The following is a 72,089-nucleotide window of genomic DNA, read 5'->3' as shown; positions in this document are numbered from 1 at the left end:
ACAAATAAAAATCTAACTTTCATTTAATTTAATTGGTTATACATCTAAAATAATGTAAAAAGAAATTACATATATGTATATATATTATTTTAAATATTTTACACATATATATTATTTCAATATTTTGAAATAAATAAATAAAATTTAAAATAGATCATTAAGGAGGAAATAAACGAGTAATTAATTTCACAAGTAACAAATAATAAATTAATTAAATTATATGAATAGCTTACGCTAGGTTGCTCCGCCGCATGATGCATTCTTAATTCTATTTCTCGTGTTTTATTCATCCCTCGCTGCTTCGTTATAACACTCACATCACACTCGCGATAATACAATTAATCACAATTAATACGTTTGTATGTGAACTATGGAATACGATATTCATCCAACGCTTTGCACGATATTCTCGGCGTTAAAAAATGCGACGCACATTTTAATAATTATGTTGTGACAAGAAAACGACACGAAAATTCATGTATCCACTTGTTTCAATGATGTTTATTTGATATTAATGAATATTATATATTCTCGAGTGTGTTTAGAGTAATTACTATCTTGTTTTATAACGGTGAATAAATATATGGGTTAAAGATAAATATCTACAAACTGCGCACTCGAAAGTGTAATTATCTTTCCTTACTACTTGCATCGAATAAATCTTTAAATAAAAAAAGGCTTGTTTCGATAAATTACACGAAATTCAGTATTGTGAGCGCAGATACATAAATTTTATGAAAATGTACTAAATGTATTAATAAACGATCGACGTACCACAATTTATTTTTTTTCTATTATTCGATCGATAATTATGAATATATTATATTTAAATTCGCCAGAAATTCTAATCTCAATGCAAAATGCATATATTTTAATTTAGATATCAAAGAAATAATCATTACTTTAAATATCGCAATAAAACGATAGCAATTAATAAGTTATATTTCATAGTACTTCGATCTTTATTAGATTAAGTGATTCCCGAAATTGTATATGCTCTGACAAATAATCGTTGTTTCTACATATTTTATTAATTGAGAAGAATGATCGCGTGAAAATAATTTTCGAAAAATAACGCGAAGACACACGGAGCGATCTTGCGCCGTTGCCTGTTTGTTCGAGCGTCTTCGCACGAATGATAACAAGGTGACCGCGTACATATACAACGTAAATTTCGGCGTTCGTATATGTATGTGCGCGACGAATATGTTTTGTGACGTGTAGCGTACTACTGTTTACATATGATCGCTTTGTCATTCGATAAGATTCCAGCTGACGTCAGTCGCTCCGATATATGCCGCATATACTCTTTTCAAAATATCGGAAGAAATACAATAAATATGCAATCATATTTATAGTTATTATTATTACAATGAACGATAATCAACCTGTGATATTAATTAACATAAACCGATTATTTATCAAAACATATCTTGCGCAATTCAGTTTTTTTAAAATAGAAATTAAAATAATGAGAGACAACAGTTATAAATTATTGTTTCATTGTCACATAGACGATAAATAGTTTTATAATTGCTATAAATTTTGCGTTTACGTATCTCATTTTTCGTTCTTGTTTCGATTTAAATTCATAGAAATAAATATTTATTGACAGTTATCGAATTATAATCACTATTGATAATCATTATTAATATTCTTCATATTTTCACATATAAATTTTGAAAATTTAGACATTGTTATAATATATCGAAACGCATATTTCGAGAGTTATTCGATTGAAATTGATTATGCAGACAATCGGATGACTAATTATATTGATGAATATTTTTTTTGTATACAGTTCGTGATATTTATCTTTAATTCGTACATTTATTCGTATACTTATGTATTTAAAAGTTATAATACAAGATGATAATTATTCTAAAAAAGAGTAACATAATATTCGCAAATAAAAATTATCGAAATGAATGATATGTAAATTTTCGCTGTCTCTTCGTGACGATGCAATTGTAAAACAGTCATTATTACCTACAATTAAGATCGGGAGTATCGTGCAAAGGACTGACTGCGAGTATTCCTTTAATTAGTATACGCGTGATTATAATTTATTGTATTTTCGAGAATGTGTTATGAAAAATCAGTTGAGATGAAGAAAAAAAAGAAGCGACCCCAGAGAAAAATAGCAAGAATATGAATCGCCCGAAAAGTCCAGAAAGATTCAGATTCAACTACTGCACTCCGTTTTTCCCTAGCTTTTTAAAGAGATACGAGAGATACGAGATCGAAGATTTGTATGTATACTGCTATCTTAGATCTTTATCATCTTAAATTTCTTTTCCTTTTATTTATTCTTCATTTAAACTTCTATATCCTTTAATGAAAATATCAAATAATCATAATTTTTTAGATATACGCGAAAATATATAGTATATAAATAAAATATATATTTCTTGCAAATTAAACTTTGATTAAACGTAGATAATATTCTTTTTCTTATTTTATTTCAAATGATTTTCGTTAAATTTTTAAAGCTATATGGTAGAAATTTCTTAAAATATACGATATAGGTGTTAATATTTAAAACATACATACGAGAAAGAGGAAAAAGAGAAAGAGAAAGAGAGAAAAATTACACGTGTTTTAAAATCAAGAATGTTTTTTTAACTGTAACCTTTTGGACCCACCTAAAAATATAGGTTTCTGCGAAAAATTGAAAAAAATTATCATTATTTATTATATATTTCCTGCATTTAATATTATGTATACAAACATATATATATTTTTTATAATTAAAATTTTGTATAATTAAAATTTTAAATAAAATGCATTTAAAATAATTAAAAAACATAATTTTGTAATTTTTTCACGAAATTTAATTCTAAAAATAAGTTTATTCTTTTTAATCGTTAATTATTCAATATTTAGTTGTCAATATAAATGCTTGGATATTTTTATTGAAAAATCGTTCCTCGAGAAAATCAGTTAAACACAAAAGAAAATATCCAATTGTTTAACACATCGCATGTATATATAATATAAAAATATTCGATACTTTCTATATTTGTTTAATCCTTTAGCTGCAACGCGACATTAGAAATTCATCAATAATAGAAATAACAAGATGTCAGTTCAGTAAAAATATAATTGTATTATACTGAAAATGAGTCAAATTTATATAAATATAGGCCTTTTATTATGAGAAATTATATACAAGTCTTTCATAAATAAGACTATTTTATATCATGCGTATAGTCTTCGCAGGTAAAAGATTATCCCTTAACCCTTTACTCTTAAAACCATAATCCTTTAAAACCATTCATTTTGATCGTAAAAGCCCAAAATACGTAAAAGAACGAATTCTTGATAATTTACGAATTCTTGATAATTTAGGAAAAATATAATATTAATAATTATTAGATATCAGGTACTGGTTAAAAGATACAAATTGTAGATGGAATTTTTTCCTTTCGAAAACATGGAAAGAGATAACAGACGTTATCTCTTTCGAATATCCGTTTGTAATAAACCGTTTCGGTTGTAAACCGAATCCTTCATCCAGAATTTTGATGTTTTAATTTTACAGAAGTTGTAAATAAAATATGATGTCTTTATTTGAACTTATTCACATATTCAGTGAGTTAAATCTTTTTTTCTTCGTTTCTATATTACTGATCCAAGAAACTTTGCGTTTATTTATCGTACTTTTTTTTGACAATTTTTTGTACAAAGCTTACTCGAGACGTACAATCCTCCATTGGTACTTTTTGTAAAGGTAAAAGTTAAATATTTCATTAATGAGAAATTAGCTTTTTCAATCGGGTAATAGAGTGTATAATTTGAACGCCATTTTAGAATGTTTCGAAATATATTGCATAAGAATTATTTAATATATATATAACGAAAGCTGCGATATTTTGGAATCATTTAGAAATTGTTAATCAATAAGTAGTAATTATACTATGGGTTTGTGCTTTTAATATTATAGTTTTTAAAGATATTTTCAGATAATAACTTTTTAAGTGAAATTAACTAATTTCATTATAATTTTACGCGATATTTTTCTAGAAACATATCATACATTTATATATTTATATTTATCATAATTCGCATGATATTCTTACATTGAAGTTAAAAGTTTGCTCGAGTTATCGCTAATAATATTTAAGAAGAGAAATATCAAAGATGTCTCTACTTTAGATGGCTTTACTTTATAGTCCTTACTGGTAATATAAAATATGTATATTATATATTTATATTTTTATAATATCGAAGCACAAAATGTAATATAAAGTAAAAAATATAACACAATATTATAAAAATAAAAATATAAATAAAAATATAAAAAAACATAAAGATGGTTTAGAAAAATATTCAAAAGAGTTCTTCTTAAAAATGTCATCTTTCTAAAATATATATATAGACCAATTTTTTAGGGATCGTTCTATACAATGCCTCAATGTTCCAAATTTTTACTAGTGTAGCCATTTTCTTTGGAAGACAAATAGTTTTGAATTGTAGTCCATAAAAAAAGGTTATGCAGAAGGCGTTATTTGACGAATATTTCAGCAATTTAAAAAAATGCCCTAATATAAAAAAAACAGACCGCCGCTACCGTTGCGAAATAGGCAAGAGTTAAAAAATGTCGTTTCGATCGTAAGATTACCTTCATATTTTAAAATTTATTTTATTATATACTATTGTATAAAAAGGTCATTTGAAACTTTTGTGCAAAATTTTTAATTTGTAACCTATTCAAGAGATATGATTTGTGTTATTTATACAACCGGAACGTTTCATATTTCCACTTTTTTTCTATCCATTCAAAATAGTCTTAAAGAAAGTCATAAACATGCACCTGTATAAAATATATTATTCATAGAAAAATGGCATAATTCTATAAAAATTCAAATTTTTTCTCTTGTATAAAAATCAAAACGAATCAATATATTATTAGGGCAAAAATTGCTTAATACGTGTACCGGTCTGAGATTCAAGTTATCTCTGTGGAATTTTCATTGTGCGAAAAATGGCAGATTCTGAATACTTTTTTAATATCAAGCTACTTAAACGTTATGAAATAATTTTCATTTTTCTATCGTTCGATGGAGCAGTACCAATCATAATATATATTCCTAGTAATATAATATCTTCTTTAGAAAATTCTAATGAACGAATACTTCCTGTACTTTGGCAAATGTTTGCGCGACAAAGATCCGTCAGAGGAGGGGAAGGGAGAAACGATTGAAATTCAATCAATTCCGGTCGCGCGAGAGCGATGAAATGGTTTCCTTTCTTCGCAACGCTATTTTTCTTTGTCCTAAACCGATGAAAGAGAAAGGAAAGCTCGCAGGTGAAAGAAGACGAGAGCGAGGGCGGTGGATCCATTTTTCGCTATCCCTCTATGAATTCTTATGTGCTCGTATTAGAGGCCCTCCATCCACCCATCGGTCCGTCATCTCTCAGAAGCGTGGGAGAAACGGACAGGTGGGTCGATACATCCTCGCGTATCCTGTAGTGTGTTCAGTAGCACCTTACCGTATATTCGATATTTCTTTTCCATATCCCGTCGACACAGCTTGTGGGAAAACTTTCGACAGATCCGGAACACATTTAGGAAAAGGGAAGCGTGTTTTTCGCGTTAATTTTTCATATTCGTTCTTCGCGCTTCAAGAAAAATCCGTCACTAATTATCATATATATATAATTATTATGCTCGAAAGATGTACATTGCACCCTTCATACATCCATACATTTCTCACATATTCATAATTTATGCAAAAAAATATTTTTCGCACGTGTTAATTATATAATTATATAAGATGATTAGATTATTTTCGAAATGCTAAATATATATGAAATTTCTAATAAATTATATTGTATATTTATAAAGTGTTAAAAATTCTTATAAGTATGCGAGAGAGAAAGAATATCAATTTGTAATGATTGACTCCTCGTTTCTAATAGAATCGTGGAGTGTTGCGCTTGATTTAAAAAAGCGCTAGTACAAATTAGATGTGACATTCGCGGGTATCCGCGAAATGATAGAATATACATAATATTCGCATACAGCGACCGCGCTCGCGTTTCTAAAAATACACGCGGCGCGTTCGCGAACGGCCACGGAATTCCGAATGACGAAATTAAATCCCGTTACAAATTCCTGGAAGGCACCTTGCCAGTATACCGATGCCAGCCATGACGCAATTTTCGAGAATCACCGATTCAGCTCATCGGGTTTACGTTAGAGCAATAAGGAAAATTTTTAGACTCTTCTCGTCGCGCGCTTCCTCCAAAAAGAAAAACGTAAATTAATAAGATCGAAAAGAAATAAGAAGGCTTTGAATATTTTTCAAACATTAGTAATCGATATAGAGACTTTTAAGAAAACTTTTTGTAAAAAGATTTTTAAGCTTAATTAATTTTATATGTGCGAAAAAAACATTTAACGTATTGCAAATTTTTTTAATAATTTTTCTTGTGTGGACTGTAAATTATAATATATATAAAATCGTAATAGAATAGTGTAATATTTCTATATGTGTGTGTGTGTTAATTCATTTTAATAAATTATCGATCATGTATCTTTTAATTTGATACAAGATAAAAGAATTAATATAATTTCTATATATTTAATAAAAAAGAAATAGGGGCGGGGGAGGTAACGTATGGTATTTAGATTCATTCATCGTATAGTTTTTAATCGCGTAAAAATATACTTTAGTATTTTTCGAAAGGCGTGATGTCAAAATAAAAAGATTATCCCCATGACCTGTAGCCAGATTTTCATATATTCTTGGCTGTTGTTACGGATATTTCGTTCTCACGATATCGATCTAGTTTCTTTGCCTCTGAATCGACCCTCTATAGAAAACTTAGATCAACGGTTCACAGAAAATGAACCCATTCAATATTCAAGAACCGATCCGATGGTTTTTCAGTGTCGGAGTTACCCCTATCCTGCGAGACCCCTTTCCGGTTTCCGACGTGAAAAGAGTCTCACATGGTGGCCGAAATTCTCTCTTTCGCGGCATAAAAGATGAAATTGGTGTAAATTTGCGGTTTATCTATTGACGGCGGGGTTTATCCTATTTGAGAAAAATAATTTGATATAGACAAAGATCTGCTTTATCGTGGAAAGATTTTAGCAATACCCATCCAAACATAAAGAAATATAAATGCTATCGATAAACTAATATTTAAGCCGATAATGAAATATTTGTAATAATGTAAAAATAGTAAGCTTTGTGAAAAAAGCAAGATATTTTTTTGGAACATTGACAAAGAGAAAAGCAATTAAGAACATTTAGCGACTAATATAAGATTGTAAAATATACATGACGTATATTTTCATTATTCTCTACGGAGAATGTCACGAATGTGCGCGCGCGTGAAACAAATTTGACTTTGTTCAGATTTAATACAAAGTACCATTCTAGTGATCTACATTATTATTTCGCCGGATTAGACCGTGTCGATAATGCGCGAAACGGAAATGCGTGCCGCACGAAAGAAGGCAACCGCGAAATCCTACAAACTTTTCAGCCCGGTCCTTTTCCCATGACCTGGATACATTACGGAGTAGAATGTAGCATATACACACATTTATATATGTATACATTTACCTGCAGTCATCTCTATCCTTATATCTAATATAATTTAAAACGCGCGACACAAGAAACGGATCTTTTATTTTTATTTTATTTACGTAATATACCAGCATGGGAGACATAAAATTTACGTATAGATATGTAAAAATATGTAAAGATTTACGTATTTTCCGCAATACGATTTAATTGCTTCGACACGTGAGGAATATTTCTTTGCCTTAATAATCTAAAAATATGGAATAATATGCACGCGCGCGGCGCCATGCATGTCAACGTTGTCTGAAGGCAGAATCGAGGAAAAAAAAAACCACCCGCATTATAGTTAGTTTCCTAGATTTGCAAATATAATGAGCAAAGAGTGCGATCGTCGAGCGGGAAACATGGGTAATAGACGAATTAATTGGCGATTAGCCGATACGGATGAATAAAAGATACCCCTCTTTTTGATTCGCTGTTAAGACAGATAGCCGAGACGGCGGATTTTAAAAGTAGCAGAAAGGAGCGAGGAACGAGACGAAGAGGTGGAAGAAGAGGTGGAGAGAAGGAGGCAAAGATGGGAGGCGAGAGGAGGACGTAGAAAGAAAGAGAGAGAGAGAGAGAGGAGCGGAGAAAGAGACGTCGCGAGCGTCGGAGCGGCTGTCCTTGGATACTCGCAGATCAGCGGCCACCGGCAGTCAATGACCTAAGAACGCTCTTGTATCCAGCGCCGCTTCCTTCGCTTCGCTTCGTCTCGCCTCGCCTCGCTTGGCCTCGCGCGCGCGTATCTTGCCAAGTCCCTCCAGCAGCGGTGGGTTTTCTTCACCGAGTCGGTAGCTTTCGAAGAAAGTTATTAGCTGCCATCTTAGGCGGAAAAAGATCGGAAATATTGCTTATTGAGATATTCTCTTTCTCTCCCTATACATTTTTTAAATTTCATATTTTTTAATTTTTTAATTTTTTTTCAGGATCTTTCCTTGTTACAATTTACTATACTTTAAATGTCTTCGCTATAATTAGTAGCCTGAATCTTATTTCAACCTTCTTTGAATACTTTTCCGAGCTGATTCGAGCTTCAAGTCATAAACGAAACAAAGATGTCACATGGTCCGAGCATGGTTTTTATAACATATCCCAAAATCTCTTTTTTTAAGCGGCTTTTAGCGTAATAAATCTTTATTTAATTTATGTCTCCTTTACTAGTTGACTTTTGTACTAAATTAGTTTTCAATCAAAACTTAGGTGTTAAAAAAAACATTATAAAATATAATTATTCGTGTGCATCTTGATTTCGCAAATAATCATTGCTCCTAATAGATAATCAAGTAACTACTAATAACGTAATTTTATACGATTAAAAAATATTATAATTATACATAATCAATATTATAATAAATCAACGCTTCATGTATTTATATGTAATACTATTTATATGTTTCTTTTTAGAATAGATTTTTGCTGAAAGTAAGTTGTATTTTGACATTATTTATATACTCGAGTCATTAAAGATCAGAGAACAATTGAGGAAACATAAAAAAGATACATCTATATAACCAGACAGTCATTTATGTTAGTTTAAAAAAGCAAACCATGTTCGAGTTTCGGTATTTTTATAGGTTTAAAGATCCGTTTATTCACTAAAGCATTATTGAGGGTGACAAATAAATCAGATTAGCGTGACAAAGTAATTCTATTGAAGAAAAAAACGTTACGAGTATTGAGACGTCCGGCCTCCCACATTTTTAAGTATTGCTAAAATTTTTTTAGAGAGACGAATATAGAATGCGTAATTTACGGTACCAGCGACCTTTGTCTATCGATATACGGAGAAAGTTTCCTTTTTTTAAATAACTGTAAACATGGAGCGATTTTTTCTGCTCTCAGGCACTTGACAAACAATAAGTAAAAGATCTTCTCTTTTAGAAGATACAATAAAAAAGTGCGCGCATAATGTCAGATGATGTTCGAGAATTGATTATTGCAATTTTTAAGAAAATTATACAAATCAGAAAAATTAAAATTTACTTAAAATGAGAAAAAGAAAAGTTTGATAGTAATATTTTTGTTATATGTAATTATTAATATTATATTGATATGTTCGTTACATTATATATATTAATTCATTAATATTTATTAGTATTAACATATATTAATGTATGTGTATATATACAGGGTGTCCCAAAACTCATAATCAATCTTTCAAAGACAGATTCCTGGGATCATTTGGAGACAATTTTTTCTCAGCGAAAATGTCGAAGGCCATTTTTGAAAGTAATTTTTTGCATGTTCCCGATTTTTGTCATTATATATCTTTACAATTAAGCCTTAAATTAAAGCTCAAGTAAAGTAAAGTTTATTTAAAATTAATAAAAGAATGTGGTTTGTTAATATTTTATTTCTACAAAGCTTAGTTTAATCCCTTAGAAAAACCCCTTATTTCCAATCACTTATAATTTGAAAATTGTTAGTGCCTCGACATTTTCATTGAGGAAAAATCGTCTTCAGATGATCCCAGGAATCTGTCTTTGAAAGATTGATTATGAGTTTCGGGACACCCTGTATAATAGAGCATATACGCACGTTAATAAGTAATATATGTATGTATTATAATATATGTATTATTTTCATGAAAGTAACGCGTTATAAATAGCTGTCTGATGCATATGATTGATGCAATATATCATCATTATAATATTAAAGCGATTTTTTGCTCCAACAGAAGCACCACAATAAGCACGAGAAAACATAAAAACTATTATAAAATAAAAATATGACGCTATTATTAAATAAAAAGTTTTCGATTGTTAATAGTCTATTGTAATGTAAGAAACGTTATAAAACAGCCGTCGAGAGCAAGTGCGTCGTGCGGCAAAAAACGCGAGATAGCGCAATAGCAGTAATTTCATTCCCGTTTCTTGGGCCAAGTTCATCGTTGCCTAGAACGTAATTCTAGTTCTGCCATCGGCTGTTGCTCTGCTGGCGTAACTCGGAGAGGCAGAATAGAGTTGGCTTAGTCACGACAGCGCCGATCTTGCTCTCTCTCTCTCTCTCTCTCTCTCCCTCTGCTATTCCGTCCGCACGCATTTTCTCACGTGGTTCACGCTGAAGAAGAGGCCTCCCGACGGCTTTAATTCCGCCTTTCATCGCACGATGCGCACGATGATGACTTGGCTTAGCCCGAAAGCCATCCGACGATAGTAATTAAAACGACAATAGCAGCGACGGAGTCACGTCGTCCGTTCGCGCTGAATGCGCGGATTTACCGTAATTTAGCACGATCCGACTCTCGTGGCGATTTTAAGATTGCACGAGAGACGTGAAAAATCAAAGGGGACTCTCGCAAAGAATTCGCCATAATATTCGCTAATCGCGTTCATTATAATTCGGCTAATGGGATAAAGTTGAGAATGGTATTTCGAATGTCGCTGACATTAATCGCGATTAGCGTCAGCTGACGCGAATGGAAACGTAGCCCTATTCAAGCCCGGCGAATGGCTTATTCGCCGGCGAACAAATTTGCCACGCACGATGGTCCCTTCGCTCTCGTCATCGTCGGTTCTTCAATAGTAAACATGATAAAACGAAGGTCGAGTCGATTGGAAAATGTCGAAGAACTGTTTTCTCGCGATTCTCCGGCGAGTGTCGATACGGTGGCCTTGACCGTTCTCTGCTCGTGTGCGTGCGTAAATGTGTGTGCGCGTGACACGTGAAATTGCACGCACACACGCGATTCGAATCAGGGTCCCGCGATCGAAGCGAGATATCGTTAGAATTTATACAAGCCATTGTATCGGATCGAGCATTGGACAGATGTGTCTTATCGCGAAATTTTTGCAAGAGAGGCGACTCAAAAATGAGAATAAAATCGAATAAAGGCGATAAAAAACGGTATTCTTCTCGCGATATGTCCGCGACGAGAAATTCCTGTAGAATTAAAATCGGTTTTTTTTTTTAATTTGTTTCCTGCATACGCGGTTAGAATCCTGTCATAGCAGAATAACATCCTGCGATTTAATATGTTGAACGATAACCTGTCGTTCGCGCTGATAGCGGCTCAAAACTGGTATTTTATTACTAGATTTTATATATAAAATACAGAGATATATAAAACTAGCTGCCATTTTCTAGCTTCACAAGTAGTCCAAGGTTCTACTGTCAGAATATTTCGTATTCATATTAATATACGAAGCATCAAATTGACTAGTATATCCAGTATCGCATTCAATATTCAATGCCGATAATCATCGCGACATTCAATTTTTTTAAAATAAAATTTAATTAATTATCATATAGAACCTCGTTGTGGAAATTTATGGAAACATGTATTTCACATTATCTGTATACCTATACCTGTTTTTTAATTTTTAACATCGACAATTTATCAACAAGTCTCAAATAACATTTCTATTAAAGAAAAGAAATTAGAATTAATCAAGGTGATAATTTTTTATTTTATTTCGCTATTCATTTATATCTCTACAGCTCCAATAACTTATTAATAGCGACGTTATTTATTTGAAGAATTAAATAGGCGCGAAAACAGAAATAAAAAATTCCAATTTCTTCGGAGACTATCTTTTAAATCGAAAATGATGATGAGCGATTTGAATCTCATTGCGAGACGACTCTGAAGGAAAAGTCGGCATAAATCCTTGAACGTGTCGCCCGTCATTAAAGCACGACACGGAATGCACACAATGCATTCCGGGTGTCGGGTGTGGCATGCAGAGCAAATGTCTTACTGACTCACATGACCGGGCTCGATTGGCCGGCCGTTCGATCTGGTCGACTGGAATCGGCATTCGATTGGTGTATAACGTACACACACACGCGTGCAAAGTGTGCGCGCGCGCGATATTACACGCGTGCACGATACTAATCCAGATTGTTTTCTTATGCGGCAATCATGTTAATATCGTGGGGCCTTGATCTTGAGAGAGAGAGAAAGAGAGAGAGAGAGAGAGAGAGAGAAAGAGAGAGAGAGAGAGAGAGAGAGAGAGAGAGAGAGAGAGATCGTGTTGAATGATCAAGAGGCTAAATCTATAAAACTGCAACAGCTACAACTTTTTTTCTCCTTCATTTGCTTTTCGTGTCGATAGTTCTGCGCACGAAGACTTTCATTAGCCGTATAATGATTCAATTCTGCGGTTCTCTGACCTTGGCAAAATCAAATCTTGGACTGTAATGTATAACGGATTAAGAATAGGTCGATAAGGATTTATATTCGTTAAGGATATATTTTCTTACAATTGAAATTTGAAGAGGGATATTAAACATCTGCGCGTTTGGAAAAAATTCACTTCTCGTATAGGTGTATTAACGAGATGCCATGTGTGAATAGCTTTATAAATATCATAAATTACAGCAAAAGGTAATTGATATTTTTTTTGTATTATTGCTCTATGACGCAATGTTATATAAATAATCACTCGATGTGATTTAAGCGCTTGAATCTTGAATTCATAACAGATGTTAGATGAATCACAAGCGCCTCTTGCATCCGCGGCCGTTATACTAGAGACACGAGTCATTATACATTATATAAAATTCGAATCTCGATCTTGAAAGATTCTATTTCCTCAACAAATGCGATACTTTTAAATCGCAAATTTTTTTTTTAATACAAATAAACGAGAGAGTACATTCTTTAAAAAAAGAGGGAGAGAAAAAAATATAACTTATATGACAGTGGTGGACAAAAACAATTTTCACGTCCAGATATAACGGCGGCTTTGTTGTCGATGTCTTTTCACGGTCGCGAGCATTGAAGATTCGTTATTTCGTATCCAGAGTTGCGAGTGTCTCCTTTGACAAGTAGCAGTGGCCTGGCCACTTTGATACATATCCGTTCTGTGCCTCGAGAATTTCACGTCGCGATCAACGCGCGACGGCATCCGGAATGATAACGCGGGTACTTTTGAAGCCGATTACCGCTCGCGCGTTAAAGGCCACGGCGACAGGACTCGCAAATCAAGAACAAGGGAGAAGGAGGAGGAGGAGAAGGTGGAACTGGTCTCTCGGACAAGACACTTGTTTACTCGAACGATCGTGGCCTCCTTTTCGGTCGTATACCTTCGCTAATTCGCTTCACTTCCTCTGCCCCTTCTCTCTTTCTTCGCTCCTTCAAGTCCTATTCTACTCTGTCGGTCGCTTCTCGTCTTCCTCTCCTCCTCCTTGTCCGCCTCCTCTCTCTTCTCGGCCATTCCTTCTTTACAAACCCCGCGTATACTCCTGTGCGTGACGCCATTCCCCGCTTTAATCCACGATTATTCCTGCCTATTCCTTGTCGAGTTATTACTTTTACAATGTTACGTCGATAATGGTATTCGGATACTCTGTTACGATAATGCACTGTTATTATCAGCAAAGTCTGCATTATTGTGCTATTGATAAAATAATCGGCGTATCTAGGAGTCTATTTCCGGCTCAAAAGGAGATGCGTTTCTTTTGCTCGCCGATTCTTTTCCCATAAATTTCAATCGTAAATTGGATGCGACAATTGAAATAATACAAATAAAATTATGCAATTTGTCGACAAAGAGTTGATTTGACTGATAAAAATTAACAGAGCTGCTGTCTCTTCAAGTTTTAAACGTTATCGCAGAGAGGGAATATCTCTTTCAATTTATATTGATACGCATATATGTTTACTAAATTATTTTTGTTATTATTTAATTATTTTGTCAAATAATTAAATTATTATTAATTAAATTATTTTATTAATTTAATTGTTTTGTTAAATAATTTTGTCTCGATAATTATTAAGTCTAAGTATATTATTACAAGTACTCCTTCAGGCGGTCCTCTTTAAGACGAACCATTTTGAATTAAACGCACCTCTCTTTGCGTCTCATTCTTATAAATAAATCGTTATTGTGCTCAGCGCATATATATTTCATCTTAAATATTCAATATTATCTTTTACATATATAAAATATGAATAATATTAAATATAATTCAGATGAAATATACGCGATAAGCATAATAATGATTTTATCGAAGCGATTATGGAGAATTGGCGTCCTCTTTCGACTAGAGGTCTTGCTTGCACCAAAGTGATATGGATCGTTAACACGTTTATGCGAAAAAATGTTGGTATAAAGATAAAGAAACATAATAGCTTTTGATTAATTTCTCATGTATATTTATCTCGCAACGACTTATCTCATCGAGCATGCTCGTGCCAATTAGCCAATTAACGTTCTGTATACATATATATGTATGTACAGCTTAAATTGAATCATCATAAAAGTTTCGCCATGCGAAATAAGCTACACGGTACGGATTACGCGTGTAGTTTCCTCGGAAGACTGCTCAAGACTCTCGATTGCTCACCATAATTACATCGAATTATCAAGCAAGATATCATGTAGAGATTTTTGCGAAATACACTAGTTTTATTTCCTTCGTACATCAAAAATAGCATAAGATAGATTAATAAAAAAAATAATAAGCTCAAATTCTCGTTATTTATGCGGCGCGTTTTATACTTTAATACGGATGCGAGGAAATAGGAATCTTAAAGTCACTGTATACGCACATCCGTCGAGCGGTAATGCTCGCCTAAGGACATGAGAGCGGGAAAAAAAAAGGATCGGCGGATGTGATTCGCCGCGAAATTGTATGGTATTTCGCGCAACGGATGACCGCGAGTCCTTTTGTCGCGCTCGCCGCCGACTCGTTTTAATGGATCCGAGAATGATCGGGATCTTCGAGGCGAGCGAAGCGACGTCGTGAGAATCCTTCGCCAACGAGAGCGCGTCTCTCTCTTTCTCTCTCGCTCGGCATTCTTCTGCCCGCTAACAGGATAGAGGGTAAACGTGTCCCTGAAGGCAATCGGCATATTTGCCTCGCAACTTTGTAATACGCCAGGCAAATGGTAATTCTATTCGCATTACGATAATACGAAGGACGCGAGCGGAAACGGGTCACGTGACACATTTCTGCGAGAAAGAAAAACAGATTTATCCCTGGCACGTTCTTGAACAACGAGAGAAAATATACTGAATTGAAATGGCACCTAAACTTAATCCTTTTGCGATCCTAACGTTAATCTCGAGAAGTGTAAACAATTTTTTTTTTCTCGATTTCGTTAAACCGACAATTTTACGCTCCTCGTAAAAAGATGAAAGAAAATATAACAATGGGAAAAAAATTTCTGCAAATATTATATATTATATATTCCTCTTTAACAAGAGGGATAAACTTCGTTTCCCACACGAGCGAACGAGAGCGAGCAAATCGACGTTCACATGTATACATACATGCAGAGTCGGAGCAACGCGACACGACGAGACGGGAAGGGGTGAGACGGTGAACGTGAGACGCGATTGTGTGGGCAAGCGGAACGTGTCCTTGACTGCAGGAGTCCGCTATGTCCTACACACCCACCTACCGCATGCCGAGGAGGAGGAACGCACCGCTCGCGCCCGCGGGATTCGCATGCGGCTCCCCGGGGGAAGGGGGAGGGGAGGGGGAAGCGCTGGAACGGGGTGCGAGGGAATCCGACCCTCCGGCGATCTTTAACGAGGCGAGCATCAAGAAGGAAACTGCGCGCCTGTGCCTCGGCAGTGACCTTCTGATCCCGTTTCTTTCCCTCGAGAGAGTCCTCTCTTGTACCGCAGCGTTTTCACATCCTCGCGCCCCACGGGACTCGGTCCGCACCGTACGATTGCGTATTTGCCCCGCGAATATTTTTCCCCCCCTGCACCCCTCTTTCCCTTCATTCTCTTTCTTTCTTCTTGTGAAATTTGTGACTTTTAAGCTGCGAGCAATTGCAAACGAGAGACACTTCTTTTCTACAACTTCTTTTAACTTTAAATAATTAATTAAGTGAAAATAATTAATTAAATCGATCTTTAATACATTTAATTTTAAGTAGTATTCTAGTATCATCTTGGCATCTAATTCATAATTATCGAGATATATATATATATATATATATATATATATATTATAAATATACTTAAGACACGTATATTTATCTCAATAAATTTTGGAACTTATTTAATAGTTCCGGAAAAAAAATGCAATAATACATTCTTCACACAAATCTGTATTAACGAGCTTACGAATATTTCAATATCTGTTGTAAACTTTGCCAATAATTACATCAACTTATTCGTCTCGTTTCTCGTTACTTCGTTTTTGCTTGCTGATGAAATTGTTCGCTTCTTTTTCTTCAAATTACATATATTAAGTTGTTTATATGTACTTTTTATTGAGTTGTTTGAAGAATTAAAAACGAAAGATTGAATTTGATAAAATACTTGTTTTACAAAGTCATTTGATTAACATTAAACTCTACTCAACTCATTCAATTAGATATTATAAACGATTTCTTCGTCGGTTAACCGGAAGGAAGTACAATCGCGTGCACGGAACTCTTTGCCCCTTGTCGTTCAACCTGGTACATGAATAATGTACATAATGTCGCTCTCCGAGACAGGATTAACATATCGCGAATGATGGTTGTGGCTTACGCGCGTTCCACGCTCCGACATTTCTACTCGTAAATTTGCGCGAGAGACATTTTATTTCCCGGCCGTAAGAATAATGCGAATATACACGTATATTTTGCGCGAGGATGTGCAACGTAATCGTGTGAAGAATATGACACAATTTTCATAGTAAGATACGCGCTTTTAAATATGGATGAGGTGATTATTTCATCGGGCTTGCGGTTCACGCATGGCACACTTGTGAGTCACGACGAGCGTTCGAATTCTTCCCATATCGAAAATGTCGATATGAAGTATATCATTTCTCATCTACACCACGCTATTATATTCCTCGAGTCAAATCAAGAATTGTCAGTATCGTCGTCATCGTCATTATAAATAAAAAAAGTTATTAAGCTATACAAGCTTTGATCCTTCGCGATTCTTATCTAAAATGAATACACGAACACTTCGATGTATTAGAAAGAATTTTTCAAGATAATTTTAGAGACATTTGTTTTTTTCAAGATTTTTATAACGAACAATAGAGCGAGATTCGATATATTATATTATCAAAATATCCTAGTTCAATTGTTGGAGATTTCTTATGAGATTTTTTCGATTTTACTATTATAAGTAATGCTTACAATTAATACAACTTCCGTGTGGCAATGCAACACGTTCGGCCATCGGTAAAATGAAAAAGGAGGACTTGACATCAGAAATAGACGGATGAAGAAAAGATTAGAGAGGAGAAAAAGGGGAACGGAAGAGAGAAGGCCACTGTCACTGCCGCGGCTACGGTGAGGTAATATCAGATTCCATGCCGTGAAACGCACCGGCGCCATTTTGTGCGATGCACGGTTTTTCATCGTTACCGAAGGCTTTTCTCCAGCATTGTTTTTCACTGAATGAATTTCATTAATCGCGGCTCGTCATGACGACAGGCGCCGTCTTTTTAAAAACTGCTATTAAATTATTTACAAAAACTCTACTTAATGTAACGATTTGCATATATTATTCGAAAAATGTTTCGCATACATTATTTATACATTTATAATCTATCAAAATATAAAAACGATGTGTTTAAAGAAAGAATGATCGCGTTTGCTTTGTAAAATGCATGCAGAAAAATTGTGTGATTGACGGTCAAGATAACTCGGGTCAAGATAAAGGTCAAGTATAAATTATAACGTAGAGATCAATGCATTTTCTCGCGTGCCTCAATTGATATCGATGATAAAAATGATTACAGATAAAGGGTAAGAACCGATGATGTAATGGGATTACATAGATACAGATTACGTAATTGAATGTTTTTCTTCGTGATAAGAAAAGGAGTAAATAAATATAAGTCTAGATTTTTTCAATTGTCAAATTTTGTGCGAAAATTACGGTATAAAAGATTGCCGTAAAAGATTTCGCGGAGGAAAGGACATTTCATTTACTTATTGGAGAACATGAATATCATGCTTGCGAATCCGGAATTGAATAGCGAGGAGAGGGGAAGGAAACGCCGCGGTAAACGTTGTTTACCTACGCGAGGGCGATGACATCTAGCCGAAATGAGGTTCCACGTCAGTCGGTAGCGCACTTGTTCGCTTCGGCGAGCTTCGTAGCCTTCGCTAGCCTCGGCTGGCATTCGTCCCGTGGTAGCGAGGATAAAGACGAGTCCGCGAGAGAAAAAGAACGAAGAGAGAGAGAGAGAGCGAGAGAGAGAGAGAGAGAGAGAGAGAAAGAGAGAGAGAGAAAGAGGGGACGCGAGAAGAGACTGCAGGAGACGAGGAAAGGGGCGGGAGGGGGGAGGGGGGGCACGAGCCTCGCAGGACATTCACCTTTCTCGGGCTCCGCGAGAGACTCGAGTCGCCATTACACAATCGCCGCCGAGGCTGCGGCTCGCTCGTTCCTCGGCCATGGCCGCCATCTTGGTACCGGTCTCGCGGTGCGCCGGCTATGGTTCAAGATCTTCATGGTGAAGGTCTTGCGCGTACCACTGCACGCTCGCGCGCGCCGAGAAATCCGCGCGATATCTCTTTCGTTGGTAGATTCGTACAAAGCAATCGCCAAACGCACACATATACACGTGCGATACAAAGTAACGCAATGTCGCGAATTTAATTTCAGTATGCCGTTGAATTCGTCGAATATATATACAATATCGAATGTATGTATATATGTATATATACAAGACTAAGGATTAAAAAGATAATTAATAATGATATCAGAATTCAAGTCATTTCTGAGTGATCTGATTGAAAATTTGAACCTATGATAAATGATGAGTTTTGATTATATAAACTATATTCAAATCATTTAATATATTATTTATTAAATTAATTATCTAATTAATTAATTATCTAATATTTAAATATTAAAAATGTAATAATTAAATAGGATACCTTTTGTACAAAATCGTACGACTCGAGCAGCATAATATAATTATTCAAATATTATTATATGTAATACAATTTGTAAGATGTTTGTGTGTGTGTGTCTAATCTTTGTGTGTTAGACAAATTTTTACTTTTGGCATCTGTAATATCGTGGATGCATAAAAACATTAATTGAGGTACACTTGATTACGCTACGTGCGAAGAAATCGAAGGCGTAATAGGAGATTCAAATGCTTGGGTAGACGAGAGGCCAGGAGTACGTAAGACGTTTAGTCGGCCCACGTAGGCGCGTGTATGTAGGCCCAGCATTACGAACCACGCGGTGAAATCACGTGATGGCATTACGAAACGAAAACCTGCCGAGCACTAAAATTCAATGTCGAAGTCGACGAACTTTCATTCGAAATAAGAGCGAGGTCACGAAAGAGAATGCGCCATCGTATAAAAGATGTAATAGAACGATTGAGAAACTACAACAAATTTATCTGGAAACTATAAGTTGTGCTTGTTTTAAATTTAAAAGAATTTGAAATTCCCATGACATATATATACAATTAAAAAATATTCGTCGTTCGATATCCGAAAGATTACATGGGTAGCATAATAATGTAAATGTTATAAATCTATAGAAGAGAATAAAATTAATCTCAATTGCTATAAATTATTGAAAAATGTAAAATATTTGTAATTATATCGCGTGGAAAAAATATCGACCACGGGAGCCAGCGTTATATATCGGTTGCGTTATAAAATTGGAGCTAATCAATGGTCGCTTCTTTTTGCTTCCAACCTGCGGCTTCGCGACAAGCTGAAATTGGTTTTTGACGAGCCACCGAGCATCGCAACTTTGCTCTTGTTAGCCGCTATGTTGCCAGTTCAGCAAATTATGAAATTCTTTCGCGTACCTGTTGGCTGGTCTGGATGCTCACCGCGCGAAGAAGCGATTCGCGTCGAATAACTACGCATGTCGATCTTGTAGCACGGTGCCAAAATGGAGAAAAAATCCATCGAATCGATTTTCTTGTTCCCAGTTTATTTCGCATACTTCTTTCTTATTGTCTGGCAAATATCTCAATCTTCTCGATTCTTTTCTATATTAAACTGAAACAAAAAATTCATGTACATTATAAGTCTCTAGAAAGCTTTCGATCGAGCAAGTATTTCTCGATACAATTTCTTTATAAAATATACCGAATCCGACAAATAATTACAAATAATCTGTATTTCGACATGTGCTTTTATCATGGAATATTGGCGCAATATCGTATGACACGAAAGAGAAATAAATTAAAACTTGATAAAAATATATAAAAATTAATAATTTAAAACTTTCACACGATCCAAATCTGCACATTTTCGTTAATTAATGATAGAGAAAACTGTTTTAACCTCGCGAATAGCCTACGGTGACTGTTTGGAATTTCAGCCATAAATTGTTGGGATTACGTGCGTGTCGCTCACATGCGCGTCTTGGATCTTAAGGCGATTCGTGGGACGCGGACTCGGCTCAATGTACGTGAACGTCCGTGCGTAAGTAGGCCGGTCGGTTTGGTTCCTTATCCCGTTACCACGGAAGAGACACGTGTAATAACAAGCATTACGCATCCTGATGTATGCGTTTTCAATCTTCATTTATATTTTTTTTTTCTTTCTCTATTCGCAAGTCGAGATTAATATGAATTATTCGTACGAGGGTTACGATAAAAAAAAACCATGTAAAATTAAACTCTTGATACTTTTTTTCGATAATCTCAAGTGTAAAGTTGTAATATTTTTCTATTTAATATTTTCAATACTTGGCGTCAATATCTACATTCATTATAATAATGCTACTATTTCTGGATTATCTATTAATAATTAACTGCTATGAAATTGAATGTTTATGATGAATAGGAAATGGATACAAAATGCTAAAAAAACAGGTAATTGCGTATGGAAATTTTCAATCTTGTTTCGTAATGTACGAAAAGGAGGAAAAGTGGACTCGACATTCTCAATGTCGAATATAGATAAAACGAGATTTATTTGTAATGCAAATGAAAATATTGACGATCTGGTTTCTTGGCGTGTTTCAGCAATCACGTAGAGAGAATACGCACGTATATACATATACACATGTATATACACGTATAAAAATCTTCTAAAAAATCGACTCGTAGCTTTAAAAAGGTATTTGAGAGTGAAAATCCACTTTTCCATGCGTTCCTTCTTCTCGCGAGGAATGATTCTTCGACGACCGCATTAATTTCTCGCTTCCGCGGACAGACGACGGTTCGAAAAGAGAAAGAGCTTGCCGGCGTGTTACAGTGTTCAGGTGTAATAGTCGGTTGAGTAAGAAGAAAGCGGCCTTGCGCTACTTTCCATCGTTAGATAATATCGGTAATACAATTTTCACCGAGTCTGCAGCTTATCGTACCCTGATGATGCGTGAAGAGGCGCAAACAAATGGAATCGAATAATAAACCGTTCATTATATATATATATATATATATATATATATATATATATATATGTAACATGTAAAAATAAAATGGAAAGCGCGTATTTAAATGAAATTTCAATGAGAAGAACAGTCGAGTTGTAAATTTTTATAAATAGCGATTTTTTTTTACGAATTGCGTTCCTCTTTCGAGTACACCACTAATTTATCTCCTTTCAAAAACCCATCCAAGCGTGATCGAAATTTATTTGCGATCCGCTGGGAAAAGATTCGGTGAGATCGAGATTCACTTGGGTTCAGTGGGTCAAGGCTGTGGGTGAGAGTTCGAGAGTAATCCGTCTCTTTCCGTCTCGCGTTCTTGGGTCGCTCCTACGACAGAGAGGCGATACGACGGAGAAGGATTGAAAAAGGAATTACGACAGAAGGGAGGGACGCGAGGTATTTATTCCACAGCCGTAACACTTTTACGGATCATGTTGCCGCGTTGCTTAACTCATTGCGCAATCAGAGTTAGCTAATCACCAAATGTTATGACCCAGGCACCGTTAGACGGATAGAACAAGCATGCCGGGCGCGCAATGATGTATGCGTGGAGTATTTGCATGACAAACCAGTGGTTATTATATATGCAGAGATCCTTACGAGCTTTCAGTATTGTCATGCATTATGTCTTGGACGAGGCTACTTCTTTCTAGAACGTCAGTTTCCGATTTTTTCTTCATCTTTCGATGCATAAAAAAGGGCAATTATAAGATCGTAATAGACGAACATAATCATATCGATAAAAATAACCGGTGTTTCAATAAATAAATCATAAGCAAGGAAAATCTTTCGTGGATACTTAAATCTGCTCTTCGTCTTATTAAAATAATCGAGATCAAATGCGTTATCCTTATTTCCTTTACATTATATTAAAATCTGGATATGCTCAAGTAAGTACATCATGAAATGGGAAAACATAAATACTACGTTATATTTAAAACATGATTAAACAGAATAAACAGATTCAAATGAAATTTTTTCTTTGTATTAATATGCACCGATTGAAAAGTTTATTTCTGAATCGTTTTAATATAATTAAACAAGATTGAAAAAAAAGTTTCAATATAAAATTTTGCACCACATCTTCATTTTTTTTTTTTGAAGATATAAATTGAAGGAGTGGAAATAAATCATTAAATTTATGATAAAATAATAATCAATGAATGTATAAATTTTATCGTCGGTGCAATTATTCGCCTCGAGCTGGTTGCACTTGTTTGTTCGGTGCCGGCGAATCGAGTCAGTAGGGTCATTCTAACGGAACGTATCGTGTCGCACTGCGCGTTACGCATACGGTAAGGTAATCCCCTGGATCGTCAGATGCGTTCAACCTTCCCAAGGACATGATGAGCGAAAGTGCCCACCGTTTAGCGAGGGACCTCGATTGGCCCTCAGGAAAACCATTGAGAAACATATTATTAACGACGACCACTGACGGATCCTGGGGGAGGGGGGAGGGGGAGGTTAGAGTTGAAACCCTTGCTTGCAAATTAAGAGAAATTAATTTCGCTGAATCCGTTTAAAATATATACGTGAGGAAAAATAAAGCTAAGCAAAGATGATCTCGCGATTTCTCGATAAAGTTGGATCTAGATTATCGAATCCATGGAAATCGTATCATTATAAGGTAGAGTATAAATGCGACTTTGGATACATCCCGCTTAAACATTGTTCTCCTTGGAACAATTATATAATAATATAGTAAATGACATGGAACTCTTGCGATTTATTTCGCATTCGCTTGTAGTTCTTGCATCTTAATTAACGTTTAATCGGCTTTCGATTGGCATATTAATTCTGTAAACGTAGCTCTTTCGTGTCTTGCGCGTAAATTAATGAGATACGTCGTAATATCCGCCGATGAACACAATGCACTCGATACATTAATTCGATAAAGTCGCCGAAGGTGGAGTCAACGAGCACGCTTCGAGTACAGCGGCGCGAATGTAAGCGAACATAACTGTTTTATTAAACCGTAAGCCGCGTCTTCGCGTTCAACGGCTACTTATGTAATCGAAAACACGGAGAGTGAAAATCGAGCGCGATCCTACTTTCGTCGGCGCGAGAAGATGCGCCTCCCGGCGCTTTTGCCGGAGCTTGTGTATCACCCGGCTAACGGGCAACCTTCCATCGAGTCGTATAAGTCCGACTTCTCGCTTATGAGGTCGTCAAGCCGCGTATTTGGTATTCGTTCTAACGTAACGAGAGATCTAAAGCGGGAGAGAGTTCGACGGCGATTTTCCGCCGAGAAAGATGATGAAGATGACCGGAAATCGTAAGTGCCATATGATTCGACTACTAAATGTTTCATTGACGTTTCGATAGAATTCTCTTATACAAATATTTTTTTAAGTATAATTGACGAGGCATTTCTGGAAAAGTCAAGGACAGTCATTGTGTCGGACGAAGTGGACGCGCCTAAGGGTCAAGGTGACAGCGATGTCTGTTTTATCTCACGATCCATCTATCGATTTCGCGATCGGAGCTCGAGCTGTCGCCATTCGCTATTTGCGCACGTGTCAAGGGCGCGTCGTACATTTGAATTGGATTGTTATATCGGCATCGCGATCTAGCGTGTCCCCGTTAGCCGTTTCTTTAACAAGGTCACATCGCAAAGGTTCAACGCACGAACGAGCTGCGACGGAGATTATTCCGCGTAGCGCGTTTCTACGATCGTTATCCGTCAACCGAACTAACGTAAAATTCCATTCGTAACGTACAATTCCCTCGTTTGCGCGATCTTTACTATATATCTAACAATTTGTCATCATCACGGACATCTAAAACTGTTCGCGTGAGAATAATTCTATATTTAATCCGATAAAAAATTCGTAAGTGTAAAAATGCACCCCCATAATAAATGTCAAATAATGTAGCAAATTATTGCAGCATGCATAAAAGCGTCAATAAAGTTAATCATTTTTTAAAATATTTATCTCTTATAAACGCTCAATTTTACACCCATTTCTTTAGGATATATTTATTAAAATTTATATTGATTAAAATTTGTACGAATTAATAATTTCCGAAATTGTAAAAAATTGTTTCGACGAGACATAATTTATTTCTCGATCTGGTATCGGTTAACAAAATCAAAATGCGATCGGTACTAATCAATTTTTGACAAACTTAATAATTTTCCCGCGTGTTTGCCTGTAACCGCATTTGTAACATTCACTCATCCAGGTATTCACTTTCTTACTTTCGATTATCATGACGAAGTTGGAGATACGATGTTAAAACGGCGTGGATAACGTTAGCGTGAACGGTACCCGTGAACTGTTATCCTTGCGGAGAGAAGCAGACGAGGGGACCCACTGGCCCAGCGATCAAGTCGGCACTCAGTTCGTTTAACAATGTCGTTCGTCGACAGTCTCGAAATGAACATTCGATCTAATAACTACATATTACATTTGTTCTTTTGGTGAAATTATTCAGTGCGAATCATCACGCGCTTCAATCAATTCGTATCTTTACAAGTATCTTTGAATATATATCTTTAGTGCTGCACAAACTCTAAGATATCAAAGAGAAATTTTTTAAAATTAAATTTGGCATATAAGATAATTGTAAAAAATAATTGCGAAATTTTTAATTAAATTAAAAATTTCTATCCACTGCTAATTTTATTAATCATACTAACGCAATTAAATTAAATTATGTCGTGAGATTAATATCTTAATTTAATTTCCAGAAATATAGATTGACTCATGTAAGTTTTAACGAATCTATCTCTGAGCAGATTATCTTATTAAGCTGTATGTGTGATAATAGAGTCTTTGCTGGTATGTCTTATGAATACCATCTCTGTTGACGCAATATCAGTTTCTAAGATGTATTGTGTTGTGAAAAAAAAATCACTTTATTGGTTTATAATTTTCCCTTCCAAGGTTACAAGACAATGTTTACAAGACAATTTTTTTAAACGTCGTTGAGAAAACGTGTTGAGAAAGTACAAATGATTGATAGTGAACGCTTGCTGTCGGCATTTATCCCATAGTTACTGTAATAGCCATTATTGTATTTTAGAATGAAAGACTTGTTTATTACTTTTTAGGTTTACGGGCAATATAAATTCTACAATTCTAAAAATTTGAGAAAAACCATTAAAACATCATAGTAGATAATATTGTAAATCGCAGTAAAAATCATTTGCTGCCTTCAATGCCAAATTATTCCGCAAATGATGGCAAAATATCTAACCACGTGGAATTTGTATCTTGCATTCTCGTATGAATAATTAACTATGCGCAAAATATATGAATAGAAACGACCTAAATACATTCGTCTGAAAAACATTTCATTCTTACGCTTTATTCCTGCACAATGTGAAATAATTATAAAAATAAAAAACCGATGTAAAAATATATATCAAAGTATCTTAAGTAGAAAGAATTTTAATTTTTATAGAATTGTTTCCTATCGATATTGCATTATATATGAATTTTATAGATATTAAGGACAGGAATTTGATCGATAAAGAGTTCTCGAAGCCGAGTCCGAGTCAATCGAGAAACCAGACGAAGAATCTGAACATCCTCCTCGAATGAGCGAAATTCCTCGAATAAGATGAAATACGGCGAATAACTGAAGATTAAAGAGTGCAAAACGCAGATTCTTCGTGGCTGGTGCACTTTTTTACGGATGCGACGGAGGAAGGTGGTACCAGACTCCATCGGCCATATTGGTTCAGCGACGAGGGTCGTCCGGCACGGGGAAGTCCGCGGTAGAATGAATGCGGGCTTGACCGAGAGGTATAGAAAGAAGAGAGGAGAGAAGGAGAGAGAACGCGTCGTGTAAGAGAAGAGAAATGCGGCGGTAAAAGAGGGAAGGGAAGAGAAAGAGGATGGGGAATAGTAACGCGCAGTGCCCGGACAACGCTCCCGCTGGCGTTGGGGCCAACTAACGGTCCAAACCACCACCACCACCACCATCATCACCATCACCACCACCACCATCACCACCACTACTACCATCAACACTGCCAATCTTCGCAAGCAACGCGAACTTCGCTTCGATAGTCCTCATCCTTCTCCTCCTCTTTGCGTTTCTTCGCGCATCGTTTTTCCTCCCTTCCTCTCGCCATCCCTTCGTCATCATCGTCGTCATCAGCGCGGACCTCTTTCTCGCGTGCGTTGCGCGTAAATCCTTTTAAACTATAAATTCCCCGACCGGTCTTTTTACATTTCCTTTTACTACATTTCCTCTCACGACGGATTCCGCGAACGCAGGTAACGTAGCGAAGAGACAACTCAGGCGTGAACGCATGGAAGTATCCGACATGGAGAAATTTTTGCGCGCGTTCAAGGATCCCTACGACGATATCGCTTATCGTATCCGGTACTTCTTAATAGTTCTTTGTCGCTCTTGAGGAGAATAGAATAAGCAGTCCCGTGTAAGGCGTTTAGCTCGTGAATACGAAACTGAAGTCTATTCTACAAGATGCGCCTTATTGAAGCAACTTAACGAGAATGCGTTGCACACTTGACGCTTAAGCGCTCGTGCGCATTTTTCCAATATTAAACGCAGCGTCATACGGTTGCTATTTTTAGATACCAACACGAGACACGCCATCCTCGTGGCTACAAAAAACGGAGAAACTCGGATATGACCGTTTGAGCAAGAGGAGCGGAGAAGAATGAGAGAATCTCATATCCGCGCGTGAATAAAGAACTCCTCCCTCGCACCATGATCAAAGATTCGAGAAACTCTCAAATTACAAGATGTTCACGTTAGACGTAACCAGCAGTTTTTATGTCGATCTTAGAGCATTGCACGTGAGCTCTTCCTCAAATCCACTATTGTTGAAGGGGACAAATTTTTTAAATTTTCAAGATCAAATATAATTAAGAATACTTAAAAATTCTTATTAAATAAACATCGATTCCCTACACTTGCAAGAAAATCCTTTAAATATAAAATTGTACGCAACAATAAACAATAAATTTTCAAAAAATAAGATAAACTTTTAGACAAATTTACAACAGGAATTCTCAGCAAAGAGAGAGAATACCAAAAAGTGGGAGGAGATAAATGTTTTGTTCAAAAGTAGTAGTCGAGGAAAGGTAAGGTCAGCGTTGGATAGACTTTTTCGCATCCTATTATTACTTTCCATAGACAAGGTCATCGTATGTAAATGTCTAATATAATGAAATAGAGCAGTCCGACATAGCCGTAAATTACGATTCGGCCTTTAACACAATCCGAATGAGATTATTTGCGGAAAAGTGCCAAGGATTTTCTTTAGACGCGTAGACCTTTTCATCGAATATTTCAATTTTCTTAATCATTACACAAATGATATAGTTATCAAGATCAATTATCGTGTGTGTAACCTAATTTGAAACAATATATATCTTACTTATTACATACATTCCACATAATTAAAAAATTATTTATTTTTTACTTAGAGCTTACTTGTTCCATGGAAATTCTGAAAGATTGAATTTTTAAATATATAAATAAATTTTTTAATATAAATTTTTTATATTTCTATTTTCTTTTTACACATTTTAATATATTCTCCTACAAAGCTCTTATAATATTTCCAATATCTTTCATGGGACGAATAAACTCTAAAAATAGGAAATTAATTTTTTTAATTATATAGAATAAATAATATACATATAAAAACTAATACATATAAATATATATATATAAATAGATTGAATAAAAAATAGCAAAAAAGAAGTTACGGGTAAAAATGGGTAAATATGTAGAAAATTGACCACCGCACGTGTCAAATAACCAGCAGCTGTTGCGTATTCATTGCATATTTTAAACCGATCGAAAATAAAAAAAATTTCAGGGAAAAGCGCGGCTATAGAGAAAAAAAAAAGAGAACGAGACAAGAACCAGAATTTTCAGCGGGATCACCGAGCATTCTCGAGATGCGTCGCGAATAATAAACTATGCACGCACGGTCACGAATAATAAGCCGCGTGCGTGCATCGGGATGCGCGCCGATCGTATTGCATTACGTATTCTACCGACGTTCCTTCCGGAAAAAAGATGGATAAAAAAACTCGAACGTCCATCTTCTCGGTCAGCAAGACCTCCTGACCTCTTTTGTAATCTTGTCCTTTTAAAAACCTCGAGCATTTTCTAAAAATGCGAGAATGGAACGGCCAGGCTTCTAATGAACTTGGGCAGCCAGAAAAAGGAAACGATCATGCGTAAAAACCTTAAGTCGAGAATGTAAAATATTTTCACGCACCGGGCTCCAACGAGGCTTTTTTACGAAGAAAGGAAATGAAATTTGAAGATTGAAAAATTTGCATTTTTTTTTCGCTTAACTTTTCGTAATTTTAAAAATAAAAATATGCAACAGCCTAAGAAAAGAATACCGATCTCTTGGTACTTTGCTCCTACTCCACTTGATATTTTATATAATTTCTTCAATTATCATCTCAATAATTTCCTTTAATTCTTTTTACATGAAACATTTTTAAAGCTTTCTCGAGGCTAAAGCTTTATACGAAAACATTTCAACACTAATATTTTCATACACGCGAAATTAAACTAACCTAAAAAGGCAATTTTTGCAATGTTGACCTACAAATCTCATATAAACAATTTATTTATATAAAATTATTACGACTCCAGGTATTACTGAGGGATAAAACTCTTCTTACCTCGAATTGACAGGAATATTCTCCTCCTCGATTCAAAGAAAGGACAGCTTCGATTCCCTGTAGCCATCGTTACACTGCATAAAACACACTCGTTATCGCGCGCGAATACACGACTGATTCAAAATGCAAAACTCTACGAATTAGGATGCTCTCTAGATAGGTCGCGCATCGAATCCTTTATCACGCGGCTCTGTAATCAGTCGTAACACACGGTACCGCTAGATGTCGATTATCGATGTATCGATTGATACACGCATGGATGTGTGCGTGCGTGCGTGTGCGTGTATGTTGCGTTTCGGCGCTCGCTTCGTCGCGATTCGCACAGTGTGCCGGATTCGATTCCTCGTGTTATTATTCCGCATGTCCGACACGTCCGAGTTCGACGGGGAGGACGAGGACGTCGCGTCCTGGTCCTCGAAGCGAACGAACGATGACGATCGCGACGGCTCGTCCGCGTCGCGTGCAGTGCGCGAATTCGGCGACCTCGTCGTCGACAATTACGGTTGGATCCAGTGCCGATCCAAGAGCTATCCCGATCAGGTGTACTTTCATAACACGCACAGCAACTGCAACACTTGGTACAGGCCCATCTCGCGCTACATCGACATCCCATTCATCTCCGTCAAGAAGGTGGGCTCTGGTTAATTCCTGAAAAAATAAATATCAAAATTAATTCCGGAAAAAAATATAAACATTAATCCCGGAAAAAATAAATATCAAAATTAATTCCGGAAAAAATGAATATAAAAATAGATCTTTGTTTTTTTTCCACTTTCCGTAGTCTAGAAGAGTCGATATCGAATACCTTATTTGTGAAAAATAAAAACGAAGAGTGTACATGTACATCTTTTTATCGAGACTCATCAATCTCTTTTTGTTTTTAATTTAAAGTTCATTAATACAAGAAAGTGAGTTTGCGCTTTCAGATGTGATTTTGGCTCTTTAATATTATTTACATGCATAAAAATTATATATGCAACAGATTATGTAATGAGATAGTGAATGAAATTATTTAAGAAATCCATCTTAAAGAGCAATCTAATGTATCGTATTCTTAATTTTATATAGTAATTATATTTTTTAATTTTTAGTAATTTTATTTAGTCGTTAGTTGTAAGCAAATTGATCAGTCACAGTCGATTATTTTCGAAATAATCGATCTAACGACTAAAATGACTCAATCTAGAATGGATCTAACACATTAAAAATTCAATCTCATTTAAATGCGTAATCAAAACGATACAATCGCGCAATATCTAATATAAAGTCGCACGATAAATGTACATAATAATTGATAAAAAGTTACAAAGATGTATATATGTAATATAATGTAAAGTATCAAATGTATGATTTTTTTATAAGAGCAAGATTGTGAGAGAAATATTAGTGACAAAAAGATACCGATTTTAAAAGAAAATCTCTTTTACAGGTGTATCATACAAGTGACGTATCAGGGAACAATATAGAATTGTTGTCAGTGTCGGACAACGAGAACGAGCCGGATGTATCGGCTGCCAAGCGCGATGGCGATGAATCTTCGACAGCGGTTCCGGATGTCATCGCGCGATGCTATTACACACCTCAGGTAGACCTGACCTCCGACGTGGATGACTCGTGCAGGTCATCGGTCGATGCGTCGGCGAACGAATGTCACTGCGAGAAGGAACAAATTGACGAGAACAATAACGAAAACGACGAAGATATCGCCAATGAGAAGAGCGATCCGGAAACAGTGTTATGCGCCACGAATTTCCTCGAGACGGATTTTTTTGTGGGAGAGAACCAAGTAAACACCGAAAGAATCGATCGAATATTCAATACCTCGAAGGAAGATGCCGATGATGACGTTTCTCTCTCCGAAGCTCCATGCTTGTACGATGTTCCTCGTCTAAAGAGGATCAGTTTGGAGGATCAGTTGATCAAACCGAGAAGAACTCGCGTCTCCAATCGCGTCTCTAATCGGGTCAAAAGACCTCGAAAAATCATTTGCGAGATGTATGGTACTAGGACCATTAATTACGATCTGCCTACGCCGGATCAAGTGCCGGCGGAAGTGGGAGTGAAATTGTCGACGTTGAGCGAGAGCGATAGCGATGTAAATGAACCATCGCCGCAAGATGCGAAAACGACGCTATCGTTCGAGTCCCAGTGGTGCGACATAGAGAAGAACTTGCATCAACCGTTACTGAGCGATCCGAGTTCCAGTCCATCGTCACGGTCCGATACGAATAGCACCAGCTCCACCATTTCCTCGTGCTCTACGTGTTCCTCGTCCACGTAAGAGCGCAACAATCTTGAACAAAGTATCAAATACTTCAATCTTTTATACGAGATTTTGATATACACGAGGCGTACTTGCATGGACATTGAATGCTAAACACACGTTTTACATATTGGACAGCATCATTTTCTTATTTTTCGATAATTTTATTTTCATATGACTTATTTGCAGATTTTCGTTATTTTTTTTTGCTTTTAATTTCTGTATAACGAGATAATTTCTACTTTTATTTCTATACTTTAGTTGTATCGAGTTTTCTTATTTTTATTTTATTTGTATGTATCTTTAGTATTACAGACTTGAAAAGCAAAAATTTTTGTAATTTTTTTCTTACACTTTATATTTTTTTAAATTGTAACGGAGGTGAAAAATATTTTATTTAATTTGTTAATTATCTATGATATTATAATTTGTTACCAAAGATATTATTATATAGAATATATATAAGTATTCTACATTTATAGAATATATATAAGTATTCTACATTTTTTCATGAGAGAAATTGTATAATTCACAAAGTGTATAATTCACAAAAGATTGACAAACCAAGGAGCGGCTACATGCGTTTTCTAGGTATTCTTTAGCAAGCATCATACTCAAGTAATATATATCAATAAATAGTATGCGAGAAAAATATAAAATTAAGTATTATACATTTAATTCCAGAATATATAGTATAGCTGTCACACATGGCGATTATTAAAATGTGGAAGAGTATCTCTGAAAAGAGCGAAAGAGAGAGAGACTCCTTATCGTCGTCGCTCGCGGGCATTCTCGCGGTAAGGGATCAGTAAGGTAGGAGTGCCAACAGGGTAACGAGAAGGAGATGCAGGTGCAACGGTGCGCCCCGACGATCGTCACCGTGGCATGCCTCTCGTCTCGCTTTAAACACGAAGGTTGCGTTTTTGCTGGTCTCGCTGGTCTGCCGTAGCGTCCCACCGCGTGGCAACCGCTTGGATTCGATGGAGCGGCGTCAACGGAGCGCGGCGAAGAAAAACGGCGCGGCGGGACCCCTCGCGGCGGAGAGTCGCGGTTCGAGAAACGTTCCGCGCTCCGCTGACGACGTTCTTCCTCGTCTGTGGCTGTATCCGACGATTAATCACTTCACGGAGAATGACAACTTTGCTTTTACCACGGACAAGTTTAGAGACATATCGACGCAAATTTATTCGCGAACCGAAGCTAATAATTCATCGCGCGTTTTATTCAAAAGAGATGATTTTTTTTTTATTATGATTTTTTACTTTGATATATATTAATTTTATATTATTGCTTTAATAATTATCATTATCGCTTTTTTTACTTATTGGAGTAATAGGAGGAAAGGACATTCCTCTAGTGTAAAATTATTTTTTTACGAGATTACGATAGTATTTATAGTTCGTATCTTTGTTTGGATGTAAATGATACGTGTCTTATATTTAAAAATATATTTCGTACATAATAATAAGATTGAAAATATTCTGCACGAGATTAGATTACGGTTATTTCGTATTTTTATACATGTATTATATGTCTTATATTTAAAAATATACTACGTATATAATAAGAAGATTAATAAATTAAAGATATTCTATACAGGAAATATTTCTTAAATATGCGTTTCAATAATATTACATTACATTATATGCATAAGATCTGATTGATTATAAATTTATAAATGATGTAAGAGTCAATTCTCTCGTGAAGTTTTGTCAATTTTTAATTTGAAAAAATCTCGCGATTATATTTTGCATATTTTCGATCGAGTGTAATGCAAATCCATTGAACGTAGCACTCGAGTATCGCGACAAGTATAAACGCCAAGCACAGCGTTTGACCAGCAAAAATCACAGCCGGTTTCTAGCAGCCCGGCATATGGCAAACGTTACCTCGACACGGGCGTTTTATTCGCAGCCAGCGCGCCGTCTCGCGGCTATTATTCGTGTCCATCGTCATCGTCGTCTTCGTCGTCGTCGTCGTTGCCGTCGATTCGCATCGGCAACGGATCGGGGAACTGGAAGCGTAACCAGGGGCAGCCAGCCGCGAAAAACGGAACCGGCGACAGACGTATACGAGAGGGATCATCCACATGCGAGCGGCGCCTGTCGTCGACCGTTTCGTCGCTTCCGGCTGCCGCGCGCGCGTTTACGCATAATTTCCTTTCGGCACGCGCGATTTGTTCGAATCCACCGCGCGCGATCGCTGGCGCCATCTGTCGTCGCCATTAAACGGCGGAGCGGACGTGTCATGATTGATGGCGGATTCCCTCCGAGTTTTATCTCTCGAGACGCGAGAATCGCAACGGGCAGAGATGATTCTATGAAATGGAACGAGACACGCTTTTGTATCTCTGCGGAAAAGTTGTAAACATGCGGCGTAAAAAGCCGCTCTCTCAATTGGGCGAATAAACAGTTAGGCGCGTTTTTCTTTTCGAGAAGGAGGGAGGCAGGGATGATGTTCCAGAAGCAAATAAAATATTAATAAAATGCATTTGTAACATTGCAACATTCGGCATCGAAGCATGAGATTTATTCTCCGTCTAACAAGATATATATATCAATTAATTTTCTTAAACGAATGAGAATTCTTTGGCGCGCCGAGTTACGTTATTCGAGTAACATCGTTTTCTTTATGTATATTCGGACAATCATTCTTGTACTCTCCAATGTATTTAAAATAATTCTAGGATAATGAGACCTTGGTCGTAAAACAATTAAACTTTCGAAAAGAGTCAAATAGCTACATATACTTAATAATACTGACTGTGGGATGCGAATACAAATTTATGACTCGTTCGTAGTCAAGGGGTATAATATTACCGTGATAAAAATCGCGTGGGGGAGGAGGGAGGGAGGGCCCAGACACGCGTTAGATAGATAAGGATCCCCGTGAAGCAGCCGTGAACTTTGCACCGTGAGAGGAGTTCGCTTTGCTTAACGAGCCGCGCCGAAGATTCCCGCGCTTCGAGACAATGAAGTACGTTGCGTGCATATCCCTCTCCTCTCCCCTTCCCCCTTTCCCTCGCATGGTATTCATAATACAGTGAGAAGGGAAGTCACGTGTTATCGTGATTTATTATTGCGCGGCTGCGCTTAATCCGGCCCTCAAAGTCTAAGATTAATTTTTTTTTACTAGAGCTCGCTACACATTAATTAGTGGTTACTTCATAGCACTGTAATTCTTTTAAGTGAAAATCCTTATATTTGACTTTATACCGGGCGTTTGCTAAATTCAGTATTTTTGATCATTTTCATTGTCACATTGAGAATACTTTATTTTGTATAAAATTATTTTGTTATTTTTTTTATCTCTACTGTATTGTACTAAAAAAAATTATATATACTTTACCATATTAATGTAAAAATAAGAATGGGAGTAATACTAATAGTAATACTAATAGTAATACTAAATAAGAGTTTCTCTGGTGGATAATGTTTTTTGTAAACCTTTAGTTCCAGAGTGATGACATGTGAGAAATTATAATGTTGAGTAAAAAATATAAAAAAATTTGTAGTGTTTTCGAATGTCACAGCCAAATGCATGTACAGCAGAAAAATTATACATATCGCAGACATAAAATATTATACATCATACATTATATATTTCTTATATACATTAGACTTACAGATTTGATGATAAAAATAAAACGTTGCTCCTTTCGATATATGTATTCTTTATAAAAATGGTCAAAGTTATCAGCAGAATGTATTTCGGCGAGAGATTCGAAACGGAGTGAAGTAAATTACGAAATCAGATATTTAAATTCAGAGATCAATTTCTCACTAGAAGCATATGATTTGAAGGAAGTAGCATAAACTCTCCAAGATGGCGCGAATTACAAAATAAAATATTTTTCATATTTAGTTATATGATAATTTCGAGTTCAGATTAATTGACGAATTGACAGCGATTTAGAAATGATATAAAAACGTTAAATAAATATATCGAAAATCTCTATTTTAAAAAAGTATATAATCAATGTGAAGTTTACTTAATTGAAACACATGATGCTAATTATTTAACAAGTTGGTTAAGATAGAATTTGAAATATTTATTATATTTATTTTATCCAGATTTTTCGAAAATAATAAATGCGTAATAAAAGATTGAGTGACAGCTGTCATTTTTTCTTACCCAAAAGATAAGAATTCAAAAAAGCACGCGCTGTTGATCTGTCAACAGAATATTGAGAAAAAATATTTCGATAAGAGATAAAACGACCTGAAGTAAAACTTGCTAATTCAAATTTTAAAAATTAAATTTCTGAGCTCTGATAGGTGGACGATATTGGACAAATATGATGAAAGAAATAGCACGAATTATACTCGGCGTCAACTTTTAAAATACTTGGGCTCGGTTAAAGGTGCAATTTCATTGACGCTAAAAAATAGCGTTAACCATTGGTTGAACAATGAAGCAACTACTTACTTCTTTGTTCAACCAATGGTTGACGCTACTTTTTAGCGTCAATGAAAAGGCCGCTTAATTGGCCCTCAGCGGACTCGAGCTGGATAATATTACTAGATTTTCCACTGGATAATATTACTAGATTTTCCGATGTAATTCGACGCTGATTGGTCGGATCTGAAAGTAGAAACCAATCATGTTCGATTGCTATTTAGCAGTTGAGTCCGCTGAATGCGGTCATTACGCCCTCTGTGTCGTTTACTTAAAAACGCTCATTATTGGCTCTCGTGCTAAACGTGATATTTAACCTAATTTAACCTAACTGTACTACACGACTTGAAGTTGATTGATACTTTCTAATAAAAAAAGAAAAAAAAATGGGTCATAAAAAGGTATTTTTTCGTTATTTTTGCCAAATATCATTATATAATTAATATAAATATATCATAATTCAATAATGTTCAGTAAAAACATTGATAAACATTTATGTATAAGTTATATATCTAACAATGATCATGTATTCAAAAGAATAATTTGTTAATGTATTAAAGATAGTTTGGAATTTTCTTATTAACATATGATTTTTATATAGGGTCGATGCGTTAAGCGAAATAAACAAATAAATGTGGGGGAAAAGGAAGAATTAGTGCGAGCACCTCATTCTTTTGTATTCCATCGTGGCTTACCAGGAGATCACATTGTCGAACTTACTAAAGATTTTCGCAGAGTTATGGAACCTTTTACAGCTTCATCTTTAAAGATACGGAAGAAAAATACTATTAAAGATTTTGTCTCTGTTGCGGGTATCTTTCATATCAGTCATATATGTATCTTTACAAAGACAGAGCTAGGAATGTACCTCAAGCTTTGCAGGTACTATTTATTTATTTTTTTATAAATTTTATTGATAATTCTCTATGATCATTCAAAATAACAATTATTATTATTATAGATTACCCAGGGGGCCTACCCTTACTTTTAAAATACATAATTTCTCCCTAGCACGAGATGTAGTATCTATGTTAAAGAAGCAGATGGTATACGAGGAAGCCTATAAAAATGCTCCATTGGTGATTTTAAATAATTTTAGTGGAGAAGGCATGCAATTGAAACTTATATCCTCTACATTTCAAAACATGTTTCCAACTATAAACTTAACCACTGTAAGTATGGTAAAGTACAACTAATGAAAAAGAACCAGTTTGTTATTTAGATGATAAATATTTTTACAGATTAATTTGAGCACAATTCGTCGTTGTGTATGTCTAAATTATAATACTACATCGAAAACAATTGACTTTAGACATTATGCGATCAAGATTGTACCTACAGGTTTATCAAGAGGTGTTAAAAAATTAGTTCAAGCAAAAGTACCAAATTTATCCAAATGTGAAGATATCTCAGACTTTTTAACAAAACCGACCATGTCTGAAAGTGAGGCTGAAGATGATGAAATTAGTCATGTTACGTTACCGCAAAAATTATCTTCAAGAGGGAATCATGCCAATTCTACAAGTGCAATTAGATTATATGAATTGGGACCGAGAATAACGCTACAGGTTAAAGAATTAGTACAATAAATTTAGATATATTTTTAATCAAAATATTAATTGCCTAAATCTATTTTAGTTAATCAAAGTGGAAAATGGACTTCTCGATGGTGAAATACTTTTCCACGAGTTTATACATAAAACAGAAGAAGAAAAACTTACGATAAGGAAAAAGAGAGCAAAGAAGCAGAAATTAAAGGAAAAAAGAAGGAAAATACAAGAGGAAAATAAAAGGAAAAAAGAAATACAGAAACAAGAACACAAAGAAAAATCGCTCAAAGGAATTCAGAAGAAAAGAGAAAACGACATGCTATTACAAAAAATCGCAAAAGAATCTGCTGAAGAGAGTAAATTGGAAGATGATGATGTACAGTATTATCGCGAAGAAGTAGGAGAAGAACCTGACAAAGGTAATATTGAATGCTAATATTTTGTAGATATATTTAAGATAAGATATATTTTAAGATATATTTAATTCAATTGTGATGTAATGATATTTTATTTCAGATCTATTTCAAACAAAAATTGGTACAAAGAGACCACAGAAGCACATTATAAAGTACAAATCAAAGAAAATAAAACTTGATAAGTCATAAAATAAAATTAATGTGCGTGAACTAATAATTGAAAATAAATTACTTTGTACCTCCTTTCATACATCACGTTTTGATAAAGTTAATCTTAATTATTTTATATCACAGATGTCATACTATATTCAAAAATGTAAATGTTGGTAAAAAAATATATTATATAAAATCGAAGTATTATATTGTTGTATAAAGTAAAATAATTAATCTATTTTATATCTATTTTATATTATAAAAATATATCATATTATTATATAGATGCAATATTTACATTTTATATAATATAGTTTTACATTCTATCTAGTAAGTTCTATCTAGTAAGTTAAATTTTAATTATCCTTTCATTAAAACAATATAAATAAACTATAAAGCATAATATTTTAATTAGCTAATACTATTTCAAGAAGAGGAAAATTTTGTCAAATATATGGCAATACAAGATATGAATCCTTGTAATCATGAATTTTTAGATTGCAATAATATTTCGTACTCTGTTATTTGTTTCTCAAGTTCCTTTATGGTTTTCGATCGAGAACGACAGATATCCTTCATGAACTGTTTTTCCTTTTCTAATTTCGTTATTCTTATTTCATCCTGCATAAAAATAAATTTTATTATTACGTAAAAATTATGACAATCATGTAGCCAATAAAACTTGAATGAAGAAATAAAATTGAAAACATTTTACACAATTATATATACATATTTCTTTATGCTTATTTTCTGACATTGGTATAAATATATTTGTAATATTGATTATTTTTTAACTCTCTAAAGCATTGATGTATACTTACTTCGATTATGCCGCTGCTCGTACCGCAAAATCGTAATATATGATCTGGTATTGTCTGACACATCTGATCTCTTCTATTTATAAGTCTATGCTTGCATACATCGCATTCTTTTGCACTTGTACGCAACATGGCAATTTGAAGTCGTTTAATCTCTGCTTTAAGTTCGTTATTCTGTGCAAAAACATAGTACAATTTATAAAACAAATTATGATCAAATTTATATAGTTCACAAAATAATCAAAATAATTATAATTATTGACATACAATAAAGTACCTTATTTTTATATGCTGATAAATGTTCCTGCAATTCTTTACACTTGGCCTGATAAGGAAAACTTCCACTTCGTATTTGCAGCTCCAATGTCCCTATTTTTCCGTTCTTCGATACAACTTCCATTTGCAATTCACGTATCTTATTTTTCAACGCTGTACAATTACAATCATCATTGTGAGATTTAACTCTTTCAGAAGAAACATCTGTTCCTTGCACGGATTGCGACTGATTTTTACTCTCGAGAGCTTCAATCTTCTTCTGTAATTCGTCATTTTCGATGCGACATGACCAAAGCTGGTCTTCAAGCTGTGCATTTTCAACATTGTGCTCACAAATAACTTTTGCTAATTCCTCCGATTCTTGGTCAAGTTCCTTATTCTTTTCAGTCAATTCCTTTATCTTACTAACATAATCCTCGATTTCTTTGTTCTTTTGATCCAATTCAACTTTTATCGCCTCTAATTCTAAGGCAATTTTGTTTTTCTCCTGTAATAAAATGTCGTATTTTTCACAAGTTGCGTACGTGTTATTATATTTGGACTTATACGACGATAATGTCTCTTTTAATTCTTGATTATCCTTGCATACAACATCATATTGACTATTTAGAGTAATCAATTGCTTCATCAACTCAGCTTTGGCATCTTGTAACTCTGTTATCCGATTACTAGCACCATCCAAATTATTTCGCAAAGATCTATTCAAGTCCTTCAGTTCTTCCATTTGTTCCTCCGCTTGAATCTTACTCGTACTATTTCTGACTCTTTTCTCTAATGTAATACACTTATGTTGCACTGTCGCATAATCATCTTTCAAGGTATTTATTTCTTCCGTCAAAGTAGCGTTCTTCTTATCTAATTCGACTATTTGTCTTTTCAATTCGATGCTCTTCAATTCCTCGAAATTTAATTTATCCTTAATTGCATCCATATCTTTCTTATTTTCTATCTTCAGTGTCTCAATTTCTATTCTGTATTGCTCCATATTGGCTTTTCGTTCGCCAGTTTGTTGTTTCAGGAATGCATTCTCCGACTCGATCATCTCCAATTTAACTTTATACTCCGTAAGATCGTCGCATTTAGTTTTTAAAAGTTCCGTAATTTCTTCGATACGCAAGTTTTTCTTTTCCAGTTCACAATTCAGATCATTGTAAACTCCCGTGAGCTGTTCCAATTCCATCTGCATTTTATTTATAATTTGATTACTTTTCATTAATTCGTTGTTTTTCAGATCGATAATGTTCTTCAATTGCTCTTGATTAGCTTCGAGACCTTCGATGTTGCCTGCCAATTCCATATTTTTCGTTTTAAATGATTCTATTGTACACGCGAGTTCTTCTATTCGTTTAGTATATGCTTCCTTCTCCGATTTCAGCCTCATCTGAAATTCGGTTTCTTTATTCCTAATTGCTTCTTGCGCTTGTCTCTCCCGTTTTTGAGCAATATTAATGGCTTCTTCATTCACTGTGTCCATCTTGGAATATTTATTAAACTCAGTATGTATATTATTGAGATCCATCTCGAGCAGGCTAATCTTTTCTTTCAATATATCTCGATCGCGATTATTATCTTCTAAAAGTTGCTCCAAACGCGTAACTTCTTTTTGCAATTTATTAGATACAGTTTCTCGTTGAGATAAATCTCCTTGAAGCTTTTCTATATCACTCTCCAATTCTTTCACCCACAATATCCTACGTTTCTCTGTATCCATGCTCTGCTGTTTGTCTTCTTCAAGTTTTTGCTTTTCTTTATTAAAGTTATCTTGCATAGTCTTCACTATCTCCTTCTCTTTCACCATGATTGTTTGCAAAAACATCTGAAACAACTCATCTACCGATTTATCCAGGAATTCCTCAGCATTAACTTTCGGTTTAAGGTACTCAATCTCTTTAATAATATTTTTGGAAATATTATTTAATACATTCTTGAGTTTTTTGTTATCTTCGGCTAATGTTTTATCTTGCTGAGATTTGGATTCGTACTCGTTTCTCATCGTCTCGAATTTATTTTCTATGTCGCGCAATTTAATTAATTCTTGTTTTAAATAATCGTTTTCCGAAGTGTATTTATTTATTTTTTCATTTAATACTGTAAATCTACTTTCCGATTCTTTACAATAATCAGCAAATTCTTGTGAAACAGTTGCTTTAGAATTAGTCAATTCCGCATTCATTGATCTTAATGATTCCAATTTCTTCTCATATTCCTGCTGCAAAAGGTTATTGCTATTAAGTTCTTCTTTCTCTCTTTTTGTTAAATCTAACTCGTGTTGTAAACAGGAGAGGTTTTGACGTAATTCGTTTATTGTTTGTTCTTTCTCTAACTTATCCACTTTCAGATATTCCGTTTCAATTTCAATAATGAGCTTTGCATCCTCGATTTCTTTACATCTCATAGAATATTCCTGTAACTTTTTAGTCATATCCCTTATTTCATTTTCGAGGATGTCTGTTTTTCCTAAATACAATAATTCATTCTCTGAGATCTTTTGCCCTAACTGTTCATTAGCAATTTTCAATGACTTAATTTCATCTATTAGAGAATCTTTTTCATTGATAAATTTGCTAAGATTTTTTTTGAGCTGTGTAGTTTCTTCTTTTATTTTCTCAAAATCATTTTGTAAATAGCTTATATCTTTTGCCATACTGTCTAGTCTCGAAGTTTTGCTTGGAGATTTCTTAACACTAGTATTTATATTATGAACATTCGGCGGATCTGTAACACTGCTATTTTGTAATTCTTCGACTTCACTACATTTTTCTTTATACAAATCCGATAATTTATCGTGATCCTCTTTCAAAGTTTGTAATTCGCTATTTAGAGACTGAAGTCTTTCTTCAACATAACTCACATTCATGTTTTCTAGAAAACTGGCATTAAGAGATGAATTACATATGCTTACATTTACGTCCTCCTTAGCTTTTAGAATAAGCGAATCGCTCTTTGCAACTTCACGATTAAACTTTCTTTGCGATTCTTCTAATTTGTGAGTGAGAGCCTTCACTTTGAATTTCAGCATTCTATGATTTTCAGTCATTTCTTGTAGATGAGCGCACTGAGCACAAGCGCCTAATTTTAAATCGCTGAGCTTTCTATTGAGAAGCGTAAGACGATTAACTTCCTCTTGCAGGTGTGAAATTGTTGTTTCGACATTGTCATCTCTTATAGATTTGTCTATTGTATCGTTCGTTAAAGTATTATTAAATAACGTTGATTGCAAGGTATTATTGCAAGAATTAATTTTTCGCACATTATCCAAATCTTCTATAGTCTCCATTAACTGATTAGACATTTTCGAATTCTCATTAGTCAACATTTTTATACTAGCTTTTAGCTCCACTTGTTCGGTTTTTAACAAAGTATTCTCCATTCTTAATTGTTCCTCATCATCATTATCAGTGTTTTTCTCATGTTTTAACAATAATTCTAGTTTATTTTTTAAATTATCACATTCCTCTTTTAATCCATCATTTTCTTCGATTTTATCTATTAGATCAGTCGAAAGTTCATTATTCTCAATTGTCAAACATTCGTGTTTTGCCATAAGATCAGTTAATTTATCCTTATACATACAATCGTGTTCGTATAAAAGTGATTTACTCTCTTTTAACATTTCAAGCTCTTTCATTCTATCTGTGACATTAGATAATAATTCTGAATTTTTTATTGTAAGTGCGCTAATTTGTTCTTCATATTTGAGAATTATCTGCTCTTCATTTGAGTTTGCTTCGGGTATTCTCGAGCGTAAGGTTTCCATTTGTTCATTGAGAATTGCCAAATTATTTTGTAACTCGAGTTTTTCATCCATTATTTTCGAGTTTCGTACATAAAGATCGTCAATCGTCTGTTGCAATTCAACAGTCGATTTTTCGGCGCATTCTTTTTCTGCTGACAATTTATCCGCCAATTCACTATTTTCTTTTGTTAATAAATAAATCGTTTCCTGTAAGTTTTCTATATCCGTCTTTAAACTTTGCACATCATGTTTTATTTCTAATTCAGTTTTCAAAATGAGATCTGACGATAATTTAGCACTATCATCTAAGGAAGTCTTCGTAGTTGAAAAATTCTCCATAATCCAAGAATCATTATTACTTAAATTATCATCCAATACCGATCTTGTTAATGTTTGTTCTTTCAACTGTGCATTCTCTTTCTGTATATTTTGAATAATATCCTGTAAGTCACTTATGCGGCTTTTTAAATGATTAATTTCATTATCGTTTTTTTTCAAGTCCTCGACACATTCCTTTTGCTCGTCAATGGTTTTCTGCGCTTCCGCCTGTTGTATGTTTAATTCCACTTTCGTTGAGTTATTATCTAACTCTGTTTCCAATTTTTCTTGCAATTCGGAAATAATATATTCTTTATCTAAACTATCAGGATCGCATATATTTGTTTCAAATACATTTAATTTGTTTTTTAATGAACTGTTCTCTAATTCAGCTTCTTTCAATTTTTCTTTCAATCCAATAACTATATCTTCAAATTCATTTTTTTCAACTGCAAGATCTTCAATCTGTTTCTCTAAATCACTCATTTTTTGTACATATAATTCTTGTTGATTTTTCATTGAACTATTCATTAGTTCCATCTCTTTCAATTTATCTTTTAATTCGCAATTGATTTGTTCAGATTCCATTTTTTCTTTTACAACATCCTGAATTTGGTTGTCCAAATATAATTTATGTGCTTCTTGTTGATTTTCGTCATTTTTATCTTCCATTGTGTTATTTTTTACTTCTGCCTCTATTAATTGCTTTTGCAATTCATCAATGGTAAGTTTAAATTTATTATTCTCGGAAACAAGTTGTTCAATTTGCTTTTCGTGGTTTTGAAATTTCTGGATTTCCACTTGTTCATTTAATTTATCTTGCATTGATAAATTGACTTCTTCCGCTTCTTTCAATTTATTTTGCAGTTCACAAATGGTATGTTCAAATATATTTTTTTCAGATGTAAGATTATTAATGCGTTCTTCTAAATCTTGAAAGTGTTGTTGCTGCTTGTTCACTTCATCTTTCTTGCATAATTCTATTTCTGTTAACTTATTTTGAAGATCTGTTACTTTATGTTGCAATTCATTATTTTTTAATGTAATAGTGGTAACTTGATTTTCTAATTCTACCTGCTGCATATTATCATTTTGCGATGAATGCTGTTCAAATGATTTTTCTAAATTTATATTCTGTATAGTTAATTTATCTTCTAATATAATGTTGCGTTGTTCAGCCTCATTTAGCTTTTTTCGTAATTCGGAAGCGATATGTTCATATCCATCTTTTTCCGCTATAAGAAGATTTATCTGTTTTTGTAATTCTGGAATGTTTTTCACTTCGATTTCTTGTGCAGATAATTGTGCGATTTTCTTTTCAAGACTTGGTATTTTTTGTAGTTCGGCTACTTGTAAATTTAATTTTTCTTCTGCTGAAATGTAACGCGATTCAGCAGCGGTTAATTTTTTGCGAAGTTCAGATGCTATATGTTCAAAATTTTCCTTATCAGATGCTATATTTTCGATTTGTTTTTCTAATATTGAAAATTTTGCAAGTTTTTCTTTTATTTCAGAGGAATGATCTTCAATAAATAGCTGCTTCTCTAAAGTTGTAAATTCTTGAAGTTGTGAATATTCTTCCATCAAGTTATGGATTCTTTCCCGTAATGTTGTCTTTGGTGTATCAGGGGACAGCTTACTATTTATAAGCAAGAGAGAGTGATTAAACTAAAAAACTATAAATTATAAATTTATATCAAACAAATTAAGTATTTCTTATTATTATTACCTTTCAGTTTGTATAGCTGTATCAACTTTCTCAGATAAAGTGTCACAATTATAATCCATAACCGGCGATTTATGAATAATTACATCATCTGTAAATTTTACACGATTGCGCTTTCGATATATGACAAAGGTATCTTCATCGCTTTCCTCACAATCTTCTTCATTATTCATAAGTTCTAATTCAAAATCGGCAAGAGCTATTTGGGGCGCTGTAAGAATAATATATAGTTTAAAAATTTTTAACTTTTTAAAATATTTTGTTTGCATCATACAAAAGTTGACAAAAAAACCTACATGTATCCATAATATCAGCCGTTTTGTTGGGCAATTTGAAAGGTGACACTTCTTTGATTGGTGACAAATTTGTGCATGTTTGAAATGAATTTAGTCTATGTCCAGCAGTGCCACACCAGGTCTGTCTTCTTTTTTCTTTACATTTGAATGATTCAGAGTTGTTGCGACTATCGCCATGAACTATCCGAGTTTGCAACAATCTAATTCGTTCTTCCAGATTTTTATTAATACGATCTTTTTCTTGTATTTTAGATTCCATTTCTTCAAAATCGGTCGATCGAGTTAGTTGTTTCATTCTCTGAAAAAATTCGTTGCATGTAAGTTAAAATCTTTAATCATTTATTTTTATCTTTTATTTTTATAATTTGTATAGAGAATGAAAACATGGAGATTTGTATCTAAAAGTTGTTAAGAAATATCATCATAACTTTTTATATCTTTTATATAATAAAGCAAAAAATATTTTCAGACATTTATAATAATATACCTCTAATTCTGTATGTAATATATTTATTTGTCTTGCATAACGTTTCAAAAGTACTCCATCTGACATAACTTCATTCAGTTCAGGCTTATTTTTTATATTTCTGGCTCTAGATGCGAATCTGTTCATTGAAATTAAATAGAAAATATTTAATATACATTGCACAACATGCTTATAAGTTATTTAAGAAACAAAAATACTAACGACAATGTACAGTGAGTTTCGTCAAGAGCAGCTGGCGTTACTGCACATATTATTGCAGTCATTGCATTACCACCTAGAGATGCTTGCAATAACCTTGTTAGTTTACTGTCACGAAAATTTATAAATTTTTGACAGTCTTGCGACTCGCTCAACTGTTTTATCACTAATGCCAATGTAGACAGAGACAAATTAATATGACGACCCTCCTTAAAACGTTCTCCAGTAGCTCCTGTTTGTCTTGCTCTCTCTGAACCAGCAAGATCTACCATATTTAATTGTGATACTTGTATCGCACCATCTGAGCCAGCACTAGCTTCTCGACTCTCAATTGTCTACAACAGCATACAATTTTATTAAAACTTTTACACCAACAATATACATTATATAAATATATTTAATAATATTTAAAAAATTTATATATAAATAGAAGTGGCATTCTTACGATTCTGAATATTGTGTGGCTCCTGCTACTTCGCTCATTCATGTTTGTTTCACCTATTCTTCTGTGTTTGTTACCTTTATACATTATAGATAAAACATTCTCTGGACAATTTGTCACTTCTTCTTTACACTTTACAAACACTTGACCATTTATGTCTTCATGTATTTTTAAATCTAATGAACCTTTACTTAAAAGATCATTGACCCTCTCATTGTAAATTTCTAGGTAAGATACTCTAAAAAATTTATGAATTAAATATAAATAGTGCTATCTTTTTATCATTATAACAATTTATATCATATAACATATCAAGGAAATAAAATAATTTAAAGTGTCAGAGCAACTGTCTAAAAATTTCAGTTTCTATAATTTTGCTATATAAATAAGAAAAATTTGAGCAAACATATTCTACTATGATAATATAACCTGTAAAAATTAAAAGGCTATCCCATTGTGAATATAAGAAAAAAAAATATATATATATAAACCTCAATAAAAACTCGCGTCCAGAAGTATTAGCTATAGCATCAAACATATGTTCGATAGCTAAAGGTATTATACCAAGCTCCTCTGGAGTACCCATCATGGTATATGTTTTGCCGGAACTTGTCTGTCCATAAGCAAATATTGTGCCATTAAATCCATTTACAGCAGCATCAACGATAGGCTTTACAATATTATCAAACACATCGTTGTTACTGGCATTTGTGTCAAAAATATGATCTGCAAGATTAACAATAATGAGTCAACTTAAATAAGAGATTTAGCGAATCAAGGATACAAAACGATAAGAACTGTTTTATCTATGCAAATTATAAGTCCAACGTGACAATCGATAAATTAAAGAAAAACATGTTTTTCTTTATTACATTTCATGTTATACTTTCTGTATCTAAAATAAAATAAATATATATATATATATATATGGATTTCTTCTTATTTTAAATACTGCTTAAAGAGGATGCACTTATTGCAGCCAGTTGGTGCTGCAAATTTGTAGGTTGATGTATGTGATTGATTGATATTGATTTGTAGATTGTAGGATTAGAAAGGCTAAGAGATTTCATAGGAAATCGAATTAAATAATAAACAATAAAATAGGTGATCCCATTAAAAGACGACATATACAACTCGATACATATTTAAATAATGTAAAAAGAAAAAAAGAAAAGACGAAAATGATGCAGAAAGTATAACTAGAAAACATCCAACCTAATACATTGACAGATTATAAAGTTACAAGTCGAATAAGCAGATATGTTTCGGACATGTACTTCGTATGGCAATTTTTCAAGTTTCGTACCAAATTGAAATCCACTCTCGCCTCGCTTCTTGAATTCCGCATCGGTGGCTATGATGGTGTTCCCTTGAACTGTCCATTGTATCGGCAGATTTTCGTCTTCTTCTCGTTTGATGAGCGGTCTGACTTTAATAGCCACTTTAACGCTGTCCGACATTACGAGGATCTTTATTTTGTTTAATGAAAGTCACAGGTCTTACTACCGCACTCGAAAAACACGTACACTCGTTAACACGCGCGTCATCGATTATCTTCGGTGGAACACGTTGAACGCTCGTTAAACTTTGTTCAAATTCAAAACATGCTTCGCGCATGCGCGCTGATCGTCATCTGACTGCGGCTGTCTTTAAATTAGTTTAAATCGTAGCGCGATAATAAATTGCAGAGTCGCGTATGCATCAATATTCACGGAGAGTCTGAATTGACCAATGATGTGTGATTTCTAAGGGATTGCCAACTTCCTGCAAGTCTGAACAGACTTGAAGTATGCAGTGCGTCGCGGTCATTACGATTGATTACAGTCTCGTGTAGTCTTAGTCGAGAATATATATTATATAAACTTATATAAATTTTTCATTACGAAAAAATATTGTGTTATTGAACGAGAGTAAATTTCTAGGCTGTAATGGTAATAGGACAATAAGTAAAAGTGTATAGAGAGAGGAAATACAATTGAAACATGCAGATGTGGTGAGTGATATTTAATTTCAAATATATAATTCAATAACACATGTAACAATGGTATTTTTAAGATTTACATATATATGCCATTACTATATATGTTTCTAAAAAAGTGTGAATGTGAAATATAGAGTTTAATGATAGTACAATATATATGTATATGACAATTTTTCTACATTATTCTAGACCTAAAAAAAACTCTGCATGGAAACATATATTAACGACAATGCTTGATTTATGAATGCATTATGTTTGATTAAAAAGATTTCTTTGATAAGATAAACTTTTTTTCATTACAAATTGTATTACAAATAACCTAATTAATTTAAAATTCTTTTGATAATCAGTTTGGTATAAAAATTTCTTGCTTGATAAAACCTTGCATTGTATGAAGCAAAATAATATTTTTTTAATACTTTCAATCATCCTGCATCAGGCTATATAGTGCACAGGACTGGATGTCTATATTCTTAATAATAAAGAACAGACACAGTCCACTCTTTGTCATCTATGTCTGTATTTTTTAATCCTCTGCTGTATATTACAGCATTACCAATCTCTACGTTAGCAAATAGCTCAGTGACTTTGCATCTCTATCTGATAATCAGAAGCATATCTCTATAATGCTCTTGTTTGCTGATTTTCTTTGGTCTCAAAATGAGACTAAACATAGCATTTTTTCTTACTGTTACCACCTACTTTATAAGCACTTCTCATTATATGAGAGTTGCAAGCTTTCCCTTTATAATATATCTTTTCAGTTATCTGTGTTAAAAATAACACAATATTATACACATATATATCTAAATAAATAAATTTATAAATTAATCACAATATTAATGGACGGATTGTAGACTTGTACATGTTCAATTTGTTTTAAATTTTTGCCATAAAATTTTGTTGAATATTAGATGATTAAATTTATATTAATTTTATTGTAAAGTTTTGTTAAATATTAGACAATGATTTAATTTGTGTTAATATATTAAATATATAAGTAAATGTTATGAGATAATAAAAAGAGATCATTTTATGTGCATTAATTATTAATTTAATATTAAACTGACTTTTATGCTATTACTTTATAATCAGATAACTAGACAAGAAATGATGTAGCAAAAGAAATTTGCAAGTATTATAATTATATTCAGCAAAGTATTTTTGTGGAATGTATATATCTTATATCACAAAAATCTTCATATATGTTTTGTGCACATTAATAAACTGTATGAAATGTATCCATATTTCATATATATAATCATTTGGAAGCATAAAATTTGTATAAAAAATTTGATAAAAGTTCAATATAAAAATCGCATATCAAATAAAATGTCATTATAAAATTTGTGATTGCCTTAAAATGTAAAATACGAAGAAGTATATTATTAATTCATGATTTATCAAATTAGATTAATGATTTCATGTCTTCTTTAAGTAACGACTTTGATACGTAATGTTGAAGCGCACTAAACAATATTTTTATGTGCACAAATAATTATACTTTATAAATTCTCAAGAAATATAACTACTTGTATAAGTACTTATATACTCTTGTATAAATATATATATAATATTTGATACTGGCAGTTTCCCCAAAGAAAGTACAGTCACTTGTTGCATTATTTCAATTGTGACGGAGTGCCGGATCGGTGAGACGAAGGTGGAGCAGGTAAAGCTAATGATGGCGGCAAACTAGTAGTACTCGTCAAGGTAGAGTCTAATTTACGCGCTTCGTGTTCCAGTAATACCGCATCTAGTGACGGATCTTGCGCCACGGTTCTCAAAGAATCGCCCAATGCTTGTCGCAATTGTTGCATTTCTCTACCGGCCCGTGAACTCCGCAAAACGTACAACTGTCTGCGCTTTATTTCTTGATTGAGCTGTTCTCGTAATAATTGTATCTACAAAAGAAAGATATATAATATATGTGTATAATATTGCATTATTTTTTTATTTGTATAAATGGAAACAATTATGTGATAGATATATAATATAAATACACTACATTCTCTCTTATATTCTATCATAGATATATGTACCTGATTTTCTAAACGTGATACTTGCTGACGATGACTTTGTTCTCTCGCCTCTAATAATTTTTCGGCCTGCAATTGCGCGGCTCTGATCCGTTCTAATTCTCCACTTCTATCTCGACTTGTGTCCAATAATGAATGGGAGGAATGTATATAAGTTGACTTAATTCGTATAAGTTCGGCCTCCTTTTCCGCCAATTGAGTCTCCAATTTACGAATCTTTAATCTTAATTCTCTATTTTCATGTTCCAAGTTGTCAAGACTATAACTAGTACCTAGAAGTTCTATATGTGCTTTTTCTGGACGTTCGTAACTCTTGCTTCGAATAACACTCGTTTTGCCCGCAGCAATTTGACGTTCTAAATTACGTTTATCAGCTTCTAATAATTTCACCTATTAAAAAATATATTTATAAATAATATTTATAAATAATATATTTGTTGTAAATATAAAATTTTTAATTGTTTTATATACTATTTCATAAATCTCTCTTTCTCTCTCTCTCTCTCTCTCTCTCTCTCTCTCTCTCTCTCTCTCTCTTTCTCTGCAAGAGGTCTTAACATTTGTATAATCATTACATTTACCTTGTCATTAAGAGCATCCACTTTTCCTCTCATTTCGCTTCTTTCTCTTTGAACAGTTTGTAGTTGTCGTAATAGTCCTTCATCTTTAGTGGTACTGCCTTCCGGCGGCCAAGTAGACAATCTTAATTGTGATTCTAAAGCTGATCGTTGCACTTCATTATTAGCCAACTCATTCTGTAGTCGCGCATTTTGATCAATCAATGATTGATTCGTATGTTTTAAATCGCTTAGGGTCTGCTGCACCGTTTCTAAGCGTTCGGATAATATTCTACGCTCATTTTCGGTATTCGAAAGCTGTTTCTGCAGCTGAAGATAAATAAAATAGTGTTAATATTTTTAATGAAAAAGAAATAGCTTATAGAATAGTCTTCTTTTACCTGTTTGAGTTTCTCATTATTACTTTGAGAGGAAGCAGTAATCTCTATTATATTATGTTGTAATAGATTCATTTCACTCTTGAGTTCGCTTTCCGTGGCAGATGCTTTTTCTAGTGCCAGTTTTAATTGCTCTATGGTGGATTTTAAGGATGCGCAACGTTCCTCTAGATTTGTCATAGTGCGGCTTTGCGTGTCAAAACGATCTTGTAATTTCTAATAAGAAACAAAAAATAGTACTTATCAGATTTGCATTTAAATTCCAAATTCAAAGAAATGTCGTTATTGACCAAATTATTATGGTTGATTTTTTAATTCGAGTAAAGATGTCTTTATTTTAAGGTACAGATTGCATTATGAATAATTAAAGTGACAATAAATTACAATAATTTAATTGCCAATCTACTGAATTTAAAATTTAATTATTATGAATCATTACGTGTCTTATACTGCGATATGTTTAAAATATAAATGTGTTTTGTACATGAGAAAAGCACATCATAGATCTTACTTGAATATGTGCTTCTTTTTCTTGCAGCATCATTTGCAATCTTTGGAAATCTCCGTCTAAAGACATTCTATGTAATTCCATTTCTGTTGCGCGAGACTCGCTATGGCGAACATCCTTTTGAAGACTGCGCTTTTCCGTTTCCAATCTGTTTAATTCATGTTTCATTTTCTCGAATTTATCCTAAAGTATAAAGTGTTACATATACTTAGATTATAATGATTATGAAAATATTTCTTTTTTTCATACCTCGTATTGAGATTTCTCTTCCGATTCAGTACTAATCTTTAATTCTAACATTGACAATTTTTCACATAATTGCTCGCATTCTTTGGTTTTTTGTTGCAATGCATTCAGCTAAAGATAAATAAATATTAATGTCTTTTTAGCATAGAGAAAGAATATATAAGATATATAAAGAGATAGAAAGATAAAAAGATTTACCTGTGCTTGATAACTAGTTTGTTTTTGAGTTAGTTTTGCCTCCAAAGATTTCTTCTCTTCCTGAAGCGTTCGAATATTAGCTAAAAGATTATTGGCTTTTATATCGGTATTACTTTGATTCTCTTGAGATTCTTTCAACTGTTTCTTTAAACTGCACAATTCCGTCTTGTAATCGTCCTGCAATTTATTAAACCATACAAATTTTATTATAACACAAATCAATATTTTATATAATTATCGAAATTTAGCACATACTCTTTCACGTTCGATTTGGGCAACTTGTTGCATAAGTGATCGCACGCCTTTTCTAATAGCTTCAGGATCGACATCCAATATGATATCTCTGCCAGTGTCACCGTGATCTTGCACTTGATTAAAATACATTATATATTAACTATATGTTACATATACCATCTCACTGTATAAGATAACCGTGTCTCGTTGCTGCCAATTAAACTAAGAGATTTTATTTTATATAAATTACCACGTGCCGGACTCCATCTTCTTGATGGACTCATCAATTTAAACGGCATATTTACGCTACCATCCATTTGAATGCCGGCGATACGGCGGAGCGTAGAGCCTACACTACTCAACTTCTGCTCCACTTCCTTTTTAGCGGTTTCCAATTGCGACAATTGAGCATCGAGAGCTCTCACTCTTCCTTCAGATCCTCCTAGGCGCGCCTGATATGATATGCATGCTTTTAATTTTAATACGGAATGTAAGTTGTCATCTTTTTATTATCCGTCTTCGAGAATACCTTCAACTCTTGCAATTGCTGCGTGGCATCGGCCAAGCAAACTTCCAGATTATGCTTCTGATCCTCCAGTTTTCTCTCGCGGCAGCGGCTATCCTCGAGACGCACCAGCAACTCTTGCTCTCGAGCACGCCACCTTTCATCTTCCTCGTCTGCTCGCGTGCGTAATTTTCCCAGTTCTTGTCGTGTAACTTCCAAGCTATTATCCAGATCGACAACCTAACGAAAGGAAAGATCTCGCGTTAATTGAATTGAATAAAAAAATCTTGCATAACATTTTCATACCTGTTTTTTCACTTGATGCAATTGCAATTGTATACGCTCTCTTTCTTCAATCTCGTTAGCTAATCTAGCCTGCAGTTCCTTCTCTTCGTTCTGAGCTTGAGAATTGTTCTCATGACATTTCTGTAATTCGTCCTGCGTGAAGCGGAGTTGTTGCTGCAATTGCAATGCGTCGCGTTCCAAATCTCGCACTTGAGCTTGTAAGCGCGTTCTCTCAATGTCCATGGCCGCTTTCACATCCTCCAATGCTAAACACAGATATTTTAAGTTACATATTGAACCGTTAAATATCTATATGTATGAAGAAGAGAGTAATACCGACTTGCTATTTTTTGATACGATTCTTCCAAAATTCTTCCCTGTTCTCTTCTTTCAGTTTCGATTTGCTTAACACGTTCTCGCAATTCCTTGTTGCTATTATTATATTTCTCTTTTTCATATGTCGTATCTGCCAATTGTCTCCTTGAATCTACTAATTCTTTGCGCAGTGTCTCATTAATATTGTCAGCTGTAATTATATAAATTGTAATTATGACAAATAATTACAAAATTAAATGTGTTGTATAAAGAAAAGAGTAGATTACCGTCTTTAAGTTTTCTAATAGTATCGTGTAACTGATTTTGCAGTCCGTCTACTTTATCTTCCGTCATGTGTAATTGAACTTGTAATTCTTCAACTTCTCTTTGCGTGGATTCGCGTTCTTTCCAGAGTTCCTCTATTTTTAAATCAAGTTTCAGCTTTTCTTCATTAGCTTTCAACTTGGTTTCATCCAGCTTTGTTCTAAGACGATTTAATTCGTCACGCAATTGATTCGTATTATTACGTTCTTGTTCCGCGCGTGTTGCTGCCTCCCTTTTCACACGTTCCAAAGTATTCTTTTCTTCTTCTAATTCACGCATAATAGCGTTAATTTTTTCAATTAAAGCCTGTTGATCGTGATGAGCTGTAACAAATTATCAAACATTTTAAGATATGAACATGTATTAAAAACATATATTAATTCTTATAAAAACTCAATTAAAATTTAGTAAGAATACTTAATCATACATACCAATAAGAAGTGCCTGTTGTTTATCATTTTCGGCCCTAAGAAGTGCTTCCTCGTGCTGTTTGCATAAATTCTCTACATGTTGTTGCAATTCTTCTATTCTCTGTTGCAGTTGATTAATTTCTTCATTTTTTTCTCCTTCCAATTGTAACACGGACTGTTGCAACCGTTTCTCTAAACTTATTCTTACTTGCTCCTTATAAAGATAAGATGTAGAAGAATGGACAAAAAAGTGAAAACATATTTAATAACTCGATATACAATATATTCATGTATTAATTAGAATTAATAGTAATATATTAGAGATGGAAAAATTATGTAAAGAAGTGAATAAGAAAGTACCTTTTCATCAGTCATTTTCTTCATATTATCCTCAGACTGTTTCTTCATATTCGATATAATTTGTTGAAATTCTGCCATTTGATCACCACTCTGTTGTGTAAGTGATTGTTTCATATCTTGCGCACGTTTTTCACTGTTTTCTAATTCTTTTGTTAATCGTGTCACTTGTCCTTTTAAGCTTTCTTGTTTAATTAACGTTTCTTTTTGCTCTTTTTCCAACTGTGTCTTCTTGACATGTGTAGCTTCCAAATTAGTTTGTGTATCAAACAGTACTCCTTCTAATATTTCTTTTTCAGTTCGCATTGATGCAAGTTGCTCTTGCATCCTTTGAATTTCTTTCTCATTTGTTTCTAAAAGCACCTATAAAAACAAAAAGATTACTTTATTTCTATAATAATACATCAGAGAAAGATATACAATATTCATATAAATAATTCCATTCTTACCTGTTTCTCCTCATTATCTTTTACAAGATCTTTCAAATTTCTATTTATTCGTGCATTCATTTCATTGGATTGTTCTAGTCTTTGTCTAAGTCTCATAAGTTCTTCATTCAATGTTTCCTTCTTTCGCGCCAAAACCGACAGTTGATTACTCAAATCACTACGTTCACGACTCACTTGGCCCAATTCTATCTCGACTTTCTCCTTTTCTATCTCCAAAAATTTAATTTTCTCATTCAACGTAACTTTTTCAGATTCTATGTCAAGCCTAGTTTGTTCAGCTTGCAATAATTCTTTTCTCAGTGAATTTAAATCCCCTTGTTGATCGATACATTGACTCGCAAGTTTATTTTTCTCATCAGTCATCTACAACAAGTATAATTATAATTAACATGAAGATATATATATATATATATATATATATATATATATATATATATTACTGCTAAGATAATATTAAATTTGGATTACTTTTTTTAATTCTTCTTGCAATTTCTGTTTATCCTGTTCGTGATTAGAGCACATTGCTTCCAACTTTATCAAAATTTCTTGTACATCTGACTTTTCCAATAATATTCGTTCCAATTCCAATTCAAGATCACCTGAATTATTTTATGTAACATGTATACAACTTATCAAAGATTATATATATTTGTAAGAATATAAGATACCTTTATTTTTTTCAATTTGAGAGATTAATCCATCAGTTTCCAGTTTTTGTTGTTCCAACATATCTTTGGCAAGATAAGCTTTATTTAAATCTTCTCGTAGCGTCAAAAGTTCTTCTCGCATTTTACTACATCTATCCTCCTCTGATCGTAAATTCAGTTCTCTACAAATTATTTTGTAACAAATATATTTGGTCTCGTTTATAAATAATTTGGTAGAATTAAAACGTGATTTATACAATATATAACTAATAATTTATTTACTTTAAATCAGCATCCTCTGATACTCTACTAAGCTCGTTTTGCAAATATAATTTTTCATCTTCTAGATTGTCACATAATTTTTGTAATTTATTATTGGTCTTTTGAAGTTTTTCATAATTATTTTTAAGAGCTTCTAGCTGTAACGTAAATGCCAATTAATAATTATATTCTATTAATAGTCGTGTAGAAGAAATTGATTAATACTTTAAATCTTACCATACTATTGAGCTCCATTTTATTTTTATCCAATGCATTTTTCTCCAATTTTACAGTGTCAAGACTTTTCTGCAACATCTCTTTCTCTTGATTTAACTGTGTACATTGCGAACGACACGAATCCAATTGAGATATTAATTCTGCCACTTTTGTATTTAGTGTCTGAGCGTTTGTCTCTGCGGTATCCCATTGCTTGCGCATTGTTAAAAGCTGTTCCTTGTTGGTTTGCAATTTTATCTAAATTACAGAAAGCATTTGTAAACATTTGTAATTAATATGTGGAATATATATTTCTTTTTATATGATACATATACCTGTAATTCGCGTATAGTTAATTGATATTTCTGTAGAGCTGCTCGTACTGCGCTTATAGTACTCTCAGCAAGTGCTGGTATAGCAATGTTTCTCGCGCTCCTTTTCGGTGATCTTTGCGAAATTTGTCCACCGGATGATAAATGAATATGCGAAGGTGCCTGCTTTACATCGACGTCCCGAGATTCGGCATCTTGAATCACAGCATGCGCGATATCTCTTAATGCAGATTCTAATACTTCGATATCCTCTTGCATACGCGCAGTTTGAGTCACTGCTGCTTCAGAAATTCCACATCTTTCTTCCTGTATACATAAGAAAATATATATAAGTTTAAATAAAATTAATTAATTAAATTAGATTTGAAATAGGATAAATTGATATCTACTAAATTGCGAATTTCTCGAATAAACTGATCTATCCGATCGTCTTTTGTGCGAATTTCATGCTGATCAGCAGCGTGTTGTTGCTTAAGTGCTGCAATTTCTGTTTTCAAAACAGTTACAGCTTGTTCTTCCTCCTCTTGTTGTATTCTTTGGGATGGCTGAAAATAAAGCAGAAGAAGAAAGTATAATATATCAATATAAAATATCAATAGAACAAAATTATAGATAGAAATATAAATTGTTATTAATATTTGTTATTATAAAATGATTTTATACTGTTGATTGTACTGCAGTTGCTTGTAGTTTCATAGTAAAACTTATACTATTGCATGCTGATGTCATTTCATTAGATGAAGAAGTAATTTCGTTCCGCAATTTAGACAAATCTCGTTCTGTAGCAGATTTCATTTCTGCAAACAATCTTTTAACAGACACGACATCACGCCATAGGTTCAATAATCTGTTGTGCTCGGAGATGTAATATTCATTGAATGCCTGTTCCTCTTCCTTCCATTCATCTTCCTTAATAGCCAACTCCTCACGCAATATATCCCAATCATTGCTTAATTTCTGCAAATCAGTAGTTAACGCTTCATTTGTTTGATGAGACTCTTCCAGTTGATCTTTCAGAGATGAGTTTAGTTGCAAAAGTTCTTCACATCTGTGGCAGAGAAAAGCATCTTTATAAAATGAAATATAATTTATATATTTGTTAATCAAAGGACATATAGAGCTTAATATGTTAATTTATGTTGTATTTCCTCATACTTTCGTCGTTCCTCTCCAAGTTTTTGTAAGGCAGTGTCCAAATCATGAATTTGCTCCTCGCGTATATCCCTGAGTGTCTGATGAGCAGCCTCTAATGCAGAAGTAGATGATACCGCAGCAGTTGCTGCAGTTGGTTTAGTAGTATCACAAGGCACTGTTTCTGCCATTTGATTTTCCAATTCTGAACATCTCTGTTTGTACTGCAAAACCTAAAATATATCTTTAATTATTATTTATTGTTAACAATTTATCATTTATTAACAAACTTTGTTATAAATCAATTTACAGTTTTCTTAGTAAAGAGAATTTACAGTATTTACTTTAGCTTGTAAACGTGAGACAAGAGCAGCTTGATGTTGTTGAGCCTGCCGATAAGTGTCCAAACGTCTCTTATAACTTGCAGCCTCCTGTTCCAAACGATGACGGAGTTCATAATTTTGTCTAACCAAAGCATCCGGTGACAGATCTTCATCGCTACCCTGTTCTTCTATAGCACCCCCGCTACGTGCAGAATCCATCTTTGTTCCACTGCCTCGTTCTGTCTATAAATGTATAATTTTCTAATTTACTTCACTGCTGTGTAATCATATCCTGCTTTTTTCTTTAAAGAGTTAAATATTTTATATTTTATTACCACAATAACATTTCTCCAATTTTGCCTAATATGATATCAATGAAAATGACAAAAACTGAATGTGCAAGATGAAACAATTCTTATTGGGAAATCATTCTAATTCTTTTTTATTAAAATATAAATTTTTATTATATGTTTTAAAAACTAATTTCATGACGAAGATATGCGATAATTTATTCCAGTTCCAAGTTATTATTAATGTTGATATGCATAAGTATCATATGGATAAGAAGTACAAATCTGATAAACATAGGAAACAGACATGTTCTATCATCAAAAATAAACATTACAAACATATGCATTTTTTCTATTTATTTATGTTTTTTCTCTATCGAGATTGCTTCCAATGCGAGAAATTTATCTAGCATATGTACATTTTCCACATTTATAAATTTCTGCTTATATTAATTTCCCTGTCTCTACAATAAAATCATACACCACCCTAAACATTATTATTTTTCTTTTTTTTGGTTAGGATTCTGTTTATTATTTGCTGTAGGTTGCCATGACAATCTGATGACGTCACATTCATTGAACCGCTCCTTATGAATCACATAGATTGAACGCGTTTTTTTTACGCATATTATATCACAAAATGGCGTAGAACAAAACATTTCTGAATCTATGAATTGACAAAATATGAAATTCTTTTCAAAAAATTAACTTTAATTTATAATATAGAGAATTTGTTAATTAAAAAAATTTTAATCTTTTAAACATCAAATTCTTATCTTTTGATATTTCTTTCTGTTTCAATTTTATTTTAAATTAATATTTTATATATAAATCGATGTTTTTATAAATTTAATTTTTTTTTACCTCCTTGGCTTTGCTAGAAGCTCTGAGAAACGGTGGCCGCCGCCTCTCCATCTGTCCCCGTGCCGACAATTGAGATGTTCCTTTCGAAACTGGCTGCAACATATATAATTTTGATTTGATCATATAATTTGAATATAATATTCTCTTTTTTCTATTGAAGGAAAAAACATATTTGTAAGCATTTTTTAAATATATTATCATGATTTTTTAATATATTATATTTTAATTTATATATATTATTTATTTAAGTGATACGTTTCTGTTATACATATACATACAAAGCTTTGTGATACGTTTCTGTTATAACATATATATGCATACAAAGCTTTGTATATATAATTAATATTTGATTCCCAATTTCTAGCAAATTATCTCTTCGCTAATTTTATCACAATTATCTCTGGCTGTAGAAATAATACTCTGTTTAAAGATAATTTAAGCGCAGATTAAAACCATTAAACAGTGAAACAACACGATTAATCTGCTTTTATCGAGATTCTTTTTTTTTTAGATCTTTATAGTTGAACCTGACTCCGCTGAAAGAAAGACATTCTAAATTTGCTTATAATTATATAATAGGTCAGCTTGTTGATTATACCGGTCTTTGCGTGAAACCGAAATACATTGTTATCATATTATGAAAACGAAACAAATTGGCGAAATAGAAATTCTGAATGCGTTTTGTGTGTTTTGTCTCCGCGTTTATATTTTTAACTCTTTGATTCATCAGGAAAATAGAATAACTGTTTTCCTAACGATCGTTTATAATTATATCGTTTATAAAGTAGAATACTGGAAAATGTTCAATGATTATTTTTTTGTACGTGTATTAAATAATATCAAATAAATTTAAAAAAGAAGATTAGAAAATTTTATTTAGAAAATTATTTTATATTGCAGTAATTAATTCAATTTCGTTAAATTGATTGATTTTATCATGCAACAATAACGCATTAATTATATATAATCAATTGAAATAACTAATAATGATTACTATTGTTTTGAATAAATATATTATTAATTGAAAGGGCTGATGTCGATGTATATTCGCCAAATTAACGACACAGTTTATCTTTCGTATTTTATCATTAGTCTAGGTGTGTGAAATTCTCATATGGGATGATGATATCTGATATATAATCCCGTGAATTAAACGTGCTGCGAAATCATACACCGGAAATCGACACGTAGGATCGCATGAATTGACTGTTTCACCCACGCTTCGCACGACTAGTATCTATGGAAATCGGTTATTTACCTTTGCATGAATATATTGCAAAAATAGAATCTAAGGGTTTATTATCTGCTATATTTCACATAAATTTTAATAAAAAGGTATTTTTTAAATTAATTAAATGCCCGCTCTGAATCATAAGTTTTAGGGAAAAAAAATTACTTCAAAATCTCAATATAAAGTCAGTTTTAATAAGTATAAAAGAATGTATTAAGCATTGTAGTGCAACTAATAATATAAAAAAGATGCTCACATCAGATTCTCAAATACTTTTTCTTAGCAACGACTGCGATCTAGAATGAACATGCGAAATTTATTGAATGGTTAACATGGATGGAGTGTGCTTTTCAAGGATGATGTTATCCAATGGAAACTATAGTATATTGCCAATTCACGCGGCTAGTTTCAAATCATCGTGGCTACTTAAAATACAAAGGAAGTCTTTGCACGCGGAAGTCAAGCCAATGTATTCGGCAGTGATATTCTGAGCATATATCGATTGGTGCCATTCAGTGCCTGGTAGTAAGCTTGAGCTTCTTCACTTCCTATTCGCTCCCAGATGTCAGATACTAGAAGCCCTTTGCAGAAAAGGCAGGACGGATCCTTCGTACGGACTCACCGACTCGAGTTATACGTTTTGTTCAAAGAGCAGGATTCGATTTCTCGGAAAGGATTCTAGAAAATTTGCAAAAATTGGAAGAAAATCAGTTGTTCAAATTCTTCTTTTACGATTTGTATAATATTGAAAATTAATGCGAAAAAGAAAGAGAGAAAAATTGTGGACTTAAGATATAAAATCCTTAAAAAATTAAAACAGCTTTAATATTAAATATTAAATAAAGCAACATCCTTCTTCCTCTTTCATGCATTTTAAAAATATGTGAAAATATATTTCTTTTTTAGTATTATACAAAATGCACAGTAATAAGCATGTTTCATTACGTCATTTCGTTTATTAAAGACGCGGCATCTCTTAGTTGGACTTTGAAATCGACAATTTCACAGATAATTATATTTGTCACAAATGACAAATGAAGTGCGGAAATCGGTCAGATTCAAAGTACAGAATTTCGTTTTAGTATCAAACGCCGACCCAGACTTCATAAATGTCTTCATTTATTACGCATCGCACGATAGCGTATCTCATAGGCAACAGTGTGTTTTATAACGTATGTGCAAAAATAATTTTTTTCAAATCTATCATTCGCGATCCTCGTGCTAATCGATAGTCGCGTAAACTAAATTCTTTAATACGAGAAAATAAGTCTCAATCTTGTGGAACTTCTTAACGTAAAATTTCTGTCGCTAAGTCTCCATCGAGAAAAGGAGTCGAATATCAAACCGGATCAAGTCCGTCTGTCTGTATGTATCTGAGCGAGTTTTTACAGACTGTGACTTCATGGGTCAATGAGACTGTAATCGCTTTTCCCTCCCCTTTTCTAGCCTTGCATCCCGTCATGAGGGTTTTTAACAGAATGTGGGGGAGTCTATTTTTTTTCCATCGACGGAACAAAGATCATCGAGAGAACGATATCCATTTCGAGAAATTTTGGAAAAGATGTTAGGGCACTTTTCTTACATTACAAAATTCTAACGATATAATTCGAAGATGTGGACTTCGAATTAATCGCGAAGAAAATAATTATTAAAAAACGAAATTATATACACGTCTTTAATCATTGTGTCCTCCCCCTTCCTTCCGTGAAGGAATTCGCGTCAAACGCCCAGATATATTCGCGATTATAGTTTCATAAAGGATGCTTATTTTTGCCTTTGATCATATATGCAGACCAATTTGCGTTTTGTATATACATATGTGTCGTGAATTTTATTAAGATTAGACCATTATTATCATAAAACTGGAAACTGAAGGGGTTATTCTTCCTGATAACATTTCTCGATGGCATTATCATTTGTGACATTCGAGAAAAAATATTGCAAGAATTTGAGATTAGAAAGAAAATCTTTACGTTGCATTCTATAAATCAGATTCATCATGCGCAAAACGTGATTTGTTGCATGCTAAGTGTTTTCATAACAACGATACATGGATTTGTCGATAATGAATGTTTCAAAACACACGTAATACGCAATTTTTATCCGATACGTTCTCATAATTAATTTTGTTCATTTGTAAAAATTTATTATTTATTTATTTCTCACAAGTTCTGATATTGATGCATTACGTAATTTTGCAATTTTAAATTATAAAATTGAGAAAGAATCAAGAAAATACCCGTGCTTTTTACATACATAAATAACCGCGATCAATGTCCAATGATTAAGATTCCAAGTCTAATGTGTTAAAATGATATCATGTAAATACCAGACGTTAATCACATATTCAAACATAAGATTGTAAGAAATGGAAAGTTATAAAAAAACGAATTACACAACGCTACATATATGTGGAAAATCAAAGATATTTGTTTGACTCGAATATCGCTTAAATGTGTTAAAATGATATCATGTAAATATCAGACGTTAATCACATATTCAAACATAAGAAATGGAAAGTTAAAAAAAAAACGAATTACACAACACTACATATATGTGGAAAATGAAAGATATTTGTTTGACTCGAATATCGATTAAAACGTTGCATCAACATGGTTGATACAATTATATAACGATAATGAACATTGCCCGCGACGATTTAAATCGCAGCATTTTCGTATAAATTATGCAACATACACATATTGCGAGGACGGATTTTACGATCCATTTTAAACTAGAGTGCAACTCTATTTATCGCAAAGAAAAGTTTCTCTTAGAAATCTATGAGATCTATGAGATCTATGAAATCAATTATCGGAATTTTGTGAGGGATGAGAAGAATATATCTCTCTTTTTTTCTTTCAGTCTTTCTTTCTCGTTATTACAAAAGAAATTGTACATTCATTATATACATTGTCGTGTATCGATCAATTTACTTCGTGATGATTAATGTCGGCACACGTGAGTTAAAATACGCACTAGGGGGGTTGCATTTCATGTATTACATGCGTAACTTGCGACATATGTCGCATATTTACTTCATCATCATCGTTAGTCAAACACGGTTCGAAATCTCTTTACAAATTTATTCGTAAAATGCGAGTCACGTTGATAATAAATAATATTTATACAAATTTTATTTTATTTTATTGACATTCAAGAGCTTTAATCTTATCCGATAAAAGAAAAATGTTTACTATTAATATGCGTTAATGAGTAATTATGTACGACGATTTAACATGTGAAATGCAATTACAAGTCGAAATCTATTTGAATCTATCAAGAGATGAATAAATATATCATACAGAATAGACAGAATAAACAAAGTATTGATTTTACAATATAATCTGAGTGCATAATCGATTAAAATTATAAATAAATATTTTCTAAAACCGTCTTTGCTTTATTCTATTTCTATAGAAAATATAACGTAGTGGACACGTGGCTAGTGAGTGAGGTTGCGACACGTGACAGAATGAACCCTATGTCCTCATGAATAGATTATTATGATTTTACGTTGACACCCCGAATGCGTCATAGCCTGTGAAGGGGTTCAATTTTCTTTTACAATATGTATTAAATTGATATATATATTTTTTTTTTGTATTTATTGCAGTAGTTATCATTATCAAAACAATCACTGTTTTGTCGCGGAAGTCCAATATATATTTTTCCTGATTAAAAAGAAATTTTTCAAGATTCTCTGTCAACAATTTTTGGATTCTAAAGTTTACTTGAAACAAAATTTAATGGGAAAAATGATAGATACTATATTCTTCATTCATATTTACATATTTCTTAAACGAATGAATGAAGAACCATTTTAATAATTATTTATATTATTTAATTATATATCATGTAATGTGGCATAATAAATAATAATTATATGTATGTGATAAATAATTTTAAGGAACGGAGAAAAGTTATATGATAATAATAACTTTTATTAATTTCTAGAACTAATCAGCTTTCACATTTATTAATTGCATCGCGTGAATGTTGGGATCCCTTTTCCGTAAAATCGATGTTTGAGGTAATAAAAGGAGTCAATCAACTCGCAACGTGGAACTAGTTACCGATGTTACTAACGATTTCATTTCTACGCGAGAATTAACTAACCCTTACGGGGGCTAATTCCTTGTTTGAAGACTTTGTCGATCAATTGTGCGATAAGAGCGTCATACGCAATTAGGTATTGAGAATTGATACTTCTATTCTATTTGAAAATTGATATATAATTGAGACTCTAATCTCTTTCTTTTTCTTATTTTTTTAAGAAATTTAATCGATGATGGATTTTTAATCGATAATAGATATAGAATTTTCTGTATTCTCGATGATACATAAGAAAGTGCTAGCAATTAACTGTAGTAGGGATTGTCATTAACAATATTCCTGATAACTTTAAAAAAATTCATGGCTAAATTTTTTTGTGAATGTAATGTTAATTACTTTGAATATCTTTGTTAAAATATTGATGTAACATGTTAAAATCGCTTTTACTATATAACATATATAACATATGTTAGGATATATATTTTTTGTGTAATTATGAATTGAACACTGGATATCATAAAGCGTAAAGTTGAGAAAATACGAGATATTATTATTAGATTAGTTTATCTGTTTTATGATAAATGCATTTATTAGGAGCACAATATCTTCCTTTTTTTTAATTGTCATAACATTTATTTGTGCATACATTACATACACACAATGCTTTATTCATAAAAGCAAAGTAATTATTGTAAAAACGATTTTATATCATGATGTAATAATCTTTCTACTTTTCGCTTTTTTTTCTTGTATCCCCTAAAATCCAAAAAAGAAGATACTCATTTATTTATTATATTTATATATATAACATTTATTTATTTTATATATTTATTGTAAAAGAAAATCAGTTAAGACGATTAAGATGTAACAATATAAATCTCCTTCAATTCAGTATATTTTATTTACGTACTAAATATCTTGATGTGCGCGAAATGATTTCTGACATAATATTATAAAAGCGTTCTTACAATATATATTTTCTATTATTTAAATACGAATTAAATATTAATTAAATAATCAATTTCGCATGCTATAATAATCGTTGATATTAAAATAAAAAAAACTGGTATACTCACCCGCGGCATTTTTATATGTTCTCTCTATCCGAATTGTGATGCTTCTAGGAGATGGGAAGCGGAATGCTTGTCTTCGGCGATGAAGGAGATAGATGGTTGGCGGCGATACAGTTTCCTCAGGGCTTCTCGACGGTAGCCACGGCCCAAACGGCGGGGGTGCTTGCGTTCGCCACGAACGGTCGGCCTTCACTGAAGCGTCGTCGACATCGGCGTCGCGACGCTTCTACCGTTCATCCCCGGGGGATACCACCACCTCGTGGAGGGTGGGAAGGATGATCGCGTGCCGTGAACGCCTGCCTAAACGCGGTCCCCGCAAGTTAGAGGAGCGTAGGAGGAAGAGAGGGATGGTGAGTATCTTACACGAGGCTATCCTATCACCCCCTATGCGCCGCGTGAACATTCGCGGCGCCGCGCAGCGTAAAACATCCCCAAACCAGGCATGTATTTATCATACTTGCTTGCGTGTAAATGTAATATTTACTTTCGTATATAAATTTCAGGATTATTACATAGTTGTGTTATGTAATTTCGTGTGTTTTTTGAAAGGACGTGATGATTTCAGGTAACTTTGAGATTGAAATAGGTCGAAGAGAGCGCATAATGAATGATTGATAGGTTTTTGATAAATAATTGCTTATTATAATCGTGAAAGAAATTATTTTACATAATAAACATGATTGTTTCTTCTGTGAAATAATTGTATGAGAAAAATTGTTAAAATTGAGGCAAAAAATGAGAAAGAATTATTAATAATAATTAGCATATATCTCTATATATACTATATATATTTAATTAATGTGTGAAAAATATGTGAAAAAATAAAATTTTTTAACTTACAAAAATAGACATAACATTAATTGACGATATAATAATTTATATAATATTTTGTAATTATATGTCGCTATATAAAATTACATATTTGCAGATATTATATCAATATAATTGCAATTATATATTCATCGGCTATTGTATTTCTCTAAATGAAAGAATTAAATTCAAAGCTTAAGATATCGGAACTGTCTCTGACAAACGATGAGGAAATGATCCCGAAAGCCGCTCGACACGCTCAAACCACTAGCCGATCAAACTTTTTCGTAATTGCCCGAAGGAACGACGGATATCGTTTCGCATGTTCGACCACGTAATTATTTCCTGCACGCAGGGAAAATATATATTTCTTTCCTACTCGGTCTCTCGATGGCGGCAATCCGCGGATGGTACCCCCGTTAGTTCGTATTATGCTTTTCCAATCTAGAGGAGGTGGTTCCCGCACCTTTCCACGTGGAACCCGACGCGAGCTTATCGCTACGGTCACGTTAGTCTGGTTTTGGAATTTGGCCTACAATGGATATATAGGTTACATGGCACTGCGCCTGTTTGATAACGATAAACCCCTTCTCAATCCCTGATAAATCCGTTTTTAAATCGTTCAATCATTTTGCACCAATTTTAGCTTAATTACATGGATTGTATGAAGATTAATTATTGTTTGGCAATTTTTTTAAATTGATTTTTTTTTTTTCGAAAATAAAGCCATGCAAAAAATCTTTACCCTATTCTATCTATTTTCTAATTTGTTTTATCTAGAATTATCATCTTTTCTTAATTATGAATTTATTACATTAAAATGTGGCCTAATTATACATTTAATTATGTAAAATAAATGTACAATTATTACAGAAAACTTATTATTTAGGCTTACATTTATATTTTCATCAAGTTATTTTTATCAAAAATAATATAGAAGATAGGGAGAGAGGGACAGTGGGACACAAATTTATTATCGGACTCTTTTATTTCATGTTACGAGTCGTTTCTGTCCGCATATTATTGGAACACGCGAAGGGTTAACGTCCTAAATTACAATAGTGGTAAATCTTCGGATTTATTCCACGGACGCGACAGCGTCAATCGAGGATTGTAGCGGTACACAAATTATGATAGTAATTGAGACAAATAAATCGAAACGCGTGCCATTTAATGTTTCCATTGTGATACATGTATCGGTTTACCATATATACCATTTATTGTTAATTAAAGTTTTCTTTCCATATAACTATAGATATTTTTTAATTCCAATGAAACATATATATTACACACTATTACAGTTTTAAATTTTTTATGAAAATATATCTTATAACAATGTTAATAAAAAGAACTCACAAATAGATTAAATGTCTATAAAGAATGAGAGAGAAGATTAAATACGATTAATTTACGAAAGTTTTTGAGAGAATAATTATCGAGATAGTGAACTTCTCAAAGGCTGTCCGTAAACGAAGACTCTGTAGTGAAAACCCCGCGAATATTTCGATCTGAATTTTAGCTTGACAAAGTTGTATCCGATTCCGCCGGAAGCGATCCATATCGCGCTGTTATCTTCGTCAGACAACGAGTTGTATCTTATGCATGTGATTCTCACATTCGTCGGACCGTAATCCGCCTCTACTTCCTGGTTACAATCGAAAAAAATAATCGTGAATACATCGATAAAAAAAACTGTCAATAACGGACACGTGTTAAGGAGAAAAAGCGTCGAAAAAAATACGATGTTGTTGAAAAAAATCAGAAAAAAATTCAGCGACTCGACAAGATTCCACAAGGATGCGATGTGATAATCGAAAACGCACTTGATAACCATCGATTCGATGCGGCCTTCTGACGTCATACTCCCAGATCAGCTCGTTGTCGTCGACATCCTTTTGACAGTTCTCGACTTGTCGCGCGATCGCAAGCGAGACAGCGCAGAGAAGCAGAAGCATCGACGTTCGGAACCGCATGTCTCCTTTTAATTTTCTTCGCCACCGGGAGATACGCCACGAGAAGAGAATAATACAATTACAATTAAGTAAAGAGACCAACTATTGAAATAGAATGTGCGATAAATATTCTTTACTCGGTGCGATCTTTTCGGGTATTTTCGGGAAAAGGCAGCGCGTTTATATATCGTTGAGCAACCAAAGACTCCGAATAACACTAACTGAAGCGAATGATATTAATAGCCGATACATCGACTCACATCGAAAGTATCCCCTTCAGGGATATAATATTTATTCGTCGCGTTGCATACATTTTGCCGGGGAGATTAGATACAACGGTGGTATATCGTGCAACCGAGCGAGGTTGTTGCTTTGGCCGTGGGCTTTCAAGGCGAAAGATAGAGAGAGAATAAGAGAGAGCAGATATCGACGAGGAGTCTTCTTCCCCATTACGTAACACACGTCCAAATTGGACGTGTGCATCATGAATTCCGTGACGAGCGCTCGAAATGATTAAGCTCGAAAGCTACAAGTACGCAAATGATCGCACGTCTGCGATTAGACTAGTTAGACAACTTCGATTGTACACCCTTTATGCTGTTTACAAATTTTCACGCAACTTTTCCCAGAATTAAATAAACTATTTAATTATTACGTTATTCAGATTGCAGTATTTATCGAATAAAATTATAAAAATAGTATACTAGTTTATAAAAATAATATTGTGACATAAAAATAATAAATCTTGCGATAAAATTATGTAAAAAATTTGCACGAATGATATAATTGTCTTTAAATATTTTATGAAAAATTTTTATATCCTAATTGCAATGTCTTCTTCTAAAAATATTTAAAGAAGAAAAGTCATTGATGAATGTACAATATCAAATACGGCATGTTTCATAATATTTTTGACCGATAATACCTTTATTTCCAGGAATGCGATTAAAAACGATAATGTAATCGAAATAATGACGCAAAATCAGTCTTGCCTAATTCCATCGACAAATATCATTTCTGCAAGTTGTATCGCACCTCTTCATTATATTTATTCTGTTTATGTAAAACTGGCACCTTATCTATTCGACAAATTCGTAAAACTGTGTAGGGTATTTGTTCAGAAGGCTAAGAGTAGAAAGAAAAAGAGCTTTACAGTTTTTTTTAATATCAATAATATAAATTAAATTTTATTTTTAAACTATTTAGCTGTTGTATATGAATAATAAATAGAGATAATATATTTAAATCAATTATTAATAATTTATTATTGTAAATATTTATCTTTTGTAAATATATATAAAATGATTTCAATAATTATATAATTATTTTAATATACAATTGTTATATTATCAGCAATAAATTATAAGCAATCGGCAATAAAGATTTGTCTCTCTTTCGATTTCGATTTTTATTGCCAATTACATTTGTTGATGATTTGTTAGTGATAAGCAATTGCATACTAATATAATTATGTAATTATTAAAATTACTTTAAACAATATTACATGATATTTAATAAAAGTTGATGAATTAGCTATATATGCCAAAAGATGTGAATCGTAATCGATATTTATATTTTGCATAAAACTCAAAGCGTCTCTTTCGGTTTTAGATGGTGTGAAAAGAGCAATGCTCCGGACACGAAGAAAGGATGTGCATTGAATCGTAAAATATTATTGCCACCAGCGAATGGCAGCAAGGAATGTGTGGCTGGCGGTAACTAGACCATCGCTATGCCACCAACCAGGTGAATCGGTTCCCACAATGTCGTGCCTGGAACCACGCGGTTCACTCATTGCCTAAGGAAACGACTTTACTTCTTGTTCCACGGCGCTAAACTAAGTTAGTAACTTTCAGGTCCTTTTACTTTTACGATTCATTACAGCGGGAGATCGACTCTGTCAAAATTATTATTATTTTAGCAAGAATGAAAGCATATCATTATACACATATTGTGTCGAATAACTCAGTCTCAAGTATAGAAACAGGTACAAAAGTGTCGGCGAATCACTGCGCGAATGAATCGCTCACGTAGGTCTATGGAGAAAGATAGACGCCTTTATCGCGTGTCTCTCCCGAAGGAGAGTAAAAAATAAGAGAAGGGAACCGGCGTTTATATCGATTTATTTTACTGCCCGTCGTCAAGGAACTGCATTTCAATATTATCGCATGATAACGTTACGTTACACACTTTATTACCGCCGTTGTCCAAATCTCTCCGCGACTCTTGCTCAGCAAAAAAAAGAAAAAGATACAAACAACTCATATTTCCGTCACCGCTCATTTTGTGTTAAAATATAAGATATACATATATTTTATAAAGAATAGCTATTAATATATAATACTTTTGTAAGAACGTTAGACCAATTGCGATAAATTCCACGTTTCTATTTCACGTTTTAGAAAATACGATTATTTGAATAAAAGACGAAAGTATTTAAGAGTTTAAGTTTGCTTCATTTTCAAAAGAAGAGACTCATGTTGATCTTAGAAAATTTTCTTGTCAAAATTTCTTTCCATTCGGAAGTAACATGTTGTATGTAATTTTCTTTCGTTTTACTACATGTTTATTATACATATCAATCGCTCTTGGTTTCATCTTGGCTAGTATGATTTTCGATGTGCGGCACGTGGAGGAATCGTCTACGATAAAACTATCGTCAGACAATTTTTGCACACATCCCGTTTTATCAGGCTAAAGATTTTCACTGACTTGCTACACATTTCCATGTTTTTATTTATAATTTTTTTTAGATCGATAAAAAAGGGAATTTTCCGATCATTTTCATCGATTTTTGAATTTAGATATCCTTAATCAGATTCATAATAGCTCCAGTTACACTGAATGTAAAAGTTTGGAGAATATAGCAAAAGAAAAAATTGCAACTACATAAAATATTATTTTTTTAAGGAATGAATATAATGAAATTATTTATTTATTGCTGTAGAATCTGCTAAATCAAAAGAATAATTGATTGATTATTCAGTAATATTGACGCGGATATTTATCTTCTCGAAGAATAAAACGGTCGGGTACATTTAGAAGAAGAAAGAGAAAAAAGCAGCGAACCGATTTCTTTCTCTGTCTTTCTCCTTCTTTTTCCACGAACTGGCGACCCCGAGCTGTCAAAGTCCGTCAACATATGTTTGCCCCTGGGTCATCTATAAACGAGGCATTATTTACAGCTTACGCGTACGCATTCGCATTGCGAAAAGATTACAAGTTTCACCAATTAACCAGCAACTCTTTTGCGAAACGTATGCTTATGTTGCGCAAGCAAACAATGCGAATGATCGAATAATACGATTGCAATGATGCTCGACATGATCATCATTTACTTTGTCATATATCGGATCGGAAGATACATACACAAAGATATAACAATATCTCTTTGTTTTTAAAAAATACTTTTTTTTATTATAAAAATGCCGTCAATAGTAAATAAATAGTAGTACTGTAAAAGATTATAAATGCTGTTTATGCAGATTTTTATTTTTAGTTCTTATAGTTTTCTTTATATTAAGATC

The 72,089-nt window shown here is 33.4% G+C and overlaps 4 protein-coding genes and 1 long non-coding RNA gene across 5 annotated transcripts in view; 2 read left to right on the top strand and 3 right to left on the bottom strand.

The window, feature by feature from the left end:
• Positions 1–20,474, bottom strand: part of LOC112639772 — a 34,878-nt gene extending 14,404 nt beyond the window's left edge. The window contains exon 1 of the long non-coding RNA XR_003123667.1: positions 20,283–20,474. This is a non-coding gene — a long non-coding RNA (uncharacterized LOC112639772). The remainder of the gene's footprint in view (positions 1–20,282) is intronic.
• Positions 20,475–29,681: 9,207 nt separating this feature from the next.
• Positions 29,682–31,890, top strand: LOC105258359. The gene is made up of 2 exons (XM_011269570.3): positions 29,682–30,123; positions 30,923–31,890. The coding sequence occupies exons 1-2, from the start codon at positions 29,716–29,718 to the stop codon at positions 31,772–31,774; spliced, it is 1,260 nt and encodes a 419-aa protein (XP_011267872.2). The 5' UTR covers positions 29,682–29,715; the 3' UTR covers positions 31,775–31,890.
• A 4,537-nt stretch (positions 31,891–36,427) lies between these two features.
• Positions 36,428–38,410, top strand: LOC105258358 (protein Peter pan). Its single transcript, XM_011269569.3, has 6 exons — positions 36,428–36,555; positions 36,756–37,036; positions 37,116–37,326; positions 37,396–37,722; positions 37,793–38,123; positions 38,221–38,410. Exons 1-6 carry the CDS (start codon positions 36,541–36,543, stop codon positions 38,307–38,309), a joined length of 1,254 nt encoding a protein of 417 aa, XP_011267871.1. The 5' UTR covers positions 36,428–36,540; the 3' UTR covers positions 38,310–38,410.
• Positions 38,411–38,669: 259 nt separating this feature from the next.
• On the bottom strand, positions 38,670–66,143 carry LOC105258373 (centromere-associated protein E). Its single transcript, XM_025414816.1, has 37 exons — positions 65,804–66,143; positions 59,441–59,533; positions 58,308–58,529; positions 57,988–58,196; positions 57,496–57,880; positions 57,222–57,377; positions 56,836–57,138; positions 56,522–56,758; positions 56,306–56,442; positions 56,045–56,205; positions 55,845–55,975; positions 55,377–55,739; positions 54,931–55,290; positions 54,592–54,784; positions 54,124–54,483; positions 53,862–54,047; positions 53,543–53,787; positions 53,261–53,476; positions 52,982–53,183; positions 52,753–52,865; positions 52,498–52,674; positions 52,303–52,410; positions 52,057–52,236; positions 51,549–51,761; positions 51,172–51,477; positions 50,594–50,980; positions 50,177–50,455; positions 47,877–48,045; positions 47,062–47,296; positions 46,574–46,808; positions 46,132–46,463; positions 45,931–46,048; positions 45,444–45,741; positions 45,151–45,358; positions 39,369–45,060; positions 39,095–39,265; positions 38,670–38,894 (listed from the first exon to the last, which is right to left on the bottom strand). The coding sequence occupies exons 1-37, from the start codon at positions 65,810–65,812 to the stop codon at positions 38,757–38,759; spliced, it is 13,527 nt and encodes a 4,508-aa protein (XP_025270601.1). The 5' UTR covers positions 65,813–66,143; the 3' UTR covers positions 38,670–38,756.
• A 1,853-nt stretch (positions 66,144–67,996) lies between these two features.
• LOC105258372 lies at positions 67,997–68,691 on the bottom strand. The gene is made up of 2 exons (XM_011269589.3): positions 68,434–68,691; positions 67,997–68,255 (listed from the first exon to the last, which is right to left on the bottom strand). The coding sequence occupies exons 1-2, from the start codon at positions 68,581–68,583 to the stop codon at positions 68,043–68,045; spliced, it is 363 nt and encodes a 120-aa protein (XP_011267891.1). The 5' UTR covers positions 68,584–68,691; the 3' UTR covers positions 67,997–68,042.
• Positions 68,692–72,089: the final 3,398 nt, after the last annotated feature.

The sequence above is a fragment of the Camponotus floridanus genome, unplaced genomic scaffold, assembly GCF_003227725.1.
Source record: "Camponotus floridanus strain SB8 unplaced genomic scaffold, Cflo_v7.5 scaffold9, whole genome shotgun sequence".
Classification (NCBI taxonomy): Eukaryota; Metazoa; Arthropoda; class Insecta; order Hymenoptera; family Formicidae; genus Camponotus; species Camponotus floridanus.
This window is presented reverse-complemented; position numbering and strand designations above follow the sequence as displayed.

What these genes read in the sequence shown, in the direction of transcription:
- LOC105258359 (XM_011269570.3), top strand. Translation starts at nt 29,716, where the DNA reads ATGTCGATTATCGATGTATCGATTGATACACGCATGGATGTGTGCGTG. An exon ending in CATTCATCTCCGTCAAGAAG is followed by an intron (nt 30,124 to 30,922) that starts GTGGGCTCTGGT and finishes TCTCTTTTACAG; the next exon opens with GTGTATCATACAAGTGACGT.
- LOC105258358 (XM_011269569.3), top strand. An exon ending in CAACTATAAACTTAACCACT is followed by an intron (nt 37,327 to 37,395) that starts GTAAGTATGGTA and finishes ATATTTTTACAG; the next exon opens with ATTAATTTGAGCACAATTCG. An exon ending in AGGAGAAGAACCTGACAAAG is followed by an intron (nt 38,124 to 38,220) that starts GTAATATTGAAT and finishes ATTTTATTTCAG; the next exon opens with ATCTATTTCAAACAAAAATT.
- LOC105258373 (XM_025414816.1), bottom strand. An exon ending in AAACTAGTTATCAAGCACAG is followed by an intron (nt 52,411 to 52,497) that starts GTAAATCTTTTT and finishes ATTTATCTTTAG; the next exon opens with CTGAATGCATTGCAACAAAA. An exon ending in TATCAGCATATAAAAATAAG is followed by an intron (nt 39,266 to 39,368) that starts GTACTTTATTGT and finishes GTTTTTGCACAG; the next exon opens with AATAACGAACTTAAAGCAGA.
- LOC105258372 (XM_011269589.3), bottom strand. Translation starts at nt 68,583, where the DNA reads ATGCGGTTCCGAACGTCGATGCTTCTGCTTCTCTGCGCTGTCTCGCTT. An exon ending in ATCGAATCGATGGTTATCAA is followed by an intron (nt 68,256 to 68,433) that starts GTGCGTTTTCGA and finishes GATTGTAACCAG; the next exon opens with GAAGTAGAGGCGGATTACGG.